A 71131-nucleotide genomic window follows, 5' to 3' on the forward strand; every position below is an offset into this window, starting at 1 on the left:
GCGTGTGTGAGGGGGCACATGGAAGCGCGGTGTGGTGAGTGTTACAGAGGATGTAACGGGAGAGTGTGCACAAGAGTGTGCGCGAGAAAGGTGTGTAACGGACGGGTGCATGGGGAAAGAGTGCGCTGTCAAAAGTAAGGGAGAATGCACACCTGTGGTGAGTGTTACAGAGGATGTAACGAGAAAGTGTACACCTGTGGTGAGTGTTACAGAGGATGTAACGAGAAAGTGTACGCCTGTGGTGAGTGTTACGGCGGAAGTAACGGGAGAGTGTGCGCAAGAGGATGCGCGAGAAAGGTGTGTAACGGACAGGTGCATGAGGAAAGAGTGCGCTGTCGAGAGTAAGGGTGAGTGCGCTGTCAAGAGTGGTGGTGAGAGTAGTAAGAGTGACACGGAGCGTGAGTTGGTTGTGACAGGTGAGAGAGGATGTACACCTGGAATGGAAGGAAGCACACCTGGAATGGTAGAGCGTGTATGGGAATGCACACTTGAGTTGGTAGTGAGGCACGTGGTTGGGTGTGCGAGTGAGAGCACACCTGTGGTTGTCACAGAGGAGGTGACCGAGGAGGGGGCGCGAAGAGGTGTGTTGGTGAGGTGTGCGAGCGACGAATGTGTGCCAAGGTGTTCGGTGGTCAGGTGTGTGACCAAGTCTGTGAGCGGAATGAGTGTACCTGGGTGTGTTAGAGAAGGTGCAATGACGAGGAGCATGGGAACAGCTGGATGTGTGAGCAAGGAACGGGCTGCGGGGTGTAAGCATGCAGGTGAAGCATCGACGGTAACCGGGTTAGCGGTTAGAGCGACTTATAGCCGAATCGGGCCCTCGGTGCGTGTCGGGCAGCTTCGCGTGCCGCGAGGACCAGCGGGGATCCGAACCACGGCGGGTTCGAAAGGACCGCCGTACGTGATCCACGCTGGGCCGCGTTTGGAACGGCCGCGTCCATGCTCCACTAGGCGGAGCGGGCAGCCCGATAGGAAGGGTCGTCATGGCGACCCCTTGTTGTTGAGACGTTCCGGCAGGTCGAGATCGGGCCATGGGATGGCTCCGTGCCGAGGTGGTGCGTGGGATCTCGGCCCGGGTAAGCGTCCTTCCCTGCACCGAGTGCCGGACGCATCCAGCCGCCGGCACCAAGCATCCCGCATTTATTGCTCGGCTTTACGAAGCCGAGCTTTAGAAGTGAATTGGCGCACCGAGAGGCACTAGTGAGAAGACGGGTGATGAGGTTAGTGTTCTGGACCCGAAATTAGAGAAAAACAAAATTTGATAATTGGCAAAAGATTGGCAGTGATGATTGGCAGAGGATTGGTACAGTGATTGGCAGATGATTGGCAAATTTTTGATTTGTTGAAATTGGACGAGCAAAATTTATAGTGAGAGATGCCCCATGTGATGGGATGGCCAATCCACCATCCCTCACAGAGGGGGGCAAAGGAGCACTAGTTTTATGGGGTTGATGGCAGTGAAAACTAGCCCGGGTGGGTTAGGATATATCGTGTGTAGGGATATAGCGAAGATGACATTAGGTAACGTTAAGATTAGTTAGTGACAAGGATACCTGTAGTGGGGACGCAGGTAGATTAGTGTGGATGATAATGACGTGGTATGTGCTTAGTTTAAAGGGAAGACGGGGAGCACTAAGTTAGCAGGGCAACAGGTAGTTCAGATGATGCCGTGTGAGTGTTGGAGGTGTATTCAAGTGTATCGAGCAGTGTGTGAGGATTGAACAGGTGTGATTGAACAGGTGTGATTGCACAGGTGTGCAACTGAACAGGTGGATGGAGCAGTGTTTGAGTGATGGTAATGGTGAGGTGTGTTGTGTTGACCAAATGGTCCAGGAAGAGGAGGAGGGTGCAGGTGGCACCAGGTATGATTGCACAGGTGTGCAACAACAGGTATGAGGAACAGGTGTATGGAATAAATGGTAGTGTGGAATATCTGGAGTATTGGAATGGATGGTAGTGGAGTGAGTATGATGGAAACTATGGAGTGGAGTGGATGGTGCGAAGTTGTGAATGGGGGAAGAGTGGACCCCCATCACGGATACACGGGGCGGGTAGTGTAAGTGTTAGGTAGAGGGTACAGGTAAATTGTGGTTGGATATTGGCATCTGTGGTGCGAGGTGAAAGAATGGTATTTGGATGGGTGCATTAGTGTTGTGGAAATGGCTGGGCGTGTAGCCTGTTAGTGTGTGTAGTTGGTTTGGGCACTCCACCACTGTGAGGATGTCGGCCAGGTGAGGCCGCAGGTGGGCTCTGGGAGCCGGTAGAGTTGTTGTGGATGGGGCCAGAGGATCCGGAGGACGGACCCGGGTAGCCCAGTGCCAGAGGGCACCGAGTGGGGTGACAGAGCCAGGAGGGGCCTTCCCCAGTTAGATAGGTTAGGGTGAGGAGCTAGGTAAGCTCGGGTGGCAACTGCAGTGGTGGAGGTGTGCAGGTGGGTAGACCTGCTGGGAGAGCTACACGTCACAGCCCAGAAATTGTGCAAGGGCACCGGGAGATGAATCGGGGGAGTGAGACCCCAAATTGAGAAGCATCACAGTTTGGTCAATGGGAATTGGTTTTTAGAACCCATAGTGTAAGTGGCCAATGGATTGGCAGGGAAAGACCCCGGGTAGAGTAAAGAGTGTTAAAGTCATTTAGAGGGTAGATAGGATGAAGGATCTCCTCGCACCATCTGCATCCACTCACCTGAGGTGACGTAACTCCACACCATACCATGTTTTTATTATTTTTGATGCAAATGTTTTGGATTGTGAGATGCATCATGACGTGGGTGTGACATTGTGCTTGATGTTCCATCTCTCCCTCCTTATGAGGATTGATGATGAATTGATGATGGCAAATTTTGGTTCGAGGGATTGTGGTGACGAATTTGGTATAAGGGAAATAAGGGGAAGACGTGACAGTAGCGACGGATTTGTAAATGTGTAGATTGTTGTACATATGGGGTAAGGGCAAGGGTAGTGTAGGTGACAGGGGGGGTGACGTACGGTAGGGACGAGCTTTCTCACTTCGCTCTCCGTACGCATTTCGTCTTGCATTGCCTTATTGATGTGTACCCTTGTGACCTTTCCCCTCGCTCATTTGTCTTGTCCCCCTTTTGTCTCCCACATGACTTGGGCGCCGAGGGGAGCGTGCGTGAGTTGGCCATTGTGCGCCCGGAACTCTCAGAACCAGCGGTCTGCATCGATGCACCACATTATGGACCACATGTCTGTGGCCAAGCACCACTTATGGACCCCATGGGTTGGGGCATGGCCCCTCTGCTGGAACCGGCCATGAGGGCCCGAAATCTTGCTGGCGGACCTTGGCCACAGGGCACCGATGCCCCACAGGTGAACCACACGAGTCGGCCCTGTGGGCCATAAATAAAGAAAATAAAAGGGACACGTTGGGTGCAAGTTTTAATACAAATAGGCCGCCAGCAAAGGAAAATGACAACTGGAAGAAATAATAATAGCCAGCAGAGGGAGCCGAAGAGCAAGAGACCACCTGCAGGGTTAGGGGTTGTTGAGTTTATTTTCATGCATTGAACACTGATGAACTATGGTGACCACACCGATTGGTGCTTGAGGGTGTGTTGGTGCGTTATAGGTGCTTTCATGGTGCGTCGATGCAGAGCAGACTGTCTCCCCCCCAGAAAGAACAATTACAGGTCCTGGGTTAGTCTTGTAAATAAAAGTAGTGTCAATAGTAAATAATGCTCCCCACCGTCAATGTATAGTTTGAAGACCATTCCGCAATTCGGTTAACTGTGGGCGTAAGTCTGTTAGGCAGGGTGCAATGGAGCAGCGGGACACATTTATTTATGTTTTAAAACTGTCGCACTCAGGGTCAGGTTAAAAGTAGAAGGAACTACACCTACGTGTCACACTAAATTAAAGTTGTAGGCCCGGGACGTGCCTAAGAGGAGGAGGGTGCAGTGTTGCAGATATGAGGACTGTATTTTTTTTATTGTGTGCTTTATTATTATTATTGTTTATTCTGCGCCTCCTGCCTCCGGAGTTGTGTAAAGATAAAAAGGGCGTCTCGGTAGTTATTCCATAAACACCACATTGCAGGACCCGATAAAACCCTTGTTCAGTAGCTTATATCTTATTATGTGTCTTAGGGTAAGGCTGTGTCTCCCATTAATTTAAATACTCCATTGCACCGAGTGAAATAAGAATAGGTCCCCTTTCATTTCATTTCAATGGTCAACTGCATTTTGGGCGGTTTTCTTCAACCACCATTGGCCACGAGGCAGGGTTGGGGAAGAAAGGCATGTCTCCACCTCGTCATAGAGGGGAGGAGTGAGTCAGCCCCGAACAACCAACCGAGCACGAGGGGTTTGGTTTGACAGGGCGGAGGAAGAGCGTTTGGGGGAGGTTCGCAAAGGTTGAGGGGCAGGGCCTATATAACCCGCCACGGGAAGCTCCCAAGAGGAGACGAGAGATAAGTCCAGGAGATGAGTCCAAGGCTGAGCTGAGCTGCATGGTAAGGGACAAAAGGAAAGAGCTGGGTCGTCAGAAGTTGCGCTTTTACTGAGTCCAAGGAAAGAGCTGGGTCGTCAGCAGATGAGCTGGAGAGAAGTGAGAGAAAGGCTGAGCTGAGCTGCGTGGAGAGGTACACGAAAAGGAAGGGTCCAAAAGAAAGCCGAGGAGCTTTTACGAAGCAAGCTACACAAGAGATACAGCCGAGGAGTGCAGCCCCGTTTCAACCAGCCGCGTGAAGCCCTGACGGTGTGCGCTGTAAAGCGGATTACAAGGCGCTGCCGGCTTCTCGCTTCCCACCCGGAGTGGACCTGCTCGCTGTACCCTGTGATCCCACCTGCTCATCCTTTCCAGCCATTCCAGCCCGCAAGTTCCCCATTTTGCCTACGTGAGTTTGTTATGTTTGTTCTGTCCTGGGTAGGTAATTAAGCTTGTATAAGGAATTCACTGTGTCTCTAAAAAGCTTCTGTATATTATTTTCTTATCTTTCCTTCTCCTTGGTTATTTTGAGCCTGTAAATAGTAATAAATAGTAATCGTATTTCCAAACCTTTCCTTGCCTTCGTCTTCCTTTTCTTCACATCCGTCGTCTTAGTCTTTTCCCCTATTGAGTATCTGTGGCGCGATACGGCCAACGTTTTGGTTGAATCGGGTTTAGTCGGGGAATAACTGTTCGGCCGCGGTTACACCACCGCTCGGTAAAAATAACATCTAATCCGCGGACCGTAACAATATCTTCAATATTATAATCATTTAGTTTGTTTTGAAGTTTAAATAAACCGATAATGTCTTCCTTTTTAAGACCCGCATTAAAACCTTGTGATAGTAGTTGATACTCAGGTTGAAAACTTGACTTTGTAAAAAATTTTAAATTATCATAATCTAAAAAATTAGGACTAAGGAGCATCTTTAAAAGTAAACAGGTTTTTCCACATCCGCTTGAACCGACTATTAGACATCTCAATGAATTTGGAAGATTTTTATGGTTATTAAATTTTATCTTATTTTCCCAAACGGGTAAAAAATCATTCATTTATATATTTGGAAAACAAGTCATCTAACTTTTTTTGAGTTTTTTGAGAAACTCTATATTTTATCCTGAGTTCAGGTTTAATTTCAAAATAATCCATTATTTTGTTTATATAGTATCTTGTATTAACATTTCCATTAAAATTATTTTGAATAATAAATATCATTAAACCCTTATACATTTCCTCAATACAAATAGTCTCTTCCCTTGTAAGAAATGGTGTATTATCACCATAATACTTAACATTCATCTCTCTTATTAATCTTGTCAAGTAATTCATTTTTGGTTCTAATTTAAAAGAGTTATATATTTTTCTATATTTTTTATTATCATTAATTAAAATTAAATCACAGAAAATACATTGTTTATATGAACCCTCATTATTAAGCCCTATTCTACCACAACGGTGGCAGATTTCTAAATTATCATATGGAGAGTCTGGAAATTCTAAATATCCTTCAGAATTTATCATATTTATAAAGTAAAATTATATTTAAAACAAAGTGCCTTTTTTAGAGGCTTTTTAAACGATGAAACTGTGCTTAAAGTAAAACACCTTTGATCTTTTCAACTCGTTTTATGTATATAACTTTACTTAAACTAAACGCAAGTTTATTAGCTAATAAATACAATGTTTCAAAACACAAAAGACAAATTTCAATTAATCTCTACTTCGGTGGAAGATATAGAAAAATATGTCAAAGATGTTAAATTGAACAAAGATAAATATGGAAATTTTTGGATTAAACCCATAATGGGGAATAACATGTGTCCTTTTATTAAATTTACGGGACAAGCTATGTTAATTAATAACTCTATTAAAGTAAATTTGACAAAAGTTTCTCCACTACTACTAACAATTTACTCAAAGCTTGAAAAGGTCATTGATAAAGAAGCTTTGAAAATGAATGATAAGACCATCAACGATTCTAGAGGAAACATTTGTATATTCTTTTATAGACCCAAAGATGTGGGTGAAATTAATAATATGAATATTAGTGGTGAACTATCATTCCGTACTCCGATTATTAGAGATTATTTGAAAATAACATTTAATGTAAAAAATATTGTGGTTATTAGTTCTAACTAGGGCATGCCCGTACTATATCTATATCTAAAATTATATCCCCCCCCCCCCTCTATTTACATGAAATGGTTTGGTCCAAAGCGAACGGCTTGCGAGTACGGTGACAATCCCCCCCCCCCCCCTCTATTTACATGAAATGGTTTGGTCCAAAGCGAACGGCTTGCGGAGTTTGGTAAAGAAATCGCCATAGCGTGCACAAACGCGCAGGAAAGCGAAAGAATCGCAAATTAGTTTTAATTAGTTTTAAAACATAGTTTAACGCCAACATAGTGGCAACATAGTTTGCCAACGTGAAATAAATGAATACGCTCTCAAATGTGCCGTCCGAGGCAGAGTCTGTTCGCCACGTTGCACGTGATACGTGATACACGTGATAACTCGCTGCTCTCTGATTGGTTGAATCCTTTTTTGGACATAGCTCGGTAACTACTTGTCCGATTAATATGAAACCTTGAAAAGGCACATCCTCAGGTCCCCAGCAATATACCTGGCAAGTTTCAAGTATATCGGACCCGTGGTTGTCGAGAAACAGCGGTCGCATACACATACACACACACACAGAGATTACTGGAATTATAGATAGACTAGGGCATGCCCGTACTATATATATGCCCGTACTATATATCTATCTAAAATTATATCCCCCCCCCCTCTATTTACATGAAATGGTTTGGTCCATTCGCAACGCCAAAGCGAACGGCGAACGGCTTGCGAGTACAGTGACAATCCCCCCCCCTCTATTTACATGAAATGGTTTCGTCCATTCGCAACGACCACAGAACCCCCCCCCCCCCCTCTATTTACATGGAATGGTTTGGTCCATTCGCAACGCCAAAGCGAACGGCGAACGGCTAAATCGCCATAGCTCGGTAAGTACTTGTCCGATTAATTTCAAACCTTGAAAAGGCACATCATCGGGTCCCCAGCAATATACCTGGCAAGTTTCAAGTATATCGGACCGGTAGTTGTCGAGAAATCGTTGTCGCATACATACACACACACATACACACAGAGATTAGTGGAATTATAGATAGATGAAAGAAAATATATAGATATTGATGGAAGTTTAATGCTATGTAAATGAGTGATATTAACAGTCAATACTCTGAGAGTTATGATACTGAGAGTCTAGGATCTGAAGATAGTTATGATAAGAATAGTTTGTGTTCAAATGATAGTTATGAGAGTAGCTTTATTGATGACTCAGATAGTGAAATTGAAATTGATGAACTAGAGTATCTAAACTTTCTGGCTAATACATAGACGCTTCACTTTAAGTAAAGTTATATACATAAAACGAGTTGAAAAGCTCAAAGGTGTTTTACTTTAAGTAAAGTTATATACATAAAACGAGTTGAAAAGCTCAAAGGTGTTTTCCTTTAAGTAAAGTTATATACATAAAACGAGTTGAAAAGCTCAAAGGTGTTTTACTTTAAGTAAAGTTATATACATAAAACGAGATGAAAAGCTCAAAGGTGTTTTACTTTAAGTAAAGTTATATACATAAAACGAGTTGAAAAGCTCAAAGGTGTTTTACTTTAAGTAAAGTTATATACATAAAACGAGTTGAAAAGCTCAAAGGTGTTTTCCTTTAAGTAAAGTTATATACATAAAACGAGTTGAAAAGCTCAAAGGTGTTTTACTTTAAGTAAAGTTATATACATAAAACGAGTTGAAAAGCTCAAAGGTGTTTTACTTTAAGTAAAGTTATATACATAAAACGAGTTGAAAAGCTCAAAGGTGTTTTACTTTAAGTAAAGTTATATAGATAAAACGAGTTGAAAAGCTCAAAGGTGTTTTACTTTAAGTAAAGTTATATACATAAAACGAGTTGAAAAGCTCAAAGGTGTTTTACTTTCAGTAAAGTTATATAGATAAAACGAGTTGAAAAGCTCAAAGGTGTTTTACTTTAAGTAAAGTTATATACATAAAACGAGTTGAAAAGCTCAAAGGTGTTTTCCTTTAAGTAAAGTTATATACATAAAACGAGTTGAAAATCTCAAAGGTGTTTTACTTTAAGTAAAGTTATATACATAAAACGAGTTGAAAAGCTCAAAGGTGTTTTACTTTAAGTAAAGTTATATACATAAAACGAGTTGAAAAGCTCAAAGGTGTTTTACTTTAAGTAAAGTTATATACATAAAACGAGTTGAAAAGCTCAAAGGTGTTTTACTTTAAGTAAAGTTATATACATAAAACGAGTTGAAAAGCTCAAAGGTGTTTTACTTTAAGGAAAGTTATATACATAAAACGAGTTGAAAAGCTCAAAGGTGTTTTACTTTAAGTAAAGTTATATACATAAAACGAGTTGAAAAGCTCAAAGGTGTTTTACTTTAAGTAAAGTTATATACATAAAACGAGTTGAAAAGCTCAAAGGTGTTTTACTTTAAGTAAAGTTATATACATAAAACGAGTTGAAAAGCTCAAAGGTGTTTTACTTTAAGTAAAGTTATATACATAAAACGAGTTGAAAAGCTCAAAGGTGTTTTACTTTAAGGAAAGTTATATACATAAAACGAGTTGAAAAGCTCAAAGGTGTTTTACTTTAAGGAAAGTTATATACATAAAACGAGTTGAAAAGCTGAAAGGTGTTTTACTTTAAGCACAGTTTAATCTTTAAAAAAAGCCTCTAAAAAAGGCACTTTATTTTAAGTATAATTTTACTATATAAATAAATATGATCAAAGCAACGTATTGCGACATTTGTGAACAAGAATATAAACAATACAAAAGACACCTTAAAACTAACAAACACACATTTAATCTACTTCACCTACTATCTCCTATTCAGAAGGAAACAAAACACTGTTCTGCATGTAATAAAAATATCCTCAAGAAAGGCTTCGAAATACATCTTAAAACAATTCTACATTGATCAAATTTTATCACAACTAAAAACACTGATGGCGCATTCAAAGGACATATTAAAATAAGAGTCTTTAACTTCAAACCTCCTGAACCAGAGTCTATAGTTGATGCTGTAGAAATAGTTAAACCTGCTGTTCAAACGTTGATTGAAAAAACACTAAAAGAAATGAAACCACTTAAATTTTATATGGGAGTAAAATTAGAAATGACAAAGGACGAAGGAGTTATAGATACACCATACATGAGAACTGAGCCACACTTTATATCTTCATATCAAGATTTTAAAACATCAGGAGTCTATGATGAACTTATTAAACAAGAGCAAGATGTGGATAATTCAATCGTAGGAAGTGGATTCAATATAGGAAAAATTATTTACATAGACATTCATATTCTTAAATCAGATCCTCTAAAAGCTTCTTCTTAAATTGATTTACCCAGTGTTATCAAAAATAGAAAAGCAGTTATCAATATCAAAAATAAAGACAATAAATGTTTTCTCTGGTCTATTCTAGCACACTTACATCCTCCACATTTTCATGATGAAAGAGTATCTCATTATAAAAAATATGAGAATACATTAAATACAAAAGATCTAAAGTTTCCTATGGCTTTAAATGATATTCCTAAATTTGAAAAGATGAATAATTTATCAGTTAATGTTTATGGTCTAACAGAAACAAACAACATTCAGGTTTTAAAGCTTTCTGACAATTGTAAACAAACTCATATTAATCTTCTATATTTTAATTCAGAGGAAAATTCACATTATACATACATCAAAGATATTGCTAAATTAATAAAACCACAAGTATGTAAAAGAACAAATAAAATATATATTTGTTTGCGTTGTCTTAACTTCTTCCATACACAAGAAAGATTAGATAAACATTCAAATTATTGTGGTGAACATAAATCAGCGGTAATCAATATGCCTAAAGAAGGCTCAAAGATCACATTCAAAGATGAAAAGAAAAAGATCAAACATCCATTTGTTATATATGCTGATTTTGAAAGTATTCTAGAAAAAATAGATACTGCTTCTCCAGATCCAAAAGTATCATACACAAATAAATATCAAAAACATACTCTTTGCGGTTTTTGTTATTATATCAAATCATCCGTTGGTGATAAATATAACAAGTTAGAGGAGTATAGAGGCTCAAATACCCCAGAGGAGTTTGTGAAATGACTAGAAAAAGACTGTGTCCTATTAACCAAGATAATGAGAGAAACCAATAAACCAATGTCCTTGACAAGTGAACAGAAAAGGGAATTTAGAAAAAACAATGTTTGTCATATTTGTGAGAAAAAGATTGGTGAAGGTCTAAAGGTTAGAGATCATTGTCATCTCACTGGTAAATATAGAGGTCCGGCTCATCAAAGTTGTAATATTAATTATAAACTCCCCTCTTTCATTCCTGTCTTTCTTCATAACAACGCTCATTATGATACGCATCTATTTATTAATGAACTTTCAAAGACATCTGGACACATTTCAGCAATTCCTAACACGGATCAGAAATACATTTCATTCACAAAAACAATTCACACATCTCCTATTACTCATATCAGATTTCTTGATACATTTAAATTCATGGCAAGTCCATTGGCTAACTTGGTTCAAAATCTAAAAGAGTTTCCATGTCTTTCAGAGTATTTTTTAGATAAAGATTTTCTAACACAAAAGGGAATTTACCCCTATGACTATATGGACTCATTTGAGAGATTCAATGAAACACAACTTCCTTCAAAAGAAAATTTCTATAACAAATTAAACAGCAGTCATATATCTGATAAAGATTATGTACATGCACAAAATGTTTGGGAAAAATATAACATCAAGAATCTTGGCGAGTATCACGATTTGTATCTCAAAACTGATGTGCTTTTATTGGCCGATGTATTTGAAGCCTTTAGATCTGTTTGTCGCACTGGATATGGATTGGATCCTGCTCACTACTACACAGCACCTGGATTGGCTTGGAGCGCGATGTTAAAAATGACAAAACAAGCTCTGGATTTGATAACCGATGTCGATATGCTTTTGATGATTGAAAAGGTAAAAAGAGGTGGAATTTCACAAGTCTGCTCGAGTAGATACGCAAAAGCAAATAACAAATATCTTCCAAATTATGATTCAATGAAAAAGAGTTCTTACTTGATGTACTATGACGCGAACAACCTGTATGGCTGGGCAATGTCTCAGGCTCTTCCTTATGGAAAACTTAGATGGGTAAATGAAAAAGACTACAAAAAGGTTTTACAAGATGTATGTATCTCTACACAAAAAGAATTGGATGATTCAAAGGTTGGTTATTATTTTGAGGTTGATTTAAAATATCCTGAAGAACTTCATATCAAACATAAAGATCTTCCATTTGCTTGTGAGAAAGAAAGTCCAAAGAAAGAATGGTTGAGTGATTACCAACGATCGTTTGATATAGGTGAATCAACAGAAAAATTACTTACTACATTATATAACAAGAAAAATTATGTTCTACACCAAAGAAATTTGCGACAATATTTATCAAAAGGTCTGAGTAGAGAAGATCCATAGGGTTCTAAAGTTCAATCAAAGTCATTGGCTAAAGGAGTACATTGATTTTAATACACAAAGAAGAACAGAGTCAAAAACAGATTTTGAGAAAGACTTTTATAAATTGATGAATAATGCGGTCTTTGGTAAGACCATGGAGAATGTGAGGAAAAGACAAAATATCAGACTAGCAACATCTTGGGAACAAGCATCAAAATTAATTAATAGACTGAGTTTTACTAGAGCTGAGGTCTTTACTGAGAACTTTTGTGCGATCCATTTGGTTAAAGAGAGTATTGAAATGGACAAACCTATTTACATTGGAACATCAATTCTTGACTTGTCAAAGTCATTAATGTATGATTACTTTTATATTAATCTAAAATCAAAGTATAAGGATAATGTGTCATTGTTGTATATGGATACTGATAGTTTTATTTTGAAAATTAATACTGATGATGTTTATTCAGACATGAAAAAGGACATTAATATCTATGATACAAGTAATTACAGTCCAGAGAGTGAGTTGTTCTCTTCTAAAAATAAAAAGGCGATTGGAAAGTTCAAGGATGAATTGGGAGGAAATGTTATGAGTGAATTTGTGGGATTTAGGTCGAAGGCTAATGCTTATAAATACATTGTGAATAACGTTGAAAAGACTGATAAGAAGTTAAGAGGTGTAAAGAAAAATGTCATTAAAGAAACAATAAACTTTAAGGATTATTATAACTGTTTAACAACAAAGAAAGAAGAGTTTAGAAAGATTAATGGAATAAGAAGTTATAAACATCAATTATATTCAGAAGAGGTGAATAAGAAAGCATTGGGGGCTTTTGATGAAAAGAGGTTTATATTAGAAAATGGAATTGATAGTCTCCCTTATGGTTATATAAGTATATAAGTGATAAGATATATAAGTGATAAGATATATAAGTGATAAGATATAAGTGATAAGATATATAAGTGATAAGATATATAAGTGATAAGATATATATAAGTGATAAGATATATATATAAGTGATAAGTTAAAAAAGGGGGTTAGGGATTTTAACGGGCTACCGCCGCCTTTTTTACTATTATATAAATGATAGAACCAAGTATCAACCAGACTAAAGAGTGGAGGTGTAATCAACCTTGGTATATAAATGGAAAACATAACGAATGTGAAAAATATCAGATTCAAGAGGTTGAGAGAATCACTGGTCAGAAGGTTCTCAAGACGGATAAACGTATTCATTTGTTAAGTGGGGTAATGGAGGGCGGGAAGAAAAATATATTAGAGTGGAGTGAGAACTTTAATGGTTATCAATCGGATAATAAATATTTTAATTTTAAAATGGTATGTGGGAGAGGAGGAGGTCAAACAAGAACCCTCCGTGAAACATACCACTTTATACTTTCACAACAAAAGGTTAAGGAACCTGTATACTTTATAAATATACTTGATGAGGATGAGTTCTATAGGAGAATGGAACTCTTTAAAAAGTTAGAAAGAGATAATATATTTATAGGCTCATTAGTAGAGTGGTCTAAGGAACTACATTAAGGGGGTAGTGGGGGGAATAGGGTAAAAATTACATGTAAGTGAGAAGGATCATAGGTTCATAAGGCTAGAAGGATTATAGGTTCATAAAGGAAGAAAATCATTGGTTCATAAGGCGAGAAGGATTATAAGCTCATAAAGGATGAAAATCATAGGTTCATAAGGCGAGAAGGATTATAGGTTCATAAGGTGAGAAGGATTATAGGTTCATAAGGTGAGAAGGATTATCGGTTCATAAGGCGAGGATTATAGGTTCATAAGGTGAGAAGGATTATAGGTTCATAGAGGGAGAAATAGAGGTGTTTATGATTTTTGAAAAAGACAGGGGGGTAAATGACATTAGATAGGGATTTCCCATGTTAAACGGAGGTGTCCCAGAAGCAACATTTATCACCTACTGACGGGGAAGCGCGAGTTTTAGCAGGGCACCAGGTAGTTCAGATGATGCCGTGTGAGTGTTGGAGGTGTACTCAGGAGTGTATTGTGAGAGGTGATAGTGAGTTGTATGGAGCGTGGAAGTGTATGGAGCAGTGAGTGAGGAACGATTGAGATTGCACAGGTGTGCAACTGAACAGGTGTGTGGAGCAGTGTATGAGTGAGTGATGCTGATGTGTATTGTGTTGACCAAATGGTCCAGGGAGGAAGGAGGGTGCAGGTGGCACCAGGTGAGATTGCACAGGTGTGCAACTACAGGTGAATGGAGAATGGTTGTGTGGAATATATGGAGTATGGAATATATGGAGTATGCGAATGGATGGTCGTGGAGTGAGTATGATGGAAACTGTGGAGTGGAGTGGATGGTGCGGAGGTGTGAATGGGGGAAGAGTGGACCCCCATCATGAATACCCGGGGAGGGTAGTTTAAGAGTTAGGTAGAGGGTACAGGTAAATTGTGGTTGGATATTGGCATCTGTGGTGCGTGGTGGAAGAATGGTGTTTGGATGGGTGCATTAGTGTTGTGGAAATGGCTGGGCGTGTAGCCTGTTAGTGTGTGTAGTTGGTTGGGCACTCCACCACTGTGAGGGTGTCGGCCAGGTGAGGCCGCAGGTGGGCTCTGGGAGCCGTTAGAGTTGTGGATGGGGCCCGAGGATCCGTTGGACGGACCCGGGTAGCCCAGTGCCAGAGGGCACCGAGTGGGGAGAGCACCAGAGGGCCTTCCCCAGTTAGATAGGTTAGGGTGAGGAGCTAGGTAAGCTCGGGTGGCAACTACAGTGGTGGAGGTGTGCAGGTGGGTAGACCTGCTGGGAGAGCTGCACGACTCAGCCCGGAAATTGTGCAAGGGCACAGGGAGTTGAATCGGGGGAGCGAGACCCCAAATTGATGAAGCACCACAGTTTGGTCAATGGGAATTTGGTTCTTAAAACCGCAGAGAGTAAGATGGCCAATGGTTTGGCAGGGAAAGACCCTGGGTAGTGTAAAGTGTGTTAATGTCATTTAGAAGGATAGTTAGGATGGAAATCTCCTCGCACCATCTACATCCACTCACCTGAGGTGATGTAACTCCACGCCATGCCATGTTTTTATTAATTTTTTTGGTACAAATGTTTGGATTGTGAGATGCATCCTGACGTGGGTGTGACATTGTGCTTTGTGTTCCATCTCTCCCTCCTAATGAGGATTGATGATGAATTGGTGATGGCAAATTTTGGTTAGGGGCATTGAAGACGAATTTGGTGCAGGGGAAATGTGGGGAAGACGTGACAGTAGCGACGAATTTGTAATGTGTAAATTTTGTAAATATTGGGTAAGGGCAAGGGTAGAGTAGGTAACAGGGGGGGTGACTTACGGTAGGGACGAGATTTCTCACTTCGCTCTCCGTACGCACCTCGTCTTGCATTACCTTGTTTGATGTGTACCCTTGTGACCTTACCCCTCGCTCACCTGTCTTTCCCTCCCACCCCCCTTGTCTCCCACCGAGGGCTGTGCGCCACTGGGCGCCGAGGGGAGCGTGCGGGAGTCCGCCATTGTGCGCCCAAACCAGCTGTCTCCCAGAACCAGCTGTCTGCATCGATGCACCACATTATGGACCACATGTCTGTGGCTGAGCACCACTGATGGACCCCATGGGTTGGGGCATGGCCCCTCTGCTGGAACCGGCCATGAAGGCCCGAGATCTTGCTGGCGGACCTTGGTCACAGGGCACCTGTGCCACACAGGTGAACCACCCCTAGTCGGCCCCCTGTGGGCCATAAATAAATAAAAACAATGGACACGTTCTGTGCTTGTTTTATTATGTCCAAATAGGCCGCCAGCAAGAAGAACATGAAGAAAGACAACAACTGGAAGAATAACAATGGCCAGCAGAGGGAGCCAAAGAGCAAGACACCAACAAGGGTTTGGGTACTGTATTATGAACTGTGGTGACTGTGCACCGATTGGTGCTTGATGGTGCTTAGGTGCGGTTGGGTACTTTGGTGTGTTTTGGTGCTTTCTGGTGCGTCGATGCAGGGCAGACTGTCTCCCCCCCAAAAAGAACAATCACAGGTCCTGGGTTGCGTATTGTAAATAAAAGTAGCATCAATTGTAAATAATGCTCCCCCATCGTAAATGTTTAGTTTGAAGACAATTCCGCAATTCGGTTAGCTGTGGGCGTGAGTCTGTTAGGTAGGGTGCAATGGAGCAGCGGGACATATTTATTTGTGTTTTAAAACTGTCACACTCAGGGTCAGGTTAAATGTAGAGGGAACTACACCTACGTGCCACACTAAAAGTAAAAGTAATAGGCCCGGGACATGCCTAAGAGGAGGAGGGTGCAGTGTTGTGGATATGAGAATGGTGTTTTTTGTGGTAAAATGTTGTTGTAAAAGGTTGTGGTAAAATGTCACCCTCCTTCCTCCATTTGTGGTGTATAAAGGTCAAAGGTCGTGCCCGTAGTTATTCCATAAACAATCACGAAGCAAATCATAGATTTCCTCCTTGTTCAGTAGTTAGCTCCTTATTATGTGTATTAGGGTAAGGCTGTGTCTTCCATTAATTTTACACTCCATTGCACCAAGTGAAATAAGGTAGATCCCCTCCATTCCCCAGTCAGGCAAAAAGCCTCGATTGCCAACTGCACTCCACCATTAGCCACGAGGTCATCTTGGAGCAGAAGGTGGGAGGAGTCGGCCCAGCGCCGTGGACAAGGTGTGGCCTTGCCAGCTTCTCCTCGAAGGGCGGGGTCGGTGAACCCTCGCGACCAATCAGGGCCGAGGCGAGCTCACCGATGGGCGTGTCCTATCGGCCGGCGGCTTGATCGCCGGGGGCGATATAAAACTGCACGCGGAAGCCTTTGAGAGAGATGCGTCAGAGAGTTGGCAGTCCACCGGGAGAGAGCTGAGTGGAGTTGTTCAGTTCAGTGGAGGAGCAGTGACGTCGAGCGCAGGAGGCGGAGGACGCGTGGGACAGCTGCCGGTGTGAAACCGAATACGTGGAGCTGCCGGCTCCTCGCTGCCAGCCCGAAGTGGAGCTGTGTTTTGCCGGGTTTTCGCCTCGACCAAAAAGAATGGATCGGAGCGCGCGCTCGAAGCTGGACATCGACGCCTACCATCTGCCGGGACCCTCCTTCCAGTCCTTCATCCCTGCCATTCCATCCTTCTTGTGTACGTGAGTTTGTTCTGTCTTTGTCTTCTCCCTGGGTATTAATTAAGCCTGTTTCGATAAGCTAGCATTTCACTGTGTCGCCTTGCCTCTTCTGTATTTTATTTTATTATCCTACCTTCTTCCTTGGTTTCTTTCATTGTGTAAATAGTAATAAATTATATTCGTATTTCCTACTTCTGTCTTCCTCTTCTTCACATCCGTCGTCTTGGCTTTTCCATATTGAAGGTCCGTGGCGCGATTCGGCCAACGTAAGGAATCGGGTTAGTCTTGGTAATAGTTCGGGCCGCGGCTGCCATCCGCTCGGCAAATCAACATCTTATCCGCGGTCCGCAACAATATTCTCCTTTGTAAAATTGGAGACGGATGCTTACCTTCACCAAGGAAAATTTATGTGACCATTTGCCTGGATCACACTGCAACATATGGAAGAAAGGCGATCACTTACTTTTGTTTGAATGCCTCGAACATTCATCACGTCAGCAATTGCGGGACAACGATATCTTGCCTGCGAATTTTACTGGATGTGGTGACGTGTGTCATTACTCCACCAACATCCGGAGAGCCAGCGTGGGGCTGTAAGGGGACGGCTGTGCTTTTCCTCCACAACAGCTGTGCACGATTCTGCTGGAGGCTCCTGGTATGGACCATGGACAACTTGAACACCATGGTCCTAACATCGTTGTGGATGCATCTGGCATCTCTGTTCCAAATCTTGCTGGTCAACCAACATCACATCAACACTTGCTCCATGCTCATGATGAGTGAGGAGGCAAGTCGACTACAACTGGATGAAGGCCTTGTTCAAATCTACTATGGCTCACAGCAAGAGTGGCAAGGATGCTACATGCAGAGCAGGGTCAGTTTATGACTCCGCACAGCTATCACAACAGTGGAAAATCCTACGCGAAATAGTGTAGGTGCTATGAAGACACCAGAAGAAAATGTTTCATACTTGAATGTCAAACAAGTGATCAACCTCTTCTCTTCTTTTCAAACACAAAGTCAATATTTGTTTTGATGAAAAATGTACTGCCAAATGTTGCAGATGCTTTATTATTTTTAAATGGTGAATTTAAATTGTTGTGGTAAAGGTGAAGTGTTGTATGCTTCATGCAAATGAAATGAACTGCATTATCAATATGGAAAGAGTCAATGAACAAAGAAATGTTTTGTGATCAGATTCTTCCAGGATGACGGTGTATGCTTTATGTATGAAAATTGGGTTACCAAATTTATGGTTTGAATATTTAATAGGTAGTTGTTTAAATTAATTGTTAATTTAACAAAAAGAAAAACTGAGGAATTATGGGAGATTTCTATGATTATTAGGGTCGGTGAGTTATGCAAGTGGTTAAATTGTACGTCAATGGAAACTTTGTTCTTAAAGCATGTAAGAATATGGGGAAAACGAGTTTTGACCCATTGTTAAAGACAGAATGTGTTTTACTGTGCAGTTTGGCAAGGCCTTGGAACCGAAGTGATAAGGGAACATCTGTAGATAGTTTTCTTACCCATAAATGGAGGTTACCAGGCCGAGTGTTTACTCAAGCCCAGGGTGGATGCATTAATCAGGGAGTGAGATTGTGTAGGTCAGAGAAGGTTGACATTCCTCCGATAGTGACCTATGGTATGCTTTTAGTGGCTTCATAATAAGAACCAGATGGGCTTTTGGTGCCAGGAAGACGGACTCGCCAAGTTCTGTGTTGATCTTTGAATTTTAATTCCACCACATCAAAGTTTCCAAGGTCTACGTAAGGACCATGCTCTGAGAGCAGATGTTCATCAGAAGAAGCAGGACGAGAGGGGAGAAGATTTCTTCAACCAAGCGACGCGTCATATCTTGGTTATATTTTGTGTAACAAGTTCCCTCTAACTTCGGAATAAACCTTGGCTTGAATAGACGAGTCTGAGCTCCTTGAATCTGAGTCTCGTCTTGAGTTATTTCCTTTAGGGTTCAGTAAAAGTTCCCTGACACTCCCTTTCCTTTTCTTTGTCTTCTAACTTTAACCTGCACTGTGTTTATCCTGACCAGTTCCACTCCATCATTCCTCCTCTTTACCCACGGTTCTAAACCCATGTGACTCACAATAACCAAGACAATCTCCGACTTTCTCATCCTGGATGTCACACAAGCCCCAATATGATCAGCTGCAGCTCGTAACTCCACCTCACATAACAGTTCAACATCTTGCATTGAAAGCTCATTTTTCACAAAGCAGTAAAAACAGTAGAAACAGCAACACACACAAAACATGATAATTTTTTTTTTCATTGGAAAAACAATGAAAAATCCAACACAGGCAGCAGGATAACCGACCTCCCTGAAGAGAGCCCCCGATTTGTCACGGCATGCAAAACACAATGCAAAGCATGGGGTCAAACACTGCTTTAATTATCGGTTATAACAATGAGAATGATATACAAATGCATAGAGAAAAAGAGAGAAAAAAAAAACCCAATCAGGCCAACTCTATCCATGAACTAGAAACCTGTGTTGGCATTGATACCTGCTCATCATCGCCAGTTTCACTCCAAGTGGATTTGTAAGGACGCTCTCCTGTATGGATCCTCATATGCCTTTTCAAATTGCTGTTACGAGTGAAATCTTTATCACATATCGAGCATTTGTAAGGACGCTCTCCTGTGTGGATCCTCATATGCAATCTCAAAGTGTTGTTATGAGTGAAATCTTTATCACATATCGAGCATTTGTAAGGACGCTCTCCTGAATGGATCCTCATATGCAATTTCAAAGTGCTGTTATGAGTGAAATCTTTATCACAGATCGAGCATTTGTAAGGACGCTCTCCTGTATGGATCCTCATGTGAATTTTCAAATCACAATTTTGAATGAAATCTTTGTCACATATCGAGCATTTGTATGGACGCTCTCCTGTGTGGATCCTCATATGCAATTTCAAAGTGTTGTTGTGAGGGAAATCTTTATCACATATCGAGCATTTGTAAGGACGCTCTCCTGTATGGATCCTCATGTGCTTTTTCAAATCGCTGTTATAAGGGAAATCTTTATCACATATTGAGCACTTGTGCGGACGCTCTCCAGTGTAGGTCCTCATGTGCATTTTGATATTACTCGGTGAAGCAAAATCTGCACTGTGTACATCATACTTGTGATGTATTTGACTTTCGAGAACAGTTTTGTGTTTATTTAATTGCATATTAATCTTTGTGTTGCGAGGAGCAGACATACACATGCATGTTAAAGGTTGTGAGTCTTGTTCTCGGTGTCGTTTCTTCAAAGAAGACTTCTTCGCAGTCAAGCTGCACCTGGATCTTGTTTGTGCAATATGACTTCTTTGTTGTTCTATAAAAAAGAATTAAAATCATTTTGCATTTTTTGGCAAACTCTAAATGCAAAATATTGAACGATTTCAAAAATTTTACATCTTCTGAATTAAAAATATTCATCTTGTCGGTTTCTGCTCACCAGTTACTGAACAGGTAGTACTGACATTTGTCAAATGAACATGTGGATCTCCCTTTGCAGAAGCACATATTGAAGCTGCTGAGACAGATGAATTGTAGTTGTGTTGTCTGCATTCCATATTTACAGGAGAGACATCACCTGCACAGAATTCAGTGTCAGGCTTTTGCAGAACATTAACTTTAAAACACTGCCAAATACAAATCAGGCCAACAGGTCGGATAATCGGTCATTTCTGTAATTCTGCCACCATTGTGGGTGACGAACCGAGGTGTTTACAACGAGAAGTACACACGAGCTGGTGTGTGCAGCAACCATTTTATCAGAGGTAATTACAGACTTGGCATTTAATATGGAATTTTTTTTTGTGGGGGTGAACTTACTTTTCAAGATGACTTAGAACCAAAGTTCATTGGAATTATGTTGAAATTATTCTAGATTTTGTTAATGTGACCTTTAAAAGAAACAAAAACCACATTTGACATTTCGAAGCAAACAAATTGATCCTTCAAAGTGATGTAAACTGATATCGAAATCAATTCACAGACAGCACTGTGTTAAACTTCTGTACGTTTTCCAGAAGTATTTCTTTATTTTGCACATTAGCCAAAATTTTTTTTAACAAAAACAAAAGTTAAACTAGAACGGGCACTCGGTAGAGCGCATACCTTCGCCGCAGCTACTGTTCTGTACTTGGTAAAAATACGATTTTGACCTTTTCGTGACCTTGACCTTGACCTTTGACCCGATTGCTCCCAAAATCTAATCAAATGTGTCCCGTATAATAACCAATCATCCCACCAAATTTCATGCAATTCGGTTGAATACTTTTTGAGTTATGCGAATAACATACACACACACACACAGACATACAAATAAATACACAGCGATCAAAACATAACCTTCCGCTTTTGCGAAGGTAATTACGACTGGGATTACGGACAGTAAAATTACAGTTCAGTACTTCGTGTAACCCCCACAAGCATTCAGGAGAGCACGTACATGTTGAGGCATGCTGTTCACGAGATTTGCCAAGGTTTGGACAGGAATCGCTTGCCATGCAGTTACAATAGCCTGCTGCAATTCACGCACAGAGGCAGGCTGCTGGTAAAGTTGTCGATTTGACGCGTTAATTCTGCCCACAAGTTCTCTATCGGATTCATATCCGGGGACATGGCAGGCCACTCTATATGCTCTACACCACGGTCAGCAGGAAAGTGTTGGATCACGCGAGCACGATGAGGCCATGCATTGTCATCTCGGAAGACAAAGTTTCCTCGAAAGGCTGCATGAACAAATGGAAGCAATGTTTCTTCCAGAATGGCCCTGTGCTTGAACTGGTTCAGGTTTCCATTCAGAACAACCAGGTCATTTTTGCCCCCTGCATGAAAAGCAGCCCAAACGGTAACCCCACCACCTCCAGCTTGGACTCTTGGCACTATACAATCTTCGTTGTAGGCTTCATGCACTTGTCTGCGCACTCGGACGCGGCCATCTTGATGATAGACCAGAAATCTAGACTCGTCACTGAAGATCACGTGATTCCAGTGTCCTGGCTGCCATTGACGGTGCTCTCTGGCCCACTGCAATCAGCGCTGGTGGTGTTGTCTGATCAGACGTGGCTTTCTCAGGGGACGCCTGGCACGATAGCCTGCTTGAACCAGTCGTTGGTCGACTAGCCTTCTGGATACAGACACATTTGTCAGTTGCTGCCACTCAGCCCTAAGCCGATTAGCTGACTTGGTATGGCCATTGCGGACTAACCGACGCAGCTGGCGATCATCCCTCCTTGTGGTTCTGCGGGGACGTCCTCGCCTCGGTATTGGAGTGGGGACACCCCTCCGAGCATTTCGTTTCAGGATCTTTGACACCTGACCTTGAGTGATGCCACACTGCCAAGCAATAGCACGCTGTTTCATGCTGGAATTTCGTAAAGCCACCACTAAATGACAAACAGCATTGTCGAGTTGACGGACCATCTCCAGGGGAAGCGGCAATAACTTTTGTAGATGTGCAGCAGTTGTTTTCCACTAATACAGAACGCAACAACCCTTATATACCTGATTGTGAAGCCAATCGTCAAATGTACCTGTCCGTACATTTTGTCACGCCACCTGTGATATAATCCTGTTATTGACTTCTTGCTGCGACAGACAATCAGTGACATGGTTCTTTTAACAAAGAAATCACCGAAGCGTAAAAGAAACTCACCAGATTGATATACCGAGTTCAGAAATTAAACCGAAGTCAAGAAAAAAAAAATTCCATATTCAATGCCAAGTCTGTATTTCCCAATGCCAGACTCAGTATTACCATAAATTGGCGTATAAGCTGCACCCGAATTTTGCGACACCACATTAACTTCCTGTCCAGAGATTGTTCCACTTGTTATCATACAGTGCATTCAGGAAGTATTCAGACCCCTTCACTTTTTTCACATTTTGTTATATTGCAGCCTTATGCTGAAATCGTTTAAATTCATTTTTTCCCTCATCAATCTACACTCAATACCCCATAATGACAAAGAAAAAACAGGATTTTAGAAAGTCTTGCAAAATTATTAAAAAGAAAAAACTGAAATATCACATTTACATAAGCATTCAGACGCTGTGCTATGACAGTTGAAATTTAGCTCAGGTGCCTCCCATTTCTCTTGATCATCTGTGAGATGTTTCTTCACCTTGATTGGAGTCCACCTGTGGTAAACTCAATTGATTGGACATGATTTGGAAAGGCACACACCTGTCTATATAAGGTCTCACAGCTGACGATGCCTATCAGAGCAAAAAACCAAGCCATGAGGTCGAAGGAACTGCCTGCAGAGCTCAGAGACAGGATTGTGTGGATTGACAGATCTGGGGAAGCCTACAAAAAAGATTCTGCTGCATTGAAGGTTCCCAAGGGCACAGTGGCATCCATAATTCTTAAATGGAAGACGTTTGGAACAACCAGGACTCTTCCGAGAGCTGGTCGCCCAGCCAAACTGATCAATCGGGGGAGACGGGCCTTGGTAAGAGAGGTGACCAATAACCCGATGGTCACTCTGGCTGAGCTCCAGAGATCCTGTGTGGAGATGGGAGAAACTTCCAGAAGGACAACCATCACTGCAACACTCCACTGATCTGGGCTTTATGGCAGAGTGGCCAGACGGAAGCCTCTCCTCAGTGAAAGACACATGAAAGCCCACAGAATCTTGTTTCTCACAGTCTGAGAGTCCTTCAGGTGCTTTTTTGCAAACTCCAAGCAGGCTTTCATTCTCCAAGCAGAAGAATCCAAACGTCTTCCAATTCATATTCTCCAATATAATTTTTGCTTAGATGATGCTCAATAAATTTCACAATGTTCAGACAAAGTGTTGTCCATGTCGAATTATGACGTCATAATGCCGGCGCAAATGACATCATGACCAACACATATTCCCCATGTGGAGTTCTTTACAATGTGACATATTTCAATTTTTTCCATGGAGCGGTTTTGGAGATCGAGGTGCAACATTTTTCGGTTTTTCCAAGATGGTGGCTGTACCACGTGACCGATGACGTCATAATTATTTTAAATGATGCCGGTACAGGCATTATAACGTCAAAGCCTACACCGGCTACAGGAGGCCCTCCTCTGGTAAATTGGGATTGCAGGAACAATATTGTTGCGAATATGGAATTTGGCCTCCATATCCGCTTGTAAATATTCCCCTATTTCCCCAATACTCCCCAACTATCCCCAATCCCCCATTCCCTAGTCCCATTGTCTGTAAACAACAATCAGTAGAGCCGACCTTCCCCTTTTTCCCCCATTAAATGTCGTGCCCAGGTCCACCGCACCACACGTAGACAACTTTCGGACATCTTGCTAGTTATTCTTAGTCTATGTCAGTTAAGGCCTTGTTTCCATTAATTATGACTCTTCGTTGCACCAGAATGTGATTATATGGCACCAGTAGTGAGTTTAGGACCTTTCCCATACCTCCTCCCATCTTCTTCCCCGTCTACAACAACAGAGGGGCACGGCGCTGCACGGGGGGGAGTGTGCGTCCTCCCACCGGCTCGGTTAGCCGCCATCGACAATGCGCTCCAGACAACGCGCTCCAGACCATGCGCTCCACGGGGTTACCACAAAGGGGCTCCTTGTCAGCTCCTCGTCAAGGGCGGAGCCGGTAACCCCCCCGCACGCACCCAATGAGAAGCAACGTGCCGATTCCACGAGGCGGAGCTAACGAGCCGAGGGCGTGTCACTCCCCGCCGGATATACGCGGCCCCGCGCCGGATGTGACATCAGATGCGCCCCCAGCTGAAGAAGAGCAAGTCGCCACCTCGAGCGCTGTAAAACCTCCCGCATCTCTGGACCGGACCGGGTCGATCCTGCCCTGAGCCCAGGTGCACCTGGAGCCATCGCTACCTGCCTATCCTTGCCATCAATCCCCGTGTGAGTCAGCCTTGTCCCGTTTACCTGTCGTCTGTTGGGATTAATATAATTATAAGGTTGTGTCTAAGTGCCTATCTTCCTTTGCTGTCCCTCTCGTCCCTGTAATCTGACCTTCCGTAACGAATATAATCTCCTCCGGAGGTCTTGAGAACTGAACCCTGGTGTGTCATTTTAATCCCAGCCGTGTGTCTGTTCCTTCATTGACCTAGCATAGCGCGACTAGTCAACTTCGAGTATAATCGGTAACTTGTGCAGACGTGGTCATCCCAAAAACCGCTCGGTAAAATAACATCTAAGCCACGTCTGTAACAATTGGTGTCGAGGAGTGGAATTCGAACCCGGGACTAAATTTATTAGGCCCAAATTTGTAACAAGTAGAATCGATTCGGAGCGCGTTTCCCGCGCGTTATTAGGCCCAAATTTGTAACAAGTAGAATCGATTCGGAGCGCGTTTCCCGCGCGAAATTATAACGGCGAAATTTGAATTTGTTTTACGAAAATAAAAAAAACCGAATTTTGAAAGTCGCGCTATGGCGGATCAAGACAGCTGGGGTCCGGTAAAGGAGAGTGAGGTAGGGTCGATCCAGGACCAAATTGAGGGACAGGAGGAGAGCGAAGCAGCGAGGGTAGCAGACGCACAAAATAGCGTCGTTGTGCCCGACATTGCGGGAGCGCAAAATGGCGCCTCGCAAGAGCGCGTGGTAGCCGAGCCCGCTGTATCAACGGGCTTTAACATGCAGCCGATTGACATGCAGGCCCTCATTGCGCAGTTACAGGCAGCTGTACAGATGAGTATGGAGAGCCAAATTGAGCGATTGGGTGAGCGGTTGGGAAACCGGATGGATGCTCAGAGTGAGCAAATAGGGGTAATGGGGAAACGGATGGATGCTCGGGGTGAGCAATTGTGGGTAATGAGGGACGAAGCGAGGGGTACCAGTGAGGGATTAGACAATAATTTTAAGGGATTAGACAATAATTTTAAGGGATTAGACAATAATTTTAAGGGATTAGACATGAAATTTGGGAAATTAGACGATAGATTAGGGGAAATACAGGAGGGGTTAACGGGGGTAGAAAACAGAATGGCCGCTCAAGAGAATCAAATGGAAGGGATGCAAAAGGGGTTAGAGGGGGTAGAAAATAGAATGGCTGCCCAGGAGAATCAGATAGAGGGAGTGAAAAATGGGTTAGAGGGGTTAGAAAACACCATGGAAGGCAAATTGAGGGACATGAGGGACCAAGCGGAAAGGGAAGTTAACCAAATGGGGCAGCAGATAGAGGGGGTCAGAATGGGGTTAGAAACCAAACTGGATGCTCACAGGGAGGAAATGGAGCAGATGAGGGTGGCATCTGGGCAGGAGATGCAAGTGATGGGAGAGGAGATCAGAAGAGGAGTGAGTGAGGAGGTCGGAGGAGTGCGCGAGGAGGTGAGGCACTGTAAGGAGCGCATGGAGAAAGAGGTGAGAAAGGGGACTGTAAAGTTACAAGGGGGAATAGAGGTCCTGACGCAGGAGGTGGAACAGCTGACGGAGGGACAAAAAGAACTAACGGACCAGGTAAAGAAGAACACAGCGGTAATAGGAGGTTTAAAAGCGACACAAAATGACCTAAAAAATGACTTGGTAGCGACGAAGAGGGAATGTCAGATGGTACGTGAGGGACTGACAACGAGGTTGGACGAGGTGATAGAGGTAATGGAGACGAAGGACCGGCAGGTGAGGACGCACATGGAAACGGTCAAGGTAGCCTTGGAGGACGAGCTTGAGGAGACGTACCGGGGAATAAAAGAGGTGAAGCACAAATTAGAAGAAGTGGAAGAAGGGATGAGTGAAATTAAGAAGCGACGGAGAGGGGATAAGAAAGAGATAAAAGAGGAGATAAAAGAATTGGTCCAAAGTCTGTGTTTGGATCGTGATGATGTGCTCATTAACCGGATGAGGGATTCGCAGGTGATGGAGGAGAAGCGAAGAGGAAGAGGACCCGGTGTAAGTGGTGACCAATATGGTCGTGCGTATGATGCGCCAGGGGATTTAAGAAGCTTGGGGGTCGAGATAGACCCGGGTGTTCGTGAGAGGCCGTTGGTGAAGTGTGCGACAGGTCTGGTGTGCGAAAAAGGAGGTGTGCGAGAAAGTCCGACTCTGGGGTGTGTGAGGAAAGAGTGCGCTGTCAGAAGTAAGGAAGAGTGTCCACCTGTGGTGAGTGTTACAGAGGGTGTAACGGGGGAGTGTGCGAGAGAAAGGTGTGTGACGGACAGGTGCATGAGGAAAGAGTGCGCTGTCAAGAGTAAGGGTGAGTGCGCTGTCAAGAATGGTGGTGAGAGTATTGAGAGTGACAAGGAGAGTGAGTTGGTTGTGACAGGTGAGCGAGGATGTACACCTGGGATGGAAGGATGCACACCTGGAATGGTAGAGCGTGAGTGGGAATGCACGCTGGAGTTGGTGGTGAGGCACATGGTTGGGTGTGCGAATGAGGGCACACCTGTGATTGTCACAGAGGAGGTGACCGAGGAGGGGGCGCGAAGCGGTGTATTGGTGAGGTGTGCGAGCAACGAATGTGTGCCAAAGTGTTCGGTGGTCAGGTGTGTGACCAAGGCTGTGAGTGGAATGGGTGTACCTGGGTGTGTAAGGAAGGGTACGAGGAGCATGGGCACAGCTGGATGTGTGAGCAAGGAACGGGCTGCGGGATGTAAGCATGCAGGTGAAGCATCGACGTTGAACGGGTTAGAGGTTAGAGCGACTTTTAGCCGAAGCGGGCCCTCGGTGCGTGCTGGGCCTCGCTTTGAACGGCCGCGTCCATGCTCCACTAGGCGGAGCTGGCAGCCCGATAGAAAGGGTCGTCATGGCGACCACTTTTTGGTGAGACGTGCCGGCAGGTCGAGATCGGGGCATTGGATGGCTCCGTGCCGAGATGGTGCGTGGGATCTCGGCCCGGGTAAGCCCCCGTCCCTGCACCGAGTGCCGGACGCATCCAGCCGCTGGCACAAAACAACCAGCATCCATTGCTTGGCTTTACGAAGCCGGGCTTTGGACAGGGATTGGCGCACCGAGAGGTATTAGTGAGTCGACTGGGTGATGAGGTTAGTGTTTTGGACCCAAAATTGGAGAAAAACAAAATTTGATGATTGGCAAGGGATTGGCAGTAGTGATTGGCAGATGATGGGCAGTGATTGGCAAATTTTTGATTTATTGAAATTTGATGTGCAAAATTGGTAGTGAGAGACCCCCCGATGTGGTGGGATGGCATCCCTGCCACCCTTCCCATGTGGGGGGCAAAGGAGCAATAGCTTATGGGGTGTATGGCAGTGAAAACTAGCCCGGGTGGGTTAGGATATTGTGTGTAGGGATCTAGAAGAGATTGACATTAGGTAACGTTAAGTTTAGTTAGTGACTGATACCTGTAGTGGGGACGCAGGTAGATTAGTGTGGATGATAATGACGTGGGAGCGCAATAGTTTAAAGGGACGACTGGGAAGCGCAAGTTTCAGAAGGGAGTAGTTAGCTGAGATGATGCCGTGTGTGTGAGGATGGAACAGGTGTGATTGCACAGGTGTGCAATTGGACAGGTGTGTGGAGCAGTGTATGAGTAGTGAGTGTGTGGATCAGCGCGAATGCGCTTGGGGAGAGAAGGGTGCAGGTGGCACCAAGTGTGAGAGCACAGGTGTGCAAGTACAGGTGTGTGGAGAGAGTTGGAGTAAGTGGTACGGAGTGGTGTGCATGGTGCGAAGGTGTGGATGGGGGAAGAGTGGACCCCTTTCACGAATACCCGGGGCGGGTAGTGTAAGTGTTAGGTAGAGGGTATAGGTAAGTTGTGGTTGGATATTGGCATCTGTGGTGCGGTTGCAGAATGGTGTTGTGGATGGGTGCATTAGTGTTGTGGAAATGGCTGGGCGTGTAGCCTGTTAGTGTGTGTAGTTGGTTGGGCACTCCACCACTGGGAGGATGTCGGCCAGGTGAGGCCGCAGGTGGGCTCTGGGAGCCGGTAGTTGTGAGTGGGTGCCTGAGGATCCCGGGTGTGGATCGGGCAGCCCAGTGCCAGAGAGGGCACCGAGTGGGGAGAGCGCCAGAGGGCCTGCCCCAGTTAGTTAGGTTAGGGTAAGGAGCAGGTAAGCTCGGAGGCAACTGCAGTGGTGGAGGTGTGCAGGTGGGTAGACCCACTGGGAGAGGTACACGCCACAGCCCAGAAATTGTGCGAGGGCACCGGGAGATGAATCGGGGGAGTGAGACCCCAAATTGAAAAGCACCACAGTTTGGCCAATGGGAATTGGTTTTTAGAACCCATAAGTGTAAGAGGGCCAATGGTTTGGCCGGAGAAAGACCCCGGGTAGTGTAAAGTTGTTAAAGTCATTTAGGAAATAGTTAGGATTGATGAACCTGTCGCACCATACGCCGCCACTTACCTGTGGTGATGATGATGACTCCACACCTGTGTTTTCTTTGTTTGTGTTGCAGAAATGAGAATTGCTGTGTGGATTTGTGAGACGCATCACGACGTGGATGAGACATTGGGGTGATTCCATCTCTCCCTCCTTAGGAGGGACTGATGATGAATTGGTGATGGCAAATTTTGATGTTGAGTTGAAAATGGCAAATTTTGATGAGAGTTGAAAATGGCAAATTTGATTGGTTAGGAGGGAGAGAAGACGAATTTGGTTTATGGGAGGAACGGGGAAGACAGTAGGGATGTTTGTTGATTTGTAAAGTAGATGTTTATGGGTAGTGTTGTGTTTTGTGGATACAGTAAGGGGTAAGGGAGGGGCCATGTAGGTTACCTGGTAGGGGGGGGGGGGAGCGTACGGTAGGAACGTACCTGTCTCACCTGGTTCCCATGTGCCCCCAGTGTGCATTACCTTGCATTGCGTGCACTTTTGCGCCCTTACCACCTTACTCACTTGTCTGCTTCTTTTGTCTCCCACCTCCGAGGATCTGGCTTTGGGGTAGAGAGAGAGGAGAGAGAGGTGCTGGCTTCGCAGTTGTGGGCCTGCACTTTCGCTGTTTGCTGCTTGGATCGATACACCATATGGACCGCAATGTTTGTGGCCACCCACAATGGACCGCAGCTCTTTTGCGGCCAAGCACCACCCGTGGATGGACCTATGGGTCAACGTGGCACCTATGCCATACAGGTGAACCACTTATAGTTGGCCCCCTGACGGCCACAATAAAGAAATGGACGCGGTTGGCGCCTTTCTTTATTTTGTTTAAAAGAAGTAAGAAGGCCAAGTGCACCACATGAAGGCAAGCCCAGCGGCAGAACATCGGCCGGCTGCGACACCACCGGTGATTTGTAAACACTTTATTGGTACACCGGATGGTGCTGACTGTACATGATAGCGTGGTGCTTTTCGTGCTGGGAAAGGGTGCTCTGCACGTTATTAAAGGCCGTAGGCCACAGAGCACTCGTGGGTTGGTGTATCGATGCTGGCATGCGTGCTCTCTCTATGCATAACATCTGCATGTGTTCCTCCAAAAACAGGTCCTGGATCGTAGTGTAAATATCAGCGTAGTCTTGTGTAAATAATGCTCCCTACCGGCTGTATGTTTAGTTTGAGAATTCTTTCCGGATTCGGTTATCCTGTGGGTGTGTTTCTGTGAGGAGAAGGGTGCAACGTCGCAGGGGGACATATTTACTCATTTGTGAATATCTGTAAAACTGTCGCACTCAGGGTAGAGTTAATAGTAGAGGGAACTACATTGCGTGCCACACTAAAGTAGGTAAAAATTTATCGGGTCGGGACGCCCCGAGGGTAGAGAAGGGTGCAATGTTGCGAATATGGAATTTGGCCTCCATATCCGCTTGTAAATATTCCCCTATTTCCCCAATACTCCCCAACTATCCCCAATCCCCCATTCCCTAGTCCCATTGTCTGTAAACAACAATCAGTAGAGCCGACCTTCCCCTTTTTCCCCCATTAAATGTCGTGCCCAGGTCCACCGCACCACACGTAGACAACTTTCGGACATCTTGCTAGTTATTCTTAGTCTATGTCAGTTAAGGCCTCGTTTCCATTAATTATGACTCTTCGTTGCACCAGAATGTGATTATATGGCACCAGTAGTGAGTTTAGGACCTTTCCCATACCTCCTCCCATCTTCTTCCCCGTCTACAACAACAGAGGGGCACGGCGCTGCGCGGGGGGGAGTGTGCGTCCTCCCACCGGCTCGGTTAGCCGCCATCGACAATGCGCTCCAGACAACGCGCCCCAGACCATGCGCTCCACGGGGTTACCACAAAGGGGCTCCTTGTCAGCTCCTCGTCAAGGGCGGAGCCGGTAACCCCCCCGCACGCACCCAATGAGAAGCAACGTGCCGATTCCACGAGGCGGAGCTAACGAGCCGAGGGCGTGTCACTCCCCGCCGGATATACGCGGCCCCGCGCCGGATGTGACATCAGATGCGCCCCCAGCTGAAGAAGAGCAAGTCGCCACCTCGAGCGCTGTAAAACCTCCCGCATCTCTGGACCGGACCGGGTCGATCCTGCCCTGAGCCCAGGTGCACCTGGAGCCATCGCTACCTGCCTATCCTTGCCATCAATCCCCGTGTGAGTCAGCCTTGTCCCGTTTACCTGTCGTCTGTTGGGATTAATATAATTATAAGGTTGTGTCTAAGTGCCTATCTTCCTTTGCTGTCCCTCTCGTCCCTGTAATCTGACCTTCCGTAACGAATATAATCTCCTCCGGAGGTCTTGAGAACTGAACCCTGGTGTGTCATTTTAATCCCAGCCGTGTGTCTGTTCCTTCATTGACCTAGCATAGCGCGACTAGTCAACTTCGAGTATAATCGGTAACTTGTGCAGACGTGGTCATCCCAAAAACCGCTCGGTAAAATAACATCTAAGCCACGTCTGTAACAATATATTTTCTAAAAGGTAGTTTCACACGATGAGGGTTCTACTCTGTGGAACCATTAAAAATGGGAGCACTACTTGTGGAAACAAACCACCCAACAGAAATAAACATTCCCCTATCCCACAAGGGGAGGCTTGATGAGAGGTTTTCGGTTTATTAAACCAGAGCCTACATCGACAGCCAAAGCCACAGATACAGTTGAAACATCAGACCAATCCATGATTAAAGAATGCTTAAAGTGACACAGAGGAAACCATGTTTGCTTTAATTAGCAGATATTGCTTTACGTAAGTCCACTTCATAGTGTAAAAATCAAGGCTTTTCAAATCATTGTTATCTCCCACAATGAAGCTGAGGGCCTTTCGCTCTCTCACCGCAGGCAGGTTGGCGGTCTTTCTGTCTTCCACAGACTCCTCTCCGGCCGAGCTCCCCCTGCTCTGTCCTCCAAATACTCCGGCAGGACACACAAGAACTGTTCGTCAGGTTCACAATGTTTTTTCGTTCCAAATTTTTGGAGATTATCAAAACTATACATTTTTGGAATATTCAAGGCATGAGGAATCCAAAAATTTATGTTGGCATTTGCGTAGACACCTTTGCGAAAATGACACTCAAGACAGTAATGAAGATCTGTAAAAGCATATTCCTGAACGGTATTGAACTAGTAGATCCTGTGTGTCGGACTTGCAGTTCAATTTGATACTAACAAAGCTGCTTTCTTGCTTTATAAACCCATACCTATAACTTCAAAGGACTTACAATATCATGTATTATATAATAATTATATCACAAATATAAAGACAATGGTTTTCAATTACCTTTGTTTGTTGCTTTTCTATAATCCTGAGCAATATTTTGAGGCCTTTATTGGATTCCTTTACCCAGAAAACATAGGTATAGCATATTTAATTAAGTTTATAGGTTGACCAGAAGCCGAGATAGCGCAAAATATGTATTTTATGGCAGCCATTTTGAAAATCCAAAATGGCGGCTACGCAGGTGTCTGTGCAAATGCCAACATTAATTTTCGGATTCTGCATGCTCTGATGATTCCAAAAATGTACAGGTTTGCTAATCTCCCAAAATTCTGAACGAAATTACATTTGTTAACATCGTGAACCTGACTTTGTCAGCAGCCCTCTGCTGGTGAACTGCCAAAATCAAGACTCTGCTCACGTTCACTCTTTCATTTTTCCCACCTCTGGGACAAACTCCCACACTCTTTTGAATCCCTCTCCTCCCTCCAGGTCTTCAAAACTGCTGTCCACCACAATATTTTATCTTCCCCCATCCAACTCCTTTTTCTTTTCTACCCCCAAGAATATACCCCAAATCCACCTTTTTCTTTCCTGAAAGTCCTTGTATTGTCCATCTTGTTTATTCCGTGTACCCCACCCCAACCCTCTCCCTTGCAAAGATCTCCCGAAGTCCCTGTTCTCTGCTGTTCTTGTGCTTCCTTCTATCTTCGCCTCTCATCTCCCGCTCCCTTTATTATATGGGTTCGCACTTACACGAGCCTCGACTTGGTACACCAAAAAACAATACCAATCGTCTAACAATGACATAGCCAGGCGTGTTTGTGAGTTTAATTGAAGAGAATAGCAGGACCTGGGTGGGGATAACAGTTAGCAGTTACCAAATAATGTATTTCAAAATTTGTAACCAAGTATTACAGTTTTTTGACTTCAGGCATAGACAGCCGGTTCGTGAATGACTTGGGTAAAAAACTGGCGAATGGCAAATGATGAATCAATAAATTCCACATTCCCCTGACACCTTCAGTCAAACATCAAGAATAGACAGCAGGTTTCTGAATACAACACACAACAACAGGAATTTTAAGGCCATTTTCCCTGCAAGAGTGGGGGTGAGCCTTGCGGTCACAGCAAGCACACAAACACAACATTTGAGAGCAGGGACATCGGGAGATCTGTGGGAGGGAGAGTGCTTGGGGGGAGGAGGCGTGGGAAAGGGGGTGGGGGTGGGAGAAGTATAAAACACAGGGACACTGCAAGGACTTCCCGGAAAAAGTCGGTATTTTCCAAAAAGTGGATCTGGTGTGAAATTAGCAGGGGTAGAAAAGTTCAAGGTTTTGGATGGGGGACGATAAGAGATGGTGAACAGCTGTTTTAAAGACCTGGAGGGAGGAGTGGGATTGAAGAGAGTGAGGGAGTTTGTTGCAGAGGTGGGAGAAAAGAGGAATGAAGGAGTGAGGGTGAGCAGAGAGTCTTGATTTTGGCAGTTTAACCATAAGAGGATTGCAGGCAGATCTTGTGCGACCTGTAGGAATATTTGGGGGACAGAGCCCAGAGAGAGCTGGGGGAGCAAGGCCGGAGAGGAGTCGGTAGAAGACAGAAAGACCACCAACCTGCCTGGGGTGATTAAGTGAAAGGCCATCGGAGTTAGCTTCATCGCGGGAGATTCCAATGATTCTGAAAGCTTTGGCCTCAACAGCGTGAAGACGGGCTAGGTGTGAGGCAGGAGCACCGGCCCAGAGGGGAGAACAGTATTCCATTGAGCTGCGGATGAAAGCCTTGTATGTGGTGAGGAGCTCAGGTGTGCAAAGGAAGGACTTCGCACGACGGAGGATGCCCAGTCGGCGACTGGCTTTGGAGGCCAGATTTGAAATGTGGTTTTCCCAGGAAAGATCATGGCAGATAGTGAGACCCAAAAGCGTGAGTGACAGAACTTCTTGGAGAGGATTGTCCAGAAAGTGGATGGGAGGGTTGTCCAGTCGGTCTTTTTGGAGGGACATAGTAAGAGTGTGAGATTTGTCAGAATGGAAAGACATGTTCCACTTGTTTGACCAGTCTGTGATTTTGTCCAGGTCTGCAGAGAGTGAGGAGGCTGCAGACTACCGATCTGAGGGATGAGGAATGGAGTGGTAGAGAGTGGAGTCATCAGCAAGGAGATAGAGAGGATTTTCCAGAGAGTCGGAGAGATCATTAATGAAGACCAGAAAAAGCACAAAGCTCAGAATACAGCGTCGAGGAAGTCGTCGAGAACACACACACACACACACACACACACACACACACACACACACACACACACACACACACACACACACACACACACACACACACACACACACACACACACACACGTGGGTGGATACTTCGGTGCACTTTCTGATACCTGCATGTGGAGATAACAACCAGCACACACACACATGCAGACCATCGTCCATGCCCATCATTACATTGTGTAATAAGTAACAAATTTGTTATTTTTTGGGTTACAGTACTGTGAGAATATCATTCCGTTGGTGTCGCATGCTTACCTCATGCTGGTGAAGATGGCTGGATTATTGAAGCATCTCGTTGGTTATTTAGACGAGCAAGGGTACCCGCCCAATGGGCGGGGCTTCAATTGGGAGGCCGAAATGAAAAGGCAAAATATCAGAAATTGAAGGCTTTTTTATTTTAAACGATTTATGTAAACATCCGTTAAATCATATCACACGCAAATCATCAAAATCTAAACAGTACATGGCGCCCATTTTGAAAAAATATTGAATTAAAAGGGCCTCATCCTCCTTTTTTATATCCGGACAATGAACTGGTGTTTTTTTATTTGGCCCTAATTATGTAAAGAGCGGCTCAGTTTTTATACCGTAAAATACTTCGCAGATTTTTATTGCGGTGAATGACGTCATATTGCTTTCGTGCGTGTTAAAAACAAATTTCTTCAGGTAAAATGTATTTCGTTTTTTTTTTCGTGTACTTGTATTCTAAACTTCCATTCAGTTGCATTTTGCGATGAACGATGACAATGACAACAGAACCGTTGAGATGAGGAAGAGCGCGTGACGAATCTGGCACACGGAAGCGGCCGCTACACGTCTTTCTCAGTCGCACGTTTATGTGTGAAGAGTGCGTGCCGAATCTGTTACACGGAATGTTACACGTTGCGATCGGTTGAGCCGTTTTTGCGGTACCTTCGAACGGACGGACGGACATTTGATGAATTATACTAAGCTGTAAGCCTTTCATAATTGCGATCCTCGCTTACCCCACACGTATTATAGCTTTGCTAGTATTCTTTTAAGGGAGGGATGAGGGAGTCTGATATTAAACTGAAGTTGGAAGTTGAGGCTGCACAACAGGATGAGGATGTCCTCTTGCTGGTAAGATGGATTGGATCAAATTATAGATCACAAAAATTTATTTTCAAACTGATTGAAGAAAATGTCACTTGTAACAAAGTGAAATGGCATGTATGAAATGAATGAATGAAATGAATGAATAAATGAATTAATGAAATGGCATGTGTGTAATGACTTTATAAACGTGAGCATTGCAGCCCTGGCAGTTTATCGGTGAAATGGACAGCTTCTTGGAATTGCTCCAATCACAAGGCCTGAGAGCAGAAACAGCCCAAGCAGTGGTCGATAAGCTTGGAATTGAGAATCAGAAGGTTATTCGAGCTTGCACAGAGTCAGATGCATTGCGAACCGAGCTCCTCTCTCTCGCCAAAGAGAAACTTCAAGTTGCAATGTATGCTGACTTCTGTCAAATTATGAATCCTTTTTTGAAGCCACAAGTTGTCCAGCTTGCAGGTTCTTCGATGTTGGGAAGTCTGTTCGTGACCTTGGAGAATGTTATTCGGGAACTTTCAAGTTTCTCCAAAAAGTTTGTCAGATCCCAAAATGTGCAGCTGGAAAAGGTTTCTGGGTTCTGTGGAATCGGGTTCAGTGATGTCTGCAGCCTCCGCTGTCAGGATGATGGATCAAGACCAAAGTCTCGTATCTTACATTTTTATACATCTTTGCTAACCAAAAAAGGCTTTGAAAGTTTCCCAAAGTGTTCTGTGTTTAACAGCACTTGAAAGTTATCTCCATGCTTTAAATCATGGAAAATCGATAATTCGTCATATCATGGAAATCCTTGATTGACCAATCTGAAGGATTTCTTCGTCAAATTTTCATTCAACAACAAACGACAACCCATTGCTGGATAAACTTGCAAAATGTGTAAATTGTCTTTTCTTTCAACAACTTCTGTATTTAAAGGGGAAGAACATATTCAATTCTCAAATTTATATTTTAACCTAAATCAAGCTCTGAGTTATAAACTAAAGTTGAGTAACTGTAGTTTGCATTTATACGTTCTTTGTGCAGCATTTAGTTAAATGTTGAGTTGTGTGCAGGTAAAGGTGATCTGGAAGAAGCAGCTAATTTCCAAAAGGATGTGCCTCAAAACGTTTGTAAATCTTCTGTTCCGATTGAAGAGTCAAACGATGCATCAACACAAGAATCCAGCAGCACTTCTCCTCTTGTTGATCCAGGTTTGTGTAACCGAACAGGAAGTGCTGTGTTATGCTTCGAAATGTCACTTGATTAATTTTCTGTGTCAGTCACATATTTTATGGTGACAGGGAAGTTGTTCCCAGTTTGTGGGGAAAATAATTCCATTGCAACTCCAGCTGGAAAGTTTGTTACTTTGTGTAATAAAGTTTGGTTTGCGTTACAGTAAAGATTCCTCGTACATCCTCCTCTCCCTTTTATTTGATCGTATCACCACAAATCTCTTTCCTCCCTCCCACAAATCCACGAACCACCTTCCCATTTACCCAAGTACTATATCCATTCCCCTGGGTCCCCCAAATGAGCAGAAATTGATGGCACACACACGGGAGGGCAGATGCCCGGAACACGTTTCTTCCCTTTTTAAAGGTATATTTATCATGAATATGGGGGCAAACATGGATGACATGAGCAGTTTGTAACAGTCCAAGCAAATCAACCGACATGAGTAGGGAGAAGGGAGTATTCAACTTGTATGCAAGAAAATCAATAAAACCCAACCCACACCTGGTGCCACAGATTACTTTTGTACAAACATTTAAAATTGCAGGTGAGGACTTTCCTCTGACTGATGTGCACTGTGCAGGGTGGAAGGTGATGATGCAGGAAGGCAATGAACATCATAAACCGATTTTTCACAGTTTTATTGAAGTCTTCGAATGCTCCTCTTGAACCTGGTTATAGAAAATCAATTGATGTTACTTGATGAATGGAACAATATCTTGAAGGTTGCTTCAAGCTTTCTTTGGTGTTGAAGTAGTTGAGACACCACTGAGTATGTGGGTGTTTCTTACCGTTCTTGTTAGATGCTTGAGATGACATTCATCTTGAAACGTTTTTGATGAGTGCGTAATGTGCTTTCTCCTCAACTGGAAAATAGAGGTCAATTTGGTTTTCTTCATCGTTGGAGGTGTTTGTAGGAAAATCCAAGGATGAAGAAAGTCAATCTGTTTTTCCCATTTGAGTGAATGCTTTGAATGTTTCCTTTTCAAATTGATGAATATCTTCAAACTTCATCGGGAACGTGAATCCATCAACCTTTTGTGTATTTCATACTTCTTGTAATGGCTTAGCCTTCCAGGATTCCACTTTGGTCGGTGATCGCGTGCGCTAATAGACTTGAGGAAACATTTATTTTCTCGGTTTTTTGGACATTCACCATCACTGTGTTTTAGCGTTATCCCCTTCAGTAATTCAATGCAGGAAGAAGCTTGAATGAAGAGGTTTATTGCAAGATGTGTATTTCCACGAAAATGATTTTAATAATAAATCGACTTCCTTCCATGTTCCTGCAATCCATCATTTCATTGTTGTGAAGTTCATCATGAACACTGTCAATCTTGAAAACTTTCACAGGAAGTAATAAACTAAGGGGGGTTGTACTCACGTCAGGGGTTTGTACGGCATAGGGCAATGTTGTTTAGAACAGTGTTTGTCTGTCCGTGCACCTACAAACCTCCACCAATCGGAGCAGAGGATCTGGTCACATCACCATATAAATTTGCATATTTTACTGAAAGGAAATATAATAACCTGTGGAATGTTTTTGGGGTCCCAGCGGTTGTGGTGAGGTCGGTAGGAGGTTTCAGAAATTTCTCAATACAATTATGATTTTTCTTCCTCAATACAATTAGGGTTCACTGGTTTGATAACATCTCGATTAAATTGAGATTTGACATCATATTTTTATGTGTTCATTTGTGATTGGAATGATGAATGATGCTGTTTGGAATGAAAAGAGAGATATTGAGTTTAAAGCAGAATGAGAAAATGAGGTCAATGTTTTCATCCGTGACATGCGCAGATTCCCCATTTGCCGTTTCACCATCAATGAGACATAGCAACATTCAGACTGGGAGCGTTTTTTTTTTTCTTTCTCCAAATCCTTCACAAACCTGCTGTCAATTCCTGACGTTCGACTGAAGGTGGCACAGGAATGTGGAATTTATCGATTCATCATTTGCCATTCCCCATTTTTTTTTACCCGTCATTCACGAACCATTTACGAACCATTTTTACCCAAGTCATTTACCCAAGTTGTCATTCAATTCACGGAGAGATAATTTATCCAGAAGAGGTTGTCTATGCCTGAAGTGAAAAAAATGTAATACTTCATTTAAAATTTTCAAATCCATTATTTGGCAACTGCTAACTGGTATCCCCACCCAGGTCCTACGATCCTCATCAAGCAAGCATGGATATGCCATTGTTAGACTATTGGTATTGTTTTTTTGAAAACCAGGTTGAGGCTCGTGTAAGAGTTAACCCATACAATAATGAGAGCGGGAGACAAGCGGCGGAGAGAGAGGAAAGCACAAGAAGAGCAGAGAACAGGAACTTTGGGAGATCTGTGTGAGGGAGAGGGCTGGGGCGAGGCACACGGGATAAGCAAGATGGACAATACAAGGACTTTCAGGAAAGAAAACGGCATTTGAAAAAGTTGGATTTGGGGTATATGCATGGGAGTAGAAAAGATCAATGAGTTGGATGGGGGAAGATAAAAGATTGTGGTGGACAGCAGTTTTGAAGATCTGGAGGGAGGAGTGGGATTGAAAACTTCCGTTCACTTCCGTTTCCGGTCTTGCTGGCGAGGGTTCGTTTATTCTCAGCTCTCCATGCTATCCATCGAAATCGAAGTTAAGTAATTGTTCCCATTTGTATTTTCGTTATAACTATTTATTTTATGGTGTATATATTGTCTCCCGACGAAGATTTTCGGTGCAAATCTTTCATACCTGTATTGAAAATCGTGTTAATTCGGGTCGTGTTTTGAGGCCTTGTAGTTGTACAGTGAACACTGTACAACCTTGAGGCTTTGTTTTTCTCTCAGCGGTCCGTGTTTTTGTGATCCAATAACTTTCGTTCTCTGTTTTCCCAATCTTTTCACCCCATAGCCCTCTTCCTTGTGTAAATCACAACTCAAAAAAATCCAAAAAAAAAACATTTCCTTCTCTGTTCTCATTCGTTTATTCATTCTTATTCGTTCGTTCGTTCGTTCTTCGACCACGTGTTTCTCCCCCATTTCCCCAGATAGATTGTCAAATTTCAACTCGTTATTTTATCGTCCATGCGTTATTGTTTTGATTATAGTTACTTTTGGTTTGAATTTCCTGTAACTTGTAATTATTTAATCGTGTTCTGCTCCTCGTGTGCGGCCTTGTAGTTGTACCCCCGTCGGTGTTTGTTATCTTAATCGTGTTTTGCTTGGCTCTTAGTTTTTTTCCCTTCTACCCCGAACATAATACTCTGTCTAACGTTATAAATCCCCACCTCCCCCCCCCCCCCCCACCCCCAAAAACCAAACAAACAAAAAAAAAACCAAAAACATTTATTTTCCTTTCTCCACGTGTACTGTTGACTCATCCTGTATTTTCTGTCCAGGTGTGCTGTTCGCCCCGCCCCCATTAACTCCTTGCCATCCACCGTTTGCCCTTCACGTGACTCGTGGTGGTCCCTCTCGGCTCTCCCCCCGTTGGTATTTTTGTGCACATAAGATTGTTCACGGTTCTGTTTAAATATTATTTAAATATGTATAACCTTTCCCCTTCAGTGTTTTACTCAGTGGTATTTTACAACACGCTGTTTTTCTTCCTATTTAAAAGGCTTTTCTCAATTTCCTCTCCAACTAATTCCACCTCAAAAAAAAGAAATTCAATATCTTATACGTCTCCCTCACTACATGGTCTAAATTCACATTCATTCCATCCCTCCTCCATCATTCTGAACCGGATTGCTAACTTGAAAATCACAACAAACCCAATTTGTTTTCAATGTTCGTCTTTCATTAATCATCCACTTTCTAAACTCCCCTCTTGCCCCTCGCATCCAAATCCCTCCCCTTGCACCTACACTCCTAAACTCCCCCCTTGCCCCGCCACTCTTAAACTCCCCCCCTACCCCTCCACTCCTGAACTCCCCCCTTGCCCTTCCACTCCTGAACTCCCCCCTTGCCCTTCCCCTCCTAAACTCCCCCCTCACTCCTCCCCTTCAAAACTCCCCCCCAACCCCTCCCATTCAAATCTCCCCCCATACCATTCCTCTCCAATTCTCCCTCCTCCCCCCTCCTCCCTCCTCCTCAAAGCTGCCTCCTCCCCCCTCCTCCTCAAAGCTGCCTCCTCCCCACTTCGTCTCCCTTCTATCTCATACCTCCACCCCCCCCCAACCTTCTTCTTTCCTCTGCCCCCCCTCAAACAACCCCTCTCTGTGCCTCATCCCTTCACCTTCAAACCTTTCATCCTCCTCATCCTTCCCTTTCTTGGAACTCTTCTGCAATCGCTGACACACTAACAACTGCTCTCCCTACCTCCCCCTCTCATCCTTCATCTTACCCTGCTCCTCCCCTCCCCTGTCCTGTATCCGATGCTCCCCCTCTCTCTTCATTAACGGTATGGACCTCAAACATCCGGGGCCTTCGCTCAAACCTGACTGATCTCTCCATACAGGTTGCTTCTGACAATCCAGACTTGATCTGCTTAACAGAGACTTTCCTCCTTCAAGATGTCTCTGATTCCTTAATATCTCTTCCTGGTTACTCCCTCCTCCGGTATGATAGACCTGAGCCTCGGCCTGGTGGTGGGGTGGCTATCTTTATCAAAAACTCTCTTCCTCACTCTCCTTGCACTGCCCTCTCTCCTCCTCACCCCCAGGAGTACCTCTGGCTACGGCTTCCTCTCCGCTCCCACCTTTTGTTCATATGTGTTCTGTACCGTCCCCCAAACAGTGATGACTCCATCTACATTTCACTGTCTGACAACATGGACCAACTTCTATCCACTCATCCCAACTCTCTCTTCCTCATATGTGGTGACTTCAATTGTCATCATGCCACCTGGTTGGGTGTGGGTTCCTCTCTCACCAGTCATGGCACCTCAGCAAAGGACTTCTGTGACTCACTGGGATTGACACAATCTGTCAATTTCCCGACCCGGCTCTCAGCCAATGGAGTATCTTCTCTTCTAGACTTGGTTATGACTACCTTCCCTGCTAATGTCTGCTGCTCTTCTTCTGCTCCAATCGGTTCTTCTGATCATGTGCTTGTCAAAGTGGACATCTCTCTGGCCATTCTCAGAGAGCCTCCTCAGCGTCGACGAGTCTGGCATTTCACTCAGGCCGACTGGGACGGTCTTCAAGCAGCCATCAATCGCCTGGATTGGTCTCCCATCTCCACTGCCTCTGACATCAATTCTTCCTGGGAATTCTTCCAAAGCAAACTGATCTCTCTCATGCACAGATTTATCCCATCTCGCCTTCAGTTGTCTTACCCTTCCTCCCGTCCATGGTACACTGAATCTTGTGGTGAGGCAGTTGCCCTGAAACAACTTGCCTTTGCCTCTTGGAAGGCTAATCCAACTGAAGGAAATCTCAGTTCCTTCCACCAAGCTCGGAACAAGTGTGTGTCTACCCTCAGGAGTGCCAGGAAGCACTATCTCTCCTCACTCAAGAACGAACTCTCAAACCTGTCTCCTTCCTCCAAATCCTGGTGGCGTCTGGTCAAATCCGTTTCTGGTGTTTGTTCCCCCTCCATCCCCTCCCTTACCTCAAATGGCCACACAGTTGACATCGCACGTGACAAAGCCGAATGCCTCAACTCTGTGTTTGCCTCAAAATCCTTAGTCCCAAACCCATCTCTCTCTGTTCCCACCTTTCCCAGTCGAACCAAACTGCTCCTGGACTCTGTGTCCTTTCCTCCTGACAAGGTGTAAAAGTTTCTGTCAAACCTCGACTCTGATTCTGCAACTGGACCAGATGGCTTCAGCCCACGGGTCCTAAAATCCTGCTCTGCCGCTCTATCTCAACCTCTCTCTGTTCTTTTCACCCTATCCTTTGCTCAAGGTCATCTGCCAGCATCCTGGAAATCAGCAAACATTACCGCTTTACACAAAAAAGGTGCAAAAACAGATCCTTGCAACTACAGACCAATCAGCCTGCTCCCAATTATCAGCAAAGTCATGGAATCCATCATTGCTTCGGATATGAAATCTTTCCTCTTCTCCAATGGCTTGATCTCTGATCATCAATTTGGTTTCAGACCAGGTCACTCTACTCTGGACATGCTGCTTCTGCTGTCTCAACAATGGATGGAGGTCCTCAATGCCAAACAGGAAATCAGAGCTGTCTCCCTTGACATATCACGTGCCTTCGATACGGTCTGGCACCCAGCTCTGCTCACCAAACTCTCCTCCTATGGTATCCATGGAAATCTCCATGCATGGCTTGCGGACTTCCTCTCTGGTCGTAGTCAATGTGTGGCCCTGAATGATTTCTCTCATCTCCCCTTCCCGTTCAGGCTGGAGTTCCCCAAGGCAGTGTGCTGGGCCCTGTGCTTTTTCTGGTCTTTATCAATGATCTCTCCGACTCTCTGGAAAATCCTCTGTATCTCTTTGCTGATGACTCCACTCTCTGCCGCTCCATTCCTCTTCCCTCAGATCGGCAGTCTGCAGCCTCCTCACTCTCTGAAGACCTGGACAAAATCACAGACTGGTCAAACATGTGGAACATGTCTTTCAATCCTGACAAATCTCACACTCTTACTATGTCTCTCCGAAAAGATCGACTGGACAACCCTCCCATCTACTTTCTCAACAATCCTCTCCAAGAAGTTCTGTCGCTCAAGCTTTTGGGTCTCACCATCTGCCATGATCTTTCTTGGGAAAACCACATTTCCAAGCTGGCCTCCAAAGCCAGTCGCCGACTGGGCATCCTCCGTCGTGCGAAGTCCTTCCTAGGCACACCTGAGCTCCTCACCACATACAAGGCTTTCATCCGCAGCTCAATGGAATACTGTTCTCCCCTATGGGCTGGTGCTCCTGCTTCACACCTGGCTTGGCTTCACGCTGTTGAATCCAAAGCTTTCAGAATCATTGGAATCTCCCGCGATGAAGCTATCTCTGAGGGCCTTTCACTCACTCACCGCAGGCAGGTAGGTGGTCTTTCTGTCTTCTACCGACTCCTCTCCGGCCTTGCTCCCCCAGCTCTCTCTGTGCTCTGTCCCCCAAATATTCCTACAGGTCGCACAAGATCTGCCAGCCACCCTCTGATGGTTAAACTGCCGAAATCTCGGCTCTCTGCTCACCTTCACTCTTTCATTCCTCTTTTCTCCCGCCTCTGTAACAAACTCCCACACTCACTTCAATCACACTCCTCCCTCCAGGTCTTCAAAACAGCTGTTCACCACCATCTCTTATCTTCCCCCATCCAAAACCTTGATCTTTTCTACCCCCACTAATTCACCCCAGATCCACCTTGTTTGAAATTCCAACTTCTTTCCTGGAAGTCTTGGCAGTGTCCATATGTTTTATACCTCTCCCACCCCCCCCCCCTTCTCATGCCTCCCCCCCAAAGCCTTCTCCCTCCCACAGTTCTCTCGATGTCTCCATGTCTCTCGGTCCCTGCTCTCAAATGTTGTGTTTGTGTCCTTCCCCCTCTCTCCCCATCTTGTCTACCGCTCCCGATGTTATTTGTTTTGTGTGTCTGTTTGTCTTTCTGTGTGATTAATGTTCGCTCTTTCACGAGCCTCGATCTTGTATACAAAAAAAAAAAAAAAAAGTGTGGGAATTTGTTCCAGAGGCGGGAAAAATGAAAGGAATGAAAGAGTGAACGAGAGCAGAGTCTTGATTTTGGCAGTTTCACCAGCAGAGGGTTGCTGACAGTTCTCCTGTGTCCTTCAATAATATTTAGGGGACAGATCAGGGGGAGCTTGGCCGGAGAGGAATCAGTGCAAGACAGAAAGGCCGCCAACTTGCCTGCGGTGAGAGAGTGAAAGGCCCTCAGCTTCATTCTGGGAGATACTAATGATTCGAAAATCCTTGGATTTTGCACCAAGAAGCGGAGCGAGGTGTGAGGCAGGAGAACCAGCCCAGAGGGGAGAGCAGTACTCCATCAAGCTGCGGATGAAAGCTTTTTTGTGGTGAGGAGCTCATTAGTGCCAAGGAAGGACTTCGTACGACAGATGATGGCCAGTGAGTGACGTCCTTTGGAGGCCAGCCTGGAAATGTGGTTTTCCCAGGAAAGATCATTAGCAGATAGTGAGATCCAAACACTTGAGTGACAGAACTTCTTTGAGAGGATTGCTGAGAAAGTAGATGGGAGGGTTTTCCAGATGATCTTTTCGGAGAGACATGGTGAGATTTGTCAGGATTGAATGACATGTTCCACTTGTTTGCCCAGTTTGTGAATTTATCCAGGTCTGCAGAGAGTGTAGAGGCTGCTGTCTGCCGATCTGAGGGTTGAGATATGTTGCCGCAGAGGGTGGAGTCATCAGCAAATAGATGGAGGATTTTTCAGAGAGTCGGAGAGATAATTAATGAAGACCAGAAAAAGCACAAAGCCCAGAATACAGCGTCGAGGAAGTCCAGGCTGGACAGGAAGAGGAGCTGAGAGAATTCCATTTTGAGCCACACGTTGATGACGACACGAGAGGAAGTCCACGAGCCATGCGTGGAGTTTTCCATGGATACCATAAGACGAGAGTTTGTTGAGCAGGGCGAGGTGCCAGACGGTATCGAAGGAACAAGGAACGTCAGGGGAAAATGCTCTGATTTCTGTTTGGCATTGAGGACCTCCATCCATTGTTGAGACAGCAGAAGCAGCATGTCCAGAGTAGAATGACTTGGTCTGAATCCAAATTTAAAATCAGAGATCAAGCCATTGGAGAATAGGAAGAATTTAATATCAGAAACTATTATGTATTCCATGACCTTGTTGATGATTGGGAGCAGACTGACTGGTGTGCAGCTGCAAGGATCTGTTTGTGCACCTTTTTGTTTTGAGCGGTAATGTTGACCGATTTCCAAGCAGATGTGATTTTAAAGCAATAAACAAAGAACTGAAAGTGGATTTTAATTCTAATAATTTTCGAGGTGTTGCAGATGAAAAAGCAAACCCATCAGGTACCGCCCCTAAAAATAGGATGGTTATGATGTCATCTGTGTGACGTAATCAAAGGCATGGTTGTCTCAACGCAATGGATAATGGCCACATAACTCCATTCAGACTCATCAGAAAGCAAGCTTGATGAAGATTTTTATGATCAATAATTCCTTGATCGTGAAAATAATTACAAACACGACCTCCGTTGCAGCAAAAGAAATCGCTTGATGACGTCATGGGCCATGTGGATAAAAATTGTCATTTTTCGGGGGGGCCTGGTCAATCAAGCATGCAATTGTATTGAGGAAGAAAAATCACAATTGTATTGATGAATTTCTGAAACCTCCGACCTACCCTCACCACACCCGCTGGGATTCGCAAAAAACGTTCCACAGAAGGTTATGACATTTCCTTTTCCGAAAATATGCAAATGTAATGGTCATGTGATCAGATCCTCCGTTCTGATTGGTGTACGCTCGTTGGTGTACGGACAGACAAACACTGTTCTACACAGCATTGCCCTACACCGTACAAACCCCTGCCGTGAGTACAACCCTTCAAGTTTATTACTTCATGTTAAAGTTTTCAAGATTAACAATGTTCATGACGAACTTCACAGTGATGAAATTAACGGTGACAGGAATATGGAAGGAAGCCCATTTATTATTGATAAAATCATTTTTTTGGAAATACACACCTTACAATAAAACTCTTCATTCAAGCTTCTTCCTATATCAAATTACTGAAGGGGATAACGCTAAAACACAGTGGTGGTGAATATGAAAAAAAAAATCGAGATAATAAATGTTTCCTCAAGTCTATTCTCACACACGATCACCCACCAAAATGGAATCCTGAAAGGCTAAGCTATGACAAGTATGATATACACTAAAGCTTGATGGATTAACGTACCCGATGAAGTTAGAATATATTCATAAATTTGAAAAGGAAACATTCAAAGCATTCATGCATATGGTAAAAGCAGATTTTAAGAAAATCCAAGGATGAAGAAAGTCGAACACCTACAACGATGAAGAAACCCACATTGACCTTCTCTATTTTCCAGTTGAGGAGAAAGCACATTACGCACTCATCAAAAACGTTTCAGGATGAACGTCATCTCAAGCATCTAACAGGAACGGTAAGAAACACCCACATACTCAGTGGTGTCTCAACTTCTTCAACACCAAAAAAGCTTGAAGCAACCTTCAAGATATTGTTCCATTCATCAAGCAACATCAATTGATTTGCTAAAACCGGGCTCAAGAGGAGCATTCGAAGATTTCAATAAAACTGTGAAAAATCGGTTCATGATGTTCATTGCCTTCCTGCATCATCACCTTCCATCTTGCGCATCATAATCAGAGGAAAGTCCTCACCTGCAATTTTAAATACTAGGGCATGCCCGTACTATATATATGCCCGTACTATATATATATATCTAAAATTATATCCCCCCCCTCTATTTACATGAAATGGTTTGGTCCATTCGCAACGCCAAAGCGAACGGCGAACGGCTTGCGAGTACAGTGACAATCCCCCCCCCTCTATTTACATGAAATGGTTTGGTCCATTCGCAACGACCACAGAACCCCCCCCCCTCTATTTACATGAAATGGTTTGGTCCATTCGCAACGCCAAAGCGAACGGCGAACGGCTAAATCGCCATAGCTCGGTAAGTACTTGTCCGATTAATTTCAAACCTTGAAAAAGCACATCCTCGGGTCCCCAGCAATATACCTGGCAAGTTTCAAGTATATCGGACCGGTAGTTGTCGAGAAACAGCGGTCGTATACACACACACATACACACACACATACACACAGAGATTAATGGAATTGTAGATAGATTTGTACAAATGTAATCTATGGGACCAGGTGTGGGTTTTAGTTCGGTTTTATTTATTTTCTTGCATACAAGTTGAATACTCCCTTCTTCCTGCTCATGTCTGTTGATTTGCTTGGACTGTTCCAAACTGCTCATGTCATCCATGTTTGTCCCCATATTCTTGAAAAATAAACCTTTAAAAGGGTAAGAAACGTCTTCAAGGCATCTGCCTCCCATGCACGTGGCATCAATTTCAGCTCATTTCGGTGAACCAAGGGAATGAATAGGGTACTTGGTTAAATGGGAAGGTGGTTAGTGGATTTGTGGGAAGGAGGAAATAGATTTGAGGTGATACGATCAAATAAAAGGGAGAGGAGGAAGTACGATGAATCTTTACTGTAACGTAAACCAAGCTTTATTACACAGAGTAACAAACTTTCCAGCTGGAGACAAATTGAATTGTTTTCCGCACAAACTGGAAACAACTTTCCTGTCACCATAAAAAAATGTGACTGACAGAAAATTAATCAAATGGCATTTCAAAGCCTAATACAGCACTTCCTGTAAGATGACACAAACCTGGATCAACAAGAGGAGAAGTGCTGCTGGATTCTTGTGTTGATGCATCGTTTGACTCTTCAATCGGAACAGATGATTTCCAAACGTTTTGAGGCACATCCTTTTGTAAATTAGCGGCTTCTTCCAGGTCACCTTTACCTGCACACAACTCAACATTTAACCCAATGCTGCACAAATAAGGTAGACATGTAAACTACGGTTACTCAAGTTGAGTTTACAACACGGAGCTTGATTTACGTTTCAATAACAATTTTGAGAATTGAATAATTTCTTCCCTTTTGAATACAGAAGTTGTTGAAGGGAAAAAAAAAAAAATTCACATTTTGCAAGTTTATCCAGCAATGGGTTGTAGTTTGTTTGTGAATGAAAATTTGACAAAGAGACCGTACAGATTGGTCAATCAAGGAATTCCATGTTACGACTAATTATAGAATTTCCATGATATGAAGCATGGCGATAACTTTCATGTGCTGTTAAACACAGAACACTTTGGGAAACTTTCAAAGTATTTCTTGGCAAGCAAAGGTGTATAAAAAAGCAACATACAAGACTTGGGTATTGATGCATCATCCTGACAGCGGAGGCAGCAGAAATCACTGAACCCAATTCCACAGAACCCAGAAACGTTTTCCAGCTGCACATTTTGGGATCTGACAAACTTTTGGGAGAAACTTGAAAGTTCCCGAATAAGATTCTCCAAGTTGACAAATAGACTTCCCAACAGAGAAGAACCTGCAATCTGGACATCTTGCGGCTTTAAAAAAGAATTCATAAATTTACATAAGTCAGCATGCATTGCAAATTGAAGTTTCTCTTTGGCGAGAGAGAGGAGCTCGGTTCACAATGCATCTGACTCTGCGCAAGCTCGAATAACCTTCTGATTCTCAATTCCAAGCTTTTCGACCACTGCTTGGGCTGTTTCCGCTCTCAGGCCTTGTGACTGGAGCCATTCCAAGCAGCGGTCCATTTCACTGATGAACTGCCAGGGACACAATGCTCATGTTTGTAAAGTCATAACATACATGTTATTTCATTCATTACTTCATTCATTAATTCATTCATTCATTTCAAGCACACCATTTCACTTTGTGACAAGTGACATTTTCTTCAATCAGTTTGAAAAAAAAAATTCTGAGCTATAATTTTGTCCAATCAATCATACCAGCAGTTCCGAAGTAAGGGAGTGGAGGGGATAAGGGAGTGGAGGGGATAAGGGAGTGGAGGGGATAAGGGGGGAGGGTGGGAATAAGGGAGTGGAGGGGATAAGGGAGTGGAGGGGATGAGGGAGAGAAGCGGATAAGGGTGAGGAGAAGGGAGAGAGAAAGCAGAGAGGAAGAAAAGCGAAAGAAGAGTGGGAGAACTGAGGGAAGAAGGGAGGGAAGAATGGAGGGAAGAATGAGGGTGAGAATGAGGGTTGGGAAGAATGAGGGGTTGGGAAGAATGAGGAGTTGGGAAGAATGAGGGGTTGGGAGAATGAGGAGTTGGGAGAATGAGGGGTGGGGAGAATGAGGGGTGGGGAGAATGAGGAGTGGGGAGAATGAGGGGTGGGGAGGATGAGGTGTGGGGAGGATGAGGTGTGGGGAGGATGAGGGGTGGGGAGAATGAGGGGTGGGGAGAATGAGGGGTGGGGAGAATATGGGGTTGGGAGGATGAGGGGTTGGGAGGATGAGGGGTTGAGAGGCTGAGTGGTGGGGAGAATGAGGGGAGGGGAGAATGGAGGAAGGGGAGAATGGGGGGAGGTGGTGCAGTTCGAGTTTTAATTTATCCTTTCAAAACACTCAAATATTTTTTGTGAAAAAATAAATGATTGATTGGGGTCAGGAACAGCACTCAAGTCTTTATAAAGCCGCGGGTTGCAAAACCATGCCATAGTTGATGCTCATCAGCTAATTGACATGAGATGAAGAACTGAAGCCACAAATCGGCCATTTTCCACTCCCATTCACGGTGCATGAGAATTATCATATATTGTTTAGTTGTTGTTCAATTATCGACTTGGCACGAAGGTTGGAGTTCACACAACCCCCTCTATTGACTTAGTAGTGATGAGTAGAACATGAGAACCCTTTCCAGCATGTCGTGCTCTTCAGAGTGCAACTCGCCTCTCACACTGTCCGGTCCCGTCCCTTTCTTCTGATCCTGTTATAGATCGGGACCGAGAGAGGTGAGGTTCTAACCACGGGAAGAGCATGCACACAAAACCACGAGCCAGGTGCAGTTGGTTGCAATAGGAGGTGTATTGAACAGAGCACCAGAAGAGGAACTACAATAAATCTTGAGAACAATAAACTCAACAAAAGCACTGAATTATATCAGTAAATAATATACGAGTTATTGTTGCACAGAATTGTTGGTAATAGCAAAGATCCATTAATAATTCAGTGGTTGATATCCAGCTTCTTCCAAAAAGGAAGCACGATGATAATTACCAACTAGAACGACACTACTCTGCATCACGAGGTCGACCGAAATGCCTCTGCCCACGTTATTACATCTTACTATAATTCACCAAATGTCCGTCTGTCCGTTCGAAGGTACCGCAAAAACGGCTGAACCAATCGCAACGATATTTTGGGTGGGTAATCCTGGGACCCCTTGGAGTAAAATAGGCTATATTGTTTTTCCATTTTTTCCCCAATTTTCCAATTTTCCAGTTTTTCCAAACATGATGGAATGATATTTACCGATATGAACAGTGATGTGGCTTTTATTGAAATTCTACAAATACTGTTTAAATTTTGATGAGAATTATGAACCTGCCGTGAATGCGGATGTGGACAGATTATGCAATGCGCGGGATTGATAATATCCCAATACAACCGTCATTCAATGAATGAATATGAATGAATGGTCGTTTTAAGGCCATTTTCGCCACAACAGCGGGGCGTTAGCCTTGCGGGCCCCATGACAATCATGGTTCCCTGTTTGAGGCAATGTTTTTCCGGCCGGATGCCCTTCCTGGCGTCAACCCTGAGTCGCCTCTTACGATGCGCAGGGATACGGTGTACCTATTCTAAACCGGGGTACACCCCGGGATCATTCATCCCAGCAAGCTGGTACTTAATTTGCCGACCTCAGAAGGATGACAGGCTGAGTCAACCCCCCTGGTGTTAATTGAACGATCGACCGGAATTCGAACCCAGGATCCTAGGATCCCAAGCCGGCATCCTAACCACGGAGCCAATACCAGGCTTACAACCGTCATTCAATCATAATGTTAAATCGTTAAACGTGAATCGTGTTAATCATTTTGTTAAAGTATCAATTGATGATTGGAATTGAGTGAATACAATTACGATTTTGAATTCGTAATTGTATTCACCCAACCGTACGGAACTTCACATCAGGATTTATATATTCTGGATTTAAATATGCAGATTCGCCATTGACTGGGTATGGAACACACATACCTGTTTGTTTGCAAACGGGTACGTTTTTCATGGAAGTCCTTCACGAACTTGCTGTCCATGTCTGACGTGCGACTGAAGGTGCTACAGGAATGTGGAATTTATTGGTTTCATGCTTTGGCATTCACCGTTTCTGTATTGTCTGTCGACTCCTGGCCTCCCACCCGTGCGTAGCACGGGTACCTCACTAGTAATGATAAATACTTGTACCAAATTTGCTTTAAATCCCTTTAGCTGTTCACAAGTTATCACATTTTTACCTGACATGACCTCTGACCTTTCACCTCGGGACCCCAAAATATCATCAGTTAATCTTTACATCATTATCCATATGTGTACCAAGTTTGAATTGGATCGCTTCAGCCATTCTCAAGTTATAGACATGTTACAGAATTTGACCCTTGACCTCGTAATCCCAAAATCTAACTGGAACGGCACTCAGTAGAGAGCATACCTCCACCTGGTTGGCCATATCACTCAATGGTGAAGAATTACTTCAGAAACTAGAATGCCACTCAGTAGAGCGCATACTCCCGCCGTGGGTCAAGTTGGAATAGAACGATTTCACAAAAGTTTGAGGGAGTAGTTCAGTGACAACACAATACAAGACAACACAAGACAGACACTGCACAGATATATATTTAGAATATATAGAAGATAATGTTAAAAAAAACAAGGCAATTTCACTTACATTTTCGGATTCAGCGTTCAATTCTATATAAAATATAAAAGAGTGTATTTTGAGGCATGTGTGACTTCAAATAAAATTGTGAGCCAGGAAAAAACGTTCGTTTCATTCCTTAGGAATGCAACATGTAAAACTGGCCCAAACATCAAAACAAAACTCGCTCATTTTAAGTCGTACAAGCTAATGCGACCACTCATTATTCTGGGAAGTGTCCCGTGCACATGCTGGTCACACGTATAAGTCACCTAAGTCTTTATAAGTTCATCAAATAGACACTGCGATTGACATTCTCTGAGGTAAATGTTGATATCTCTTCTGAGGTTAAAAAAAAAAAAAACAGTTTTAAAGCATTATACATATCAAACGATACATTTTATGAAACAGGGAAACCTAATACACACTTTGGTGGTTGTAAAATGACAGAATATGTCTTTATTAGAGAGAGAAAAAAAAGAACCTTGAAGACGATGCTGCTGACAAAATACACCGCTCTATCACATAACCACGAGTTTTAACTACATTTACAACAAATATGAAAACTATTTTCATATATCACAATGTTAAATATAGAATATATAGAATATATAGAAGATAATGTTGAAAAAAAAAAAAAGGAGCCCTATCTTCCAATGGTAAATAACAAAACAACAGGCATTTTCAGGCCATTTTCCCTGCAAGAGCGGGGGACAGCCTTGCGGTCCCCATGACAATCTTCTCCATTTTGCCCTATTTTCTGCATCTCCCCTTGTTAACCCCCTTGCCCGCATTTCTTCTTCGACCATCTTCAGCCAAGTCTTTCTCGGTCTTCCCCGTCCTCTACTTCCTTCTACATTCATTTCCATCACTCTTCTCAACCAGTCACTTTCATCCTTCCTCAACACATGACCAAACCATCTCAACCTGTTCCTCTTCACAGCATCCATCACAGGCTCTATTCCCATCATCTTTCGCAATTCATCATTTGTCTTCCTCTTCTCTCAACGATACTCCACACATCCACCGAACCATTCGCATTTCCATCCTTTCCAGCCTTCGTTGCTGCTCTACGTTCATTACCCATGTCTCGTTCCCATAAATCATAAGTTCTAGACTACGGATTTTTATGTTAAGAAAATATGCCTTTTATGTTTTGAAAAGAGGAAATTTTTTTTTTTATGTGAAAAAATCCCGAAATATTTTTTTCCCCCGTTTTATTCATTTTTTATTATTACAAAGTTTTTCAGAAATCAGTCAAAAAAAGAACAAAAAATGGTAAGCTTTTTCCTGCACAACATTAAGCACTCTGGGCTAGTAAACAGGTAAAAAATGACGTTCAGGTACCTTTATTGCAACCGCATTGTTTGATAAGTAGAGGACTAGAAGAAATTGACAAGACCCTTTTAGGAACGGTTAAAGTAGGTGTTTGAAATCATTATCTTGGTAATGTTCTCCTTGGTGAGGCGGTGTCGGCGGTCGGTGAGGACGTTTCTGTCGACGGAGAAGGACCTTTCCACAATACTTTCTGTAGACGGAGAAGAACAAGGAGACTTGTTCTTTGACGCTGACAATGGGGCAGTACCTCAAGAGGGGGATGTCAGCAAGCTTGACTCCAGCCGGCACACCAACCTCAGATCCGTGCTGATCTCCATCCAGGATCAAAGCCACTGTCCTCAGCACACCAATGTCGGGATTGCGCTGCAGCACCGCCTTGAACTTGGTGAGCAGGATCTCCTTACGGCAGCCTCGGATCTTTTCGAGCTCCTCCTTGGTCTGATCAAGGAGCTGGAAGGCCTTGGCCAGCTCCATGCCGGCCAGCTCCATGCCGGCCTCCTCCAGCTGCTTAAGGATCTTCGGGATGAATGACACGTGGGCATTTAAGAAGACCAAACTGAGCTTGATGTCCGCCTTTCCGAAGAGGTCCTTGGCACTCCGGATTGCCATCGCGTCGTCATCGTTCAGCTGGTCCACAATGTCCTTGATGGCCTCGAAGTGCTCGGCGTAAAACACCGCGGCGTCGATCCACGTCCCCCACCGAGTCAGAATGGGCTCCGGGGGGGAGAGAAAGATTGGGCTGCTGCTCCTTCCAAAAGACAACACGCGACGGGGCTTTGACGAACACCTTCTTGGTCGTGGCAATCAGGTCGTTGACGTCCTTGAACATTTCTCGGACTGTCTCGCAGACACGGTGGAGCGCGTGGGCAACGCAAGTCACATGCAGCAAGTGCGGGAAGAGTTCCTTCAGGGCATGGCCGGCCTTGATCATATAGGCCGCGGCGTCGCTGACGAGGACCTTGAGGCACTCCGGCTTGAAATCAGGCCAAAGATAGCGCAGTGTGTCATTGACTGCACGCACGATCTCCCCGGAGTTGGTCTTCTCCAGAAACATGCACTGGACGAGGTGGGGACGAAAGTACCCCTCCTTGGACAAGCGTCCCACGATGATGTTGGCCACATATCGACCTGCCGAATCGGTCGTCTCGTCGACGGACAGCCAGATGGGCTGCTGTCCGAGGTCGGCACGGATCCCCACCAAGGCCACGTCGTAGCACTTGTCGAGGTAGTGCTTTCGAATCCAGTTTTCATCGGGGATCTGGAGAGTGATGTGCTTCTCCAGGAACGACCGGAGGGCAGGGTTTTCCAATTTCGACCATGGGATGCCAGCGGCCAGCATGGCCTGGCACAGCTCCTGAGCCACGACGTCGCACTTGTGCCTCTTTCCGCCACCAAAGTCCTCCATGGTGGCTTGCGTGACCGTCCTCTTCTTCTTCAAGGCCAAGTTGCTCTTGTGGCGGTCTCCTCGGACATGTTGGGCCAGCTCAGACTTCTGCTTCGCCCGGAAAGTCTTTTCACAAGCTCGACAAAGCCGTGTCACTCGACACGTACTTGAAGGTGGCCCCATCGCCGCCAGCGTTGAATTCCTTCAGCCACTTGTCACGAAGAGCAGCACTCATCTTGATAGGAGACTTGTTCACACTTTGTGTACACTCTCTCACTGTAGTACACCGCCTCACTGCTGTACACGCTGGGGACGCAACGCACGCAAGTGGACGCAACGTTTTGTTTTTGAGATCGATCGCAGTTAAATATTTTGATCGCAGTTTAAAATTTCGAAAAATTCCCTAATTTTTTTTTAGCGTTGCCAGACATTTTTGACCAAAAAGGGCATTTTATTTTATTTTTCCCGAAAAAGGGCGAAATTCTTTTTTTCTCCGAAAATAGCAAAATAATTTTTTTGCGCTCAAAAAAGCCGTTTTATGTGAAAAAATATTTTTTATTTTTTCACATAAAAATCCGATGTGCAATCATAACACTTCTCACACATGCAGCATACACCTTTCCCTTCAGCTTCAACGACACTCCCCTCCTCGTCAGCACGCCACTCAGTTCCCGAAACTTCTTCCATGCACATCTCACTCCAGCAACCGTTGCCGAGTCTGATCCACCTTCTCCATTCAGAATGTCTCCTAGGTAACAAAATGTTTTCACACCTTCCAGATTCACGCCATCTCCAAGATCCAACTCAACATTTCCTCCATCTGCAGCTCCCTCTGTGCACACCTTACACTTGAATGTAGCTGCCACACTGGTTAATGACCCTCTCAAACCACTACATTTTTGATGAACCCACTCAGCGTACATTGTACATTGAATGGAATTCACTCCGACACCCTTCCTGCACACAGCACACAGCACACTCCATACATTCCTTCCACTTATTCATCTTCTCCTTCAGTCCATCCATACTTTCTGCAATCAACACCAGATCATCTGCATACAACAACTCCCACGGTAAACCCTCCTTTACGTTCCGAGCCAGCACCTCCATCACAGCTACAAATAGTAGTGGACTTAGTACCGACCCCTGATGCACTCCCACCTTCACCTCAAACTCACCACTGTTCCCGTCCTTCGTCCTTACAACTGTGCGCGCTCTTTTGTACATTGCCATCACTACTCTGATCAACCATTCCTCCACTCCTAACTTCCTCAATGCCCATGTCACTACTTCACGTGGAACCCTATCGAATGCTTTCTCCAGATGAACAAACCCAAGAAACAACTTCTTCCTCTTCTCCATGTACCTCTCCTGCAACTGCCTCACAATAAAAAGCGCGTCTGTCGTTCCTCTTCCTGGCGTAAATCCAAACTGCATTTCGTCAATCTTCACTTTCTTCCTTATCCTCCTCTCCAACACCCTTTCCAATACCTTCATTCCATGCTCCAATAACTTTATCGCTCGATACGAGCCACAGTCCAGAGGGTCACCTTTCCCCTTGTATCGAGGGACGAGGGTACTCAGTTCCCAATCCACTGGAATTCGGCCTTCTTTCACCACCAGCTTGCAGATCTCTGTCATTCTCCTCACACCCCAATTTCCCGCTACCTCCAACATATCTCCCACAACTCCGTACGCCCTCCCGCTTTTCTACTCTTCATTGCTTTTATCGCTTCCTCAACTTCGTCTCGGTTATCTTCTCTGCCGGTCCTAAAACTGGGTTACTCTCTATGTTTCCATCCCATTCATTCTCTGCATTCAGCAGTATTTCCATATATCTCTTCCATCTTCCTTTAATTCCATCTGGGTCCACAACGATTTGTCCCACTTCATCCTTCAAGCAACTCACCCCCATCACATCGCACCTCTCTTTCGCTATCTGCTTTGCAATCCTGAATACCGCTCTCTGACCCTTTTTTTTTTCTTTCTTTTTTTTGTATATAAGACCGAGGCTCGTGAAAGAGCGAACATTAATCACACAGAAAGACAAACCGACAAACCGACACATAACCGACAAACCGACACATAAAACAAATAACATCGGGAGCGGTAGACAAGATGGGAAGAGAGGGGGAAGGACACAAACACAACATTTGAGAGCAGGAACCGAGAGACATGGAGACATCGAGAGATCTGTGGGAGGGAGAGGGCTTTGGGGGGGAGGCATGGGAAAGAGGGTGGGAGAGGCATAAAACATATGGACACTGCCAGGACTTCCAGAAAGAAGTTGGACTTACCAACAAGGTGGATCTGGGGTGAATTAGTGGGGGTAGAAAAGATCAAGGTTTTGGATGGGGGAAGATAAGAGATGGTGGTGAACAGCTGTTTTAAAGACCTGGAGGGAGGAGTGGGATTGAAGGGAGTGTGGGAGTTTGTTCCAGAGGCGGGAGAAAAGAGGAATGAAGGAGTGAAGGTGAGCAGAGAGCCGAGATTTCGGCAGTTTAACCATCAGAGGCTTGCTGGCAGATCTTGTGCGACCTGTAGGAATATTTGGGGGACAGAGCACAGAGAGAGTTGGGGGAGCAACGCCGGAGAGGAGTCGGTAGAAGACAGAAAGACCACCTACCTGCCTGCGGTGAGCGAGTGAAAGGCCCTCAGAGATAGCTTCATCGCGGGAGATTCCAATGATTCTGAATGCTTTGGTTTCAACAGCGTGAAGCCGAGCTAGGTGTGAGGCAGGAGCACCAGCCCATAGGGGAGAACAGTATTCCATTGAGCTGCGGATGAAAGCCTTGTATGTGGTGAGGAGCTCAGGTGTGCCTAGGAAGGACTTCGCACGACGGAGGATGCCGAGTCGGCGACTGGCTTTGCAGGCTAGCTTGGAAATGTGGTTTTCCCAAGAAAGATCATGGCAGATAGTGAGACCCAAAAGCTTGAGCGACAGAACTTCTTGGAGAGGATTGTTGAGAAAGTAGATGGGAGGGTTGTCCAGTCGATCTTTTCGGAGAGACAGTAAGAGTGTGAGATTTGTCAGGATTGAAAGACATGTTCCACTTGTTTGACCAGTCTGTGATTTTGTCCAGGTCTTCAGAGAGTGAGGAGGCTGCAGACTGCCGATCTGAGGGAAGAGGATTGGAGCGGCAGAGAGTGGAGTCATCAGCAAAGAGAAAGATAGACCCTCTTCTGAATCCAAGCGTTTGCCAAACATTTTCCTACATGCCTCCTGTGCCTTTGCTACCTCTTTCTTTGCAGCCTTCTTGGCTGCCTTATAACCTTCATGCTCTGCCTTTTCTGCCCCCGTACCCTTCGCCTTCTGCCACTCCTTGAACTTCTTCCACTTCTCGTCAATCTTCTTTCCAACTTCATCATCCCACCACCATGTTTCCGAGTACCTCGGTGGTCCTTTTGTCCATCCACATACCTCACCAACAGCTCCCAACAGACTATCTTTCATTGACATCCAACCACGTTCAAGCTCAACCACATCATCCTCTACCCTATTCAGCCTCTCTTTTAATGCCTCCATTACTGTCACCTCTTTCAACCTCCACACCTTCATTCTCGGTTGGTACTTCACCCGCCGAGCTCTCCTCGCACCTTTCACCCTTATGTCACAGACAACCAAGTGGTGCTGTGAAACAGCCTCTTCCCCCGGGATCACCTTTGTGTCCCGGAGGTGCCCCCTATCTCGCCTACGCACCATCAGGTAGTCAACGGTTGTCGTCGACCCACCTGACGTGTATGTAATGGGTAACTATCCGTTCAACAACCGTTTACCCATCCAATGGTAAACAATCCTTCAAAAAATTCCTGGGTCCGGAATAATATCCTGAGCTTCACCAAAAACTAATCAATTATTCCTTATCCCAAGAGTGATCATCCCACCAACTTTCATCCAAATCCATTCAGAACTTTTCCAGATATCTTATTCACAAACACACGAACACACACACGCACACATGGACACGATCGAATGCATTACTCCCTGGCGGGAGTAATTATACCAGCCGGATCCGGATCTGAATCTTCACCAAAATCTGATCATTTCGTCCTTGTCGTACATGCTACATCTCTGCCAAATTTCGTCCGAATCCGTCCACAACTTTTTGAGACATTTTGTTCACAAACAAACAAACAAACAGACAGGGGTGAAAACATAATCTCCATCCACCTTTGGTGGTGGATGTCATCAGTTCTCTTTACCTCATTATGCATACCTGCACAAAGTTTGACAAAGATCCCTTCAGCCGTTCTCAAGTTATCGAGGGAACGAAAAACTATATTTGTATCGACATTGTCGACAGAGGCATGAAAAGGATAGTGATCTGCCAATGCTCCCATACATACTACATATCATAGCGGGGTGGTGGCCTGACCAAAACGCCATGTGGGAATGTGTATGTTGACCAGTGGGAATGTAATTGTTTGGAGAGTCAGGGTGGTGGAAGGTTGTGGCTGGGTGACTTATCTGGCGCGATCAACCGTACACATTTAGGTGACACCAGCGGCAGAGTTGTTTGGGCACTTCAGTGGTTGTCATCAGGCGATGGCTTCAGCTGACGGCAGTTCTGGCGTAGCATGGTTCCCGACTCAGTAGTTTCATTGTCTGAGCGGGGTTCCGGGCACATATCCATCACAGCTACTGGTAACCATTGTGCAGTGTTGCTGTCCTGGAAACTGACAGCTGACCCGGGTTGGGGTTGCGCACTGCGCAGTTGTGGTCCGGTGTGTTGGTCAAAATAGTCTCCTGCTGACGTTGGCGTTGTTGAAGTCGAAACGCAATGTTGTCCTTCCCTGCAGTGGTGTTTCAGATGGGTATTGGGATGTTTGTCTTGAGAGTGCGGTGGTTTAGTAGTTCTGAAGGTTAGGGAAGGGAGTGATCAATAGGCGTGCAGCGCAGGATCAGAAGATCCATGAATGGGTCCACGCCAGCATGTTTGGCTTTGACAAGAATGTTCTTAACCGTCTGAACTTGACGTTCGTGGAAACCATTTGAGGACAGGATTCCGGAAGTGTATGAAGTTGGTAGTACGGCTTTGTCTTCTTCCTGATCGGCATCACACTCATCTCAGAAACGTGATAAACGCCACATTCACCCAACAGCATATACAGGGGGCTGCAAAAGTAGGTATACAGTAAGGAAACAGGTGGATTGGACGTCGGGGAGCCGTTGACTGGCCACCACGTTCGCCGGATCTCACCCCTATGGACTTCTTTTTCTGGGGATGTGTAAAAGACAGGGTTTTCGCACGCAAGCCACGTTCTGTTGATGCCATGATTCAGTTCATACGGGAGGCTTGCCAGGAAATTGATGCTGATAAAGACCTTTGTGCCAGAGTGTGCATGGGTGTCCACACTCGACTAGTGGAGTGTGTGAATGCCGGGGGCAAACAGTTCCTCCCACATTTGAGGGATTAATATGTTTATTATTGATATGTTTATTATTGAGATGTCATGATTGATATGCTTGTATAATCAATAAAATACATTTTGTGCGCACGTTTTGTTTTTCATTACTGTATACCTACTTTTGCAGCCCCCTGTATATGAACCCCCTTCCCCTCCTGCCTCCCTCCCCCTCCCCTCCCCTCCCCTACTCCCACCCCTCCCCTTCCCTTCCACCTCCTCCCTCCCCTTCCACCCCACTGCCTCCTTCCACCCCATGCCTCCCCCCTCCTCCCCTCTCCCCCTCCCCACCCGGCAACGCCGGGTACTTCTGCTCGTCATTATATATGCGAGTGTGACTCGGCGCGCAGAGCGCGCCTCACCACACGTCGTTTCAGAGGGATAGGCATCTTTGACAATTTCGGTGTCTTTTGGGTCTTCAGGGTATTTTGGGTCTTCGGGGTCTTCCGGATATTTTGGGTCTTCGGGGTGTTTGGGGTCTTCGGAGTGTTTTGGGTCTTAATGGTTTTGGGGTCATTAAAGGGTCATCAAAGGTCTGAGGGGTCTCAGCAATTAATAGGGTGTTAATTTTATTTGAAGAAGACGACGTTTGCGTCGCATATAAACAAACAAACAAAATGACATAACTGCATAACCACATACGTTTGCTCTATTATAATGAATATATGATATGATATTGTTACGGAACCCAACATCGGCCTCGGTTCCCCTTGGAGGGGGGATTAATTGACTGACCGATGTGGTCCCTGACGCTGCCCAGCGACCTCCGGAAAGGCCGGTGGCACAGCCCCGTTCGTACCGCGGACAGATGTTAATTGCCGAGCGGTTTTAGCAACCGCAGCACGAACTATTAACAGAAACTAGCCCTGATCCTTGAACGTTGGCCAAATCGTGCCACAGGTATTCAATGAAGGAAATCACTAAGACGACACGGATGTGAAGAAGAAGAAGAACAAAAGGGTTGGAAATACGAATATGATTTATTTATATCTATTTACACAATGAAAGAAACCAAGGAAGAAGGAAGGATAATAAAATAATGCAGAAAGAGGGACGGACCAGAAGGACACAGTGCAACTTAACTTAACTAAACAGGCTTAACTTATACCCCAGGACAAGACACACAGAACAAACTCACGTACACAGAAGGATGGAATGGCAGGAATGAAGGACTGGAAGGAGAGAGGAAGGTTCAGCTGGGGCAGATGGTTCGGGCTTGATCCCGCACGGGATGTCGGGCTGGACCTCGACGGCCACCGATGCCACCGATCCTGGTTCCCGCGGGGTAACGGGTCGAAGCTGCCTGGTGGAGCCAACGCTACTTGGTGGAGTCAAAGCTGCTGGTGGAGCCAACTCTGCTGTGGAGCCAACGCTGCTTGGTGGAGTCAAAGCTGCTGGTGGGGGGTCTGGCGTGACGGGTTCTCTCTCTCTGCTCTGCCGTTTCTCTGACGCAACTCTCAGGACTCTTTATGCTTGCTCTCCGGACTCCTCTCGCTTGCTCTCAGGACTCCTTGGACTCTCTTGAACTCTCTTGAACTCCTTCTGCTTGCTCTCAGGGCTCCTTCCTCTCTTGAACTCTCTTGAACTCTCTTGAACTCTCTTGAACTCCTGGCAAAGGCTTCCACGCCCGCTTATATATCACCTCGGGCGATCAAGCCGCCGGCCTCCAGGACACGCCCATCGGTGAGCTCGCCTCGGCCCTGATTGGTCGCGAGGGCTCACCGATCCCGCCCTTAGAGGAGGCGTTGGCAAGGCCACGCCTTGTTCCCGGCGCTGGGCCGACTCCTCCCACCTTCTGCTCCGAGATGACCTCGTGGCTAATGGAGTCTTACAGCGAAAAAACCACAACCCACAGCAGCAGCAGAATGCAGCAAACCGCCCAAGGCAGTTGGCAATTGACGAAAGGGGGGGATGTGCAGGGAATCTACCTTATTCCACTTCGGTGCAATGCAGTATTAATTAATGGACGACACAGCCTTAACCTAATACACATAATAAGGAGATAACTACTGAACAAGGGAAATCTATTATTGGCTACGTGATTGTATATGGAATAACAACGGGCACGACCTTTGACCTTTATACACTGAATGGAGGAAGGAGGGTGATATTTTACAACACACAAAAAAAACACTATTCTCAAATTCATAACAATATGAACAAGGCTTATGTATAGTATCATCCCTTGAACACGAGCAATGAACTCCCCAATACTCGCTGTGTTCACGGTCTGAATTACGCTGAGGTAATGTGGAGGCATTTGGTGGATATGAATAATGCTTAGGATGGTGTCAGTGTATGCAGAGGTAAAATGTCAAGTGCACCCAGAGGAAACATGTCAAGTGTACGCCGAAGTGATGTGAACGGAGTCGGCAAGCACGATATGTTCCTGGATGTCATGAGTTATCCACCGATTGCGTTTCACGTCACAACAGGTAAGGTCGAAAGAAAATGAAGCGTATCCAGAAGTGTGGGAAAATAACGTTAGGCGGGAGACCAAACCTGAAAATGCTGGAGACCAAAGCTGAAATTGGAAAAACAAGTTTGCCTATTTTACTCTAGGGGGTCCCAGGATTACCCACCCAAAAATTCCGTTGCGCTCGTTTCAGATGTTTTTGCGGTACCTGGGAACGGGCGGACAGGTATATGTATGTGTGTGTGTATATGTATGTATGTATGTATGTATGTATATATATATGTATGTATGTATGTATGTATGTATGTATATATATATGTATGTATGTATGTATGTATGTATGTATGTATGTATGTATGTATGTATGTATGTATATATATATATATATATATATATATATATATATATATATATATATATATATATATATATATATATATATATGTCTATATCTATTGTTATTATGCTGCTTTACCAATTACCAAGTATAACCAATTATATGTTCTGTTTTCCTTATTACTGAACTCTTTATAATACTTAAGTTCTTTCTTGTGCTTTGAGGATGTGTAATATCCTAATAAGGAGTTCTTTCCTGTGTGCTCTTAGCCTGTGTGGGCACAATCTTTCAGTTCTCCTCAGCTGGCCTTGGCTACAGTTCTTATCTCTTCATGACTTTTCCAATATCCTGAATGTTGACACTTTTATGAGTATTCATGAGTATTCACCTTCCCTTTGTTCTTTCTCAACCAAAGTTCTATACAGAAAGTTGTAAACAGGTTGCCACAGATGGCTGACCATCTCCTTATCTGAGTTAACCTATGAGTGGCCTTGATGAGCTTCCTCTAACTAACTGAACAACAGGATGGGACTATGGTGGGGGGACCGATGAGCCCATTCTGGGACCAATGAGCCCATTCTATCTCTGTATCTTGTGAGCTAACCCCACCCCTGATATTCCTTATATAAAGCAAGGTTTAATTGATTTAATTCAGAGCATCTTGTTGTACTGTTGGTCATTCCTTGTGAGTTTCAATGCAACTTTGCTGTCCTCAAGCTTGAGTACTCGAGTTCCAATAAATATATCCGTTGCTCCTTTCTTCTGAGTCCCAAGTCCTAAGTCTCAATTCCGACAACTGGTGGCAGCGGTGTCGATCAGTCTGGGCAGTCCGGGACGCGGTCCCAGGCAAGGGAGTGGTGAGAGACCAGCTGGCAATTGATCCGGGTCAGGTGAGCTGTGGGTTTTCTTTTGTTTTTTCCTTTATAGCATGGGGGTCAGTCCAAATTGTAACCCACTCTCTTGCTCGGATGCCGTTTGTTCCGTTCCCTGCTCGAACCTGATCCACGAACCTAAATTTAAATACGGACCGCTTGGGTCCCGGAGCAACTGACTGTTTATGGACTCGTCAGGGTAACGTTACGTAAGGGGGGTGCCCACGTTGGGCGCCCGAGGTTAAGGGGTAATAGATCTCTGGGTTGTGAGGGTAAGGATAAGGGCGGTGTCCCGATCCGAGGCCTACCCGGGAGACGTCGGAATTATAAGTAAGATTAGAAGTATTATAAGGGCGTAGGACGCCAGGAGAGTACAGTAAGGGTAGGATAGACGGCTGTGTAGGCGGGCGAGCCTCTCAGGAGAGTAGGTAGCGCGGCCGTACCACGCGAGGCGGGCGAACCTCACGAGTACAAGACTGCGAGCCTCTCAGAGTTAGGTAGACGGCTGTAAACGCGAGGCGGGCGATCCTCACGAGTACAAGGCTACGTCGGTAAACTAAATTTTCCTAGGATGGGGAACTGGATGGGTAATAAGACTGTAAAGGCAGGTGAACCTCTTAGAAATACCCCAGCATTTTTCATGTTTCGGAGGTATGGCTATGATGCTGCGAGACCAGGGAAGTCATGGGTTGCGCTGACTAAGGATCTAGGTGAACCGTGGCCCAAAGGAGGGTCTTTTGCGCTGGAAAAATTGGACGTGTTGTATGGGGCATTAGAAAAGTTAGAACAGGACACGAAACACTTCCCACCTGACTATTGGAAAGTCTTTGGTTGGTGGAAGGAAGAAGCGATGAAGTGACAGGCAAGATCGAAACAGGCCAGCCTGGCCGGTGAGGTATTAAAACTCAAGGGCCTGAGGAAACAGGTGAATAAAATGCAGGATGAAGCGGTTAAGGAAATAGAGAGGCAGGCTAACGAGTGACTGATGCCGCTCGTTGAAAGTCAAGTCCCCGTGGGAGGGTCAGGCAGATACCAAACCCCTACCCTCCCAGCCCTGAGCTCTGTCCCGGGGTTCCAGGCAACACCACCCTCCCTGCCCCACCCTTTTCACCCCAACTCACCCTTTCCACCCCGGTCTAAGAATCCCCTTTCTTTTGAATGATTGAGACATAAGGCGTTGTACACGACCCACTCAGGTCGTTGTGCTGTGAATTTTTGCGACTGTTCACACTGCTGAATGTGCGCAGTGGTTTGAAATGCGAGCTGGCTTGTCAGTCACGTGGTATGGAGAATGTATAGGGAAACGCATGATTTAAAATGCGTTGCCTAGGTTGGCAGGGGAGTGGCTGTTGGAGGTGCATGGTTGGAGTCGATCCGGTGTTCGCGCGACGTCTGAGAGACTCATTGGTATATGAATGAATGAATAAATGTATATATGGATGTCTGTCATTGAAGTATGTATTTGTGTCCATTGTGTGTGCCATGTGTCATTGACGTATGAAAGGGTTTCTTGTATGCAATGTCGATTGGTATTGGCTACTTGTGCTGTATGTATGGATGTGTGAGGTGTATTAGGCATGAATGACGTGGGAAAATAGTAAAGAAAATCTTGCTGAAATTAAACTATTGTGAGTTTTAAAAGGTTGCATAGAAAGCTTAGAAATAGTTAAGGGGGCGTAGAAACACTTACTCGGATATTTTCTCCAACCTGACGGTGTTGGAGAGTAGGTTGGAGGTTTTTGTAAGCTAAAAATGGAATATTTCTCCTGTGGCCTGTGATCCGACTGACAAGGTCCCAATGTATGATGTCATGTAGGAAAGACGTGTCTGCCTGTTTGTCTGATCGTAAGTCTGTGGTGCGATTTCACGGAGGGCCAAGGTTTAATCCAGTAAATGGGAGTTTTATGTTGTGGCAAGTGTGCGAGGGGGCACATCGGAGCACGCGAGTGGGGGTATTTGCGGGAGTGCACACCCGTGGTGAGTGTTACAGGGAAAGACATATGGGAACTTTTTATTTTCAATAAACAGACTAGGTTATTTTCTTGTTTATTTACGAAAAATAAATAAATAACAGGGGGAGGTAGGTTAATGGTGGTTTGTTGGCGGTAAAATTGGTTGAAAGTCGAGTTGAAACAATTTATATTGGGATATTGGGATTCATAATAGCTATTGGGCAGGTGGGATTGAATTTAACATTGGCTATTGGATAAATATTGAAATCCATGCCGGGAATGTCGAGTTTAACGTCCATCCGAAGGATGTAGCACATTGTGAAGCTGCACATGGCTTGACAGGACATGGGAGCCAATGAGCTGTGTAATGAGAAAGATTAAAATTATGTCATGGTGTGAAATGCCGTAGAGGTGTGAAATACACACCTTTGGCCTGGAGGGGAGTTCTTTTGGTAACTTACTTCCATGATTTACGTTCCATTGGAAGGGGAATAGGAAAATATGGGAATAATATGGAACAAATCGACAAGACAAATTGGGGTACAAACTCACCATGGAAGGAGAATGGAGGTTATAGTTTCATTGTTGTGTCTGTCTGGCTGTCTAGCAGGCCATGGAGTTATATTTCTGAAACATGGATTTCGACAGTAAAGACAGGTGTGTACCCTGAGAAAATTGTGGGTTGTGGAGTGGGCACTTTGATGGGCAATGGGGGACAGATGTTGTGTGCAACAAAGGTAAATAGATTGGATTTTGGCAAGGTTGAGTGAGATATGTGGTTGGATGGGGTGTGAAGGCGAGTTATGGCAGCTCCAGGGAGCACTCCTGGTGTTGGGTCTCATATAATTATGGTTAAAGTACATGTGCAGACAAAGGTGTGCTTCGGTTTGTATTACTGGCAGAGAAAAGACAACAAAGTGGCAAAGGTTACAGTTCCACAGAAGGAGAGCGAACAAGGAAAGTGGCTGGGCTGTTGATAAAACCGCTGGGTTTTATGTTGATTTAAGTTGTTGTGGATTTATGTTCAATTTTAATTTTAATTCCTATAGTCTAGTGCATATGGGACGGGGAAAATGGGAGATGACGTCAGTGTGCTCCGAGTATTGTAGTGATGGGGGAGCGCAATAATATAAGGGGTGACTGCAAAGCGCATGTTTCAGAAGGGAGTAGTTAGATCAAATGACGCTGTGTGTGTGTGTAGAAGAGTATTGTCTATTGAGCAGAGTATTGTGAGTGGGGGTGAGTGCATTGTATTGAATGAAGAAGCCTGGAGTCAGTGTGTGGGCACAGGTGTGCAAACCCAGGTGTATGGAGAATGGTTGTGTGAAATAACTTGTATGGAATGGATGGCTCGCTCGCTGACAGCTACAATCCATGTGGATTGTGACCGACGCTAACATTTCTATGAATGTATAAATGGAAAATAGTTATTTAAATAGATATTGTGTCATGACACAAAGGGTTGAACGTGCGATTCCAGGAATGAGCAAGTATTTTTGATATAAGCTGATGTTTCAAGTGACGATTTGAAATGTTGGAAGCTTAGATCAATCTTAAAGATACAAGCTTTTCATCTGTGAGCCGGAAGTCGACCATTTGTTTAATTTTAGATACTATACCTAATATTTACATGTAAATGCATGACTGGTCTGGATTTGGACTGCTCTGTGAGTTTTTGGGAAAACGGTATGTGTAGCTGGATTAAGTTTGAGTGGTTGTTTCATATACTCTGGGTACATGTGACTTAAAGGATGAATTGGACTTGCTGTGAACAGTGTAGATGCAAGAAGAGATAGACCGGGACACAATGAGCTGCTAGGTGAGCCATTGAGGTGGATTAAATGTTTTGTTGTTGTTTTTGGAAGTTCGGTTGTTGCATTGCCAAAGGTTTCTGTGTGATGTGGTATCTGTTGAAAGTGGATCACCTGTTGTCTTGTGTGGCATGAGCAGGGATGTATGTAACTGTATGTAACTGCCTGGGTTCAGGAAAATAACTTCAGTTGCAATTTGGTTTAAATTAAAGGTTAACGTTAGCTGGAAATTGGACAAAGTCAAAAGTTTGACCAAAACCAAAAGTGGTGGTTGGACCAAAAGTCCAAAGTGGAAATTGTCAAAAGTGCTTTAAAAAGCTACGTCCAATTTCATTTTGCCATTTGTAGAAGAAAATTCACTGCATTTAACATGCGTTTCCTTTAAACGGGCTTGGTCGGGCCAGCGTACATTTCAGCCAAAGTCTTATCTGGTTCACTCCCACACCAGGCCCGACTCGTGCTGCGACCTTGGTTGAACTGTCGGTTTAATTTGCACAGGAAATGAAATAAGGGGATTATAATGGGAGAAAGTGAACATTTGTGGATCTGGGGACAAGCTGGTTTGAATGTGTACCTGGGGTTTTCTGTGTGTCTATGTGTCTGTCTGTCTGTCACACTGGACTCTTGGATGGGTTTTCATGAGACGAATTTCAGACAAAACCCTCTTTGTTATTTCAGAATTGATCTGCACCCCACCTCACTGTGAAATGGACAGGTTGTGTGTGTGTGTCTCAGAGGTTTATGGACAACGTGGAGTGGCTGGTGCGAAGGGAGTGGTTGGGAAAGATGGACCCCCTTCACGAATACCCGTGGATAGTAGTTTAAAATAGGTAGAGGGTACAGGTAAATTGTGGTGGATATGGGCTGTGGTGCGCGTGGTAGAATTGGGAGGGCTACTCCAAAGCATTTTGCTTCCCCGCGCTATTGCGGTGATCAAATGTCGCGGCCATCAAAGGGCGGACACTGACGTTGCTCGGGGCAATGCAAGGGCGGACGAGACGGCAGGAAAAGCCGCCAACCAAAGGATGGACAGGTAGATAGTAAAGTAGATATTGACCGCCTTGGCAATAGTCCTTGGAATCGTGGTTTGTTGTGTACTAATCGAGGCTTTAGTCCTTGCGTGTGTGAGAAAGTTTACCACAGGATGGACACTGAAGACGACACCAGAAAAGGCCATGGTGATGACCGACAAGCTGACCGTGGGTCCAGATGACACACCAGCCATCGACGCAACTGCAGATCGCGGATCCTGGAACGACGACCCGAACGAGTCACTGGGCTGCGACAATGAGATCTCCGCTTCCGAAGATTGTTCTTCCATTGTTGATATTACTGATAATAATGTCGATTACACATTTGCGGACCTCGAAGCATTTCAGGCCGCCAGGAGGCCGATTCCTCTGGGCCCCAACGCGTCGCATGCAGACGTCAACGAGTTCCTAAGGGACTCCTCTCATTTCTTCTCGATGTGTACGGCTATGACTATTGCGGGCCACCAACGCCGCAAGCCTATGCCACCTGAGAATAATGTTACTGATGATGTTACCGGTGATGATGGGGGCCACATGCAAGGGCCCCCGACCGATGTTTATGTTTCAATGCAAGCTTTGCCTCTTTATGTTTCACGAGCCCACCTTTATGTCTCACAAGCTCACAGTGAGTCAAACGTCACTGACCCAATCCTGGATTTGGACCCAACTGTACACCCAAGCCTGGATGGTGAGGAACTCAACATTGGAGATACTCTGAGTTCCGAATCTGATTGTTTTGGAGATTCGTCCATGGATAACAGCGATGGAAGCAGCATCGCCTCGGACGATCTCGACTTTGACCCAAAGGAAGTTGCTCTCCCTCCTTTGAAATCCGTTATGCTTTGTTTTATGGCCATAGGTTTGAGCCACCTGATACTGACGATGTTGTGTCTTCCCCAGATCACCAGCATGTAAGGGACCTCATGAACATGAATATCGATTGAGCGCTGACGATTTCCAAGGATTTCTCCTGGGGAAGCCTGGGCGAGCTCCAGTCGGGGAGGAGTCCGGCCGCACCTCTGTGGACCAAGGGTGGGTCAGGAGATCTTCCTGGGTGTGGACCCCGGTGGAACCAGAGGTCTTCGTTGGGGATCTGACACGCTATTCGATCTTCATGTCTCTACGGTCTCACCTCACACACCCATATACACCCGACTTACATCATACATCCATTAACACCCACTTACACCCAGACGCCCACGGATCTTCCTGCTGAGTGCGCTGTGCGGTACGGGGTACGAGACATGCTCACTGGGAGGCATCCGTGTGGTATGTTTAGTGAATCTTTTACACTGTCTGTTTTGCCTCACTTGGAGGTTTTTCCTTTATGCCATTTGTTCACCCTGCTTCTACGGCCTTACAGTGCATACTCACATACAGACGCGAATCATCCTACTGGGTACTGTGTGGTGCTTTGCGTGCGGGACATGCTCACCGGCTGCCTTCGCGTGATATGTTGAATGGCTTTTCTGATTTGATTCATTTCTGCTTTGTTTTGAAATAAAGGCCTTTGATTGGCTCATAGATAACTTTGTATCTTAGATCCAAAAGGGCGGTATGTAGGGAGCTATTATGCCCCTCCCCCTTTGTTATTATGCTGCTTTACCAATTACCAAGTATAACCAATTATATGTTCTGTTTTCCTTATTACTGAACTCTTTATAATACTTAAGTTCTTTCTTGTGCTTTGAGGATGTGTAATATCCTAATAAGGAGTTCTTTCCTGTGTGCTCTTAGCCTGTGTGGGCACAATCTTTCAGTTCTCCTCAGCTGGCCTTGGCTACAGTTCTTATCTCTTCATGACTTTTCCAATATCCTGAATGTTGACACTTTTATGAGTATTCATGAGTATTCACCTTCCCTTTGTTCTTTCTCAACCAAAGTTCTATACAGAAAGTTGTAAACAGGTTGCCACAGATGGCTGACCATCTCCTTATCTGAGTTAACCTATGAGTGGCCTTGATGAGCTTCCTCTAACTAACTGAACAACAGGATGGGACTATGGTGGGGGGACCGATGAGCCCATTCTGGGACCAATGAGCCCATTCTATCTCTGTATCTTGTGAGCTAACCCCACCCCTGATATTCCTTATATAAAGCAAGGTTT

At 44.6% G+C, this 71131-nt stretch overlaps 1 protein-coding gene across 1 annotated transcript; it reads right to left on the bottom strand.

Moving 5' to 3' along the window:
* Positions 1 to 19487: 19487 nt before the first annotated feature.
* LOC137421120 (uncharacterized) lies at positions 19488 to 35115 on the bottom strand. Its single transcript, XM_078770941.1, has 7 exons — positions 35111 to 35115; positions 34932 to 34965; positions 33373 to 33435; positions 31952 to 32059; positions 22875 to 22926; positions 20565 to 20702; positions 19488 to 20441 (listed from the first exon to the last, which is right to left on the bottom strand). The coding sequence occupies exons 1-7, from the start codon at positions 35113 to 35115 to the stop codon at positions 19576 to 19578; spliced, it is 1266 nt and encodes a 421-aa protein (XP_078627067.1). The 3' UTR covers positions 19488 to 19575.
* Positions 35116 to 71131: the final 36016 nt, after the last annotated feature.

Source organism: Myxine glutinosa, chromosome 1 (assembly GCF_964187855.1).
Source record: "Myxine glutinosa chromosome 1, kmMyxGlut1.1, whole genome shotgun sequence".
Lineage (NCBI taxonomy): Eukaryota > Metazoa > Chordata > Myxini > Myxiniformes > Myxinidae > Myxine > Myxine glutinosa.

What these genes read in the sequence shown, in the direction of transcription:
- LOC137421120 (XM_078770941.1), bottom strand. An exon ending in CTCTCATCAAGCCTCCCCTT is followed by an intron (nt 22,927 to 31,951) that starts GTGGGATAGGGG and finishes ATCTCTGGACAG; the next exon opens with GAAGTTAATGTGGTGTCGCA. An exon ending in AGCTTATACGCCAATTTATG is followed by an intron (nt 20,703 to 22,874) that starts GTAATACTGAGT and finishes AATTCTGTGCAG; the next exon opens with GTGATGTCTCTCCTGTAAAT.